General features: G+C 42.4%; 1 protein-coding gene across 1 annotated transcript; it reads right to left on the reverse strand.

Moving 5' to 3' along the window:
- Positions 1 to 644: 644 nt before the first annotated feature.
- Positions 645 to 31,223, reverse strand: LOC132401764 (tissue factor-like). Its single transcript, XM_059983941.1, has 6 exons — positions 30,987 to 31,223; positions 28,929 to 29,040; positions 8,192 to 8,382; positions 6,216 to 6,397; positions 3,619 to 3,772; positions 645 to 1,309 (listed from the first exon to the last, which is right to left on the reverse strand). Exons 1-6 carry the CDS (start codon positions 31,048 to 31,050, stop codon positions 1,173 to 1,175), a joined length of 840 nt encoding a protein of 279 aa, XP_059839924.1. The 5' UTR covers positions 31,051 to 31,223; the 3' UTR covers positions 645 to 1,172.
- Between the last annotated feature and the right edge of the window lie 40,866 nt (positions 31,224 to 72,089).

Here is a 72,089-nt window from a genome sequence, read left to right on the forward strand (position 1 = left end):
TCTGGAGCTGGAGTTCCTAAGGCAGCCGTATGTTGAGTTCCACACTGAGTAGCAACCCCTGCGATGTGGCTGATGCTAAACTGTGTTGGTCTCTGCCCTTCCTTTCGGTTCATCAGATGTGGGCAAGGGAAAGCTTGCTACACGGGCAATAGCTCGCTCTTCATACCATACTGCCCAGGCTTGCATATCTAGACAGCTAGGACTCAACATCCATGGTCGATGCTGACAGACGGAGGCTCATCTCATAATTATTTGTGTTCTTTTTTATGTTTGCACAGTTGGCCCTTTCTACAAAGTCTGTGTTTGTGTGTAGTTCTTCACCTATTGTGTTTTTTTTTTGTTCTACCACAAATGCCTGCAAGATAATGAATCTCAGGTAACATACATGCAATCGGCATTTCAATAATAAATTTAGACCATCAAACAGAGGAGCAGAGTTAGGCCATACGGCCCATTGAATCTGTTCTGTCATTCTACCACAACCCTGTTCTCCTGCCTTCTCTCCATAACCTTTAAACTTCAAAAGAAAAATGACAAAGTTGTATGCACAGAAGCTCTGTGATATTAAGATAGTGATACTGCAGTTCCCAAATTCAAAGCATTTGTACACTCCAAACATACTTGAAATAAAAGAGCTGCAACCATTTCAAAGCTGCCATCACCATCATTTATTAAGTACTCAGTTTATTTTTACTAAAAAAATTAAGAATACTCATACAAAATATATATTTCCCTTTGAAAGATATGCAAGATAAATAAACCCCAATATACACAAGATTCCTTAAGGTGCCCATCAGTAGAAAGAAAAATATTTGCAATTTAGTTATTAAATACATTTACAACATCTATAATTTCACAGCATCATAGTATCACCCAGAAACCAAAAGAGAAATATAAATGAAAGTGCCTCATCAATCATTGACAGTCTGCGAAGTAGTGCTTTAGAAAATGAGAGGAACCATTCTGCAGGTGTTTAGTACCTGGGTAAGTCCTATTGTTTCACAGAAACGAATCTATGGATCCTCCATTCACCTGTGAATGTTCAGTCGTAACCGTAAGGTACAATTGCAGAAGAATCATTTTGCTTCTGACCCTCAGTTTAAGAGAAGCTTCACCCACCAGCTCATGGAACAGAGCTGTTAAGGACACACACACACTCTTCCACGCTGTGCCTAGGCTTTCAAGGGATCGGTTTCAGGTACATTTGTAACAGTCTTGCGTCGGCACAAGTACACCGTTATCACAATAATTATGCTGAGAAGCAGCAGTGCTCCGAGTCCGATCAAGGCAAGCATACCAAAGCCATACTCTAGATGGGAACAGAACAGGAAAGAAGGATGAAATAATTGTGAGAAAAAGAAATACGCAGAACTCTGGCATTCAAACAGCAACAAAATATGGGAGATAGACACAATTAATCCTTTCATAAATGAGCAGAGATTGTCATCTCAGATTCCAGTGACAGGATATTGCCTGGAATACTAACTTTAATGAATCATCTGTATGTTCAGAACTCTAGCTATCTGTGGCAAAATTAACCCAATGAAAAGCTGCTAATTATTTAAATAATGTGCACAGGAGTCACTTTCGTGCATACATCCATTGATCATTAGATCAATGGCTCTGCTTTGTTAGCATGTTCCTGTTGCTCTTACTACAAAAGCACTGACTATTTACTAGGCTTCTTCAGCATCACCCCTCAGCGTCCTAGATTAGCAAGGTCATAAGGTCAGAACAGACTTGATGGCCCAAATGGCCTAATTCTGCTCCTGTATTTTATAAGGCAACGGTGAGCAGTTTGGGCCCATTATTTAATAAAGGATGTGTTGGCATTGGACAGGGTCCAGAGGAGGTTGGGAAGAATAATCCCAGGAATGAAAGGGTTAACATATGAGGGGCATTTTATGGTTGTATTGTACTCACAGGTGTTTGAAAAATGAGGAGGGATCTCATTGAGACCTATTGAATATTGAAAGGCCTGGATAGAGTGAATGTGGAGAGGATGTTTCCTATAGTGGGGGCGTCTAGGACCAGAGAGCACTGCCTCATAATCAAGGGACTCACCTTTATAAAAGAGGTGAAGAGAACTTTCTTTAGCCAGAGGTTGGTGGATCTGTGGAATCCATTGTCACAGATGGTTGTGGAGGCCATGTCATTGGGTATAGCAGAGATTGATATGTTCTTGACTAATAATGGCATCAAAGGTCAGGGAAAGAAGTCAGGAGAGTGAGGTTGGTAGGAATAATAAATCACCCATGACAGAATGGCTGAATGACCAAATTCTATCCTTTGTCTTATGGTCCTAATGAGAATGCTCCTATTTACATGTTAACCTTCAAGTCACGCTACATCTTCCTGAGGAGAAATATTACTGTTTGCTCAGTATCACTGGGTTTCAATCATGGAACTCTTTACCACTGTAAGTGCCTCAAGTACTGGTGCAATTCAAAGAGATGGCACTGCACTGGCCACTCAAGGATAAATTTACAGATTCACTGAAGAGTTGGTCTTATGAGTGGTGCCAATGTTCCAAATAAGGTGTAATATAAGATTGGCTCTTTAAGAGCAACATATTTTCTGGAGAAGTAATACATGGTTTGGTTGGTATCTAAATGTGTTGTGAAATGATCCTTCTTGAAGGGCCACCAATCACCTCTTTCCAAATCATTCGATCATTTGGTAACTGAGAAAATTACTGGGCACTGAAACTGGCCTTATTTAAACTAAATAATCTGTTGTGCAGAAGATTATATTTGTTTAAGCATGTTATTTTTCTAAATTATGCACAGCACTGATTCTTGCGGGTGAGTGACAACTCACATTCTCAGTTTTATTTATATTTGCATAGTTTGTCTTCTTTTGCATATTGGTTGTTGTGAGTCCTTGTCTGTTTATGTATTGTTTTTGATTAAAATTCCATTGTATTCTTTTTTCCTTTAAATGCCTGCAGGAAAATGAATCTCAAGGTAGTATATGGTAATATATACATATTTTATTATACATTTAGTTTGAACTTTGAAAATCTTAAAACACTCGAGAGAAGTTCTGGTTTTGCTGACCTGGACTCTTTAAAGTCCATAGGGCTGTTCAGGGGTGTCTCTGTTCATGGAGACCTGCACTGTGCAGAATACAACCATCATGCCTGCACTGGATCTTTGAGAGACCTCCTCAGTAAATCAGTGCCACAGGGTGGTGTGGCAGTTAACATAATGCTATTACAGTGCCAGCAACCCAGGTTCAGCTCCCTGGCTGTCTGGAAGGAGCTGGTCCCTTCTCTCTGTGACTGCGTGGGCTCCAGTTTTCTCCCACATTCCTGGTGCAAAGGGTAGTAGGTTAATTGGTCTCATACACCACCCTCTGCCTATAATTCTGCCTCATCTCTGTTCTAAAGGGACATCCTTGTATTCCTCCACTAGGCTCCTCCACTATAGGGAACATCCTCTCCATGTCCACTCTATCTAGGCCTTTCAATATTCAATAGATTTCAATAAGATCTCCCCTCATTTTTCTGAACTCCAATGAGTACAGGCTCAGAGTCATTTAATACTTCTGGAAACTTCCACTGTAAGTGCTATATCATATTTAGTTTAGGATGCAAAATCTCAAAGAAGGAAATACCTGTAGTGAAGCTTTTGTTGGCGTGTATGCATTTGTCAAGACTTTTTTGGCCTTCCTTGTATGGTAATCTGATATGAGGCTGAATGGAGAAGCAGTAACTGTAAGCTGGCTCAATTTCCATCACTATCACTTGACCTTTTACAGTTTCCTTTTTCTGTTAAGAGAAAAAATGTAACATTAATGTGAACAGAAAGTTGCCTTCCTTTTCCCCATATGTTTCTGATGGTAGTCATGGTATTTCTGCCCCCTCATTGTCTTGGCTACAATTCACCTTTTGCTTTCACTTTCATGTGGTCCTCTCTGATTTCTCCCTCTCCGTTATCTCCGTTAGGGACCAACATCCAAGCAATTTCATGGTATTCAATCTTCTCTACACCTCTTTTCTTGTAAGGACTCTTTGCCATTTTCACAGCTTCTTCAGCACAGTTGTACTTGTTCTGATGATAACACGATCTACTTCAGAATGTGTATGGGACCAGCCTGCCATCCTACTCCATAATTTGCCACTTCCTACATTCCTTTGTTCACATTTTTTTGTCTATGTTCTCACTCTCTAACTCTTTCTATTGACTAGATAACCTTGGATGTAGCTTATCTCCATGGTCACCTTGGTTTTACCTTATCAGAGTCATCCCTCCTCTCCCAACATCCCAGCAACAATGAAGCTTCTGAACCTTCCAACCCAGTCCTGAGGAAAGGTCTTTGACCTGAAATGGTAGTCCTGTTTCTCTATCCTGGTTGCAATTTGACATGTGGAGTGTTTCCAGCATTTTCTATTGTTTCAGATTTCCAACATTTGCAGCTGTTTTGATGTTCATTTTCCATAGTGATGCTTTCAAGATGTTTTCCTTCTTCATTAGGTAGGGTTTGCACTACACCTTAGTACACTGGGCTTTAAACCGTTCTACTTTAATTCTATTCTACTTCCCAAATTTCTATTATTGTCCCATCTCCATCCACCCAGAATAAGAATAGAATTCCACTTCTCTTCACCTTCCACCCCACTACATTGAGATACCACCTCCAAACATAACTTTGCCTCCTCCTCCCCCTCAACATTCTGAATGAATAGCTCCCTCCACAAATCCACATTCACTCTTGCATCCCCACCAAAACTCACTTTCCAAGCAACCATTCCCAATCTGTTCTGTATCGAGTACTGAAAAAAAATGACAAGGACGCTGCTGGGACTAGAGGAAGTGAGTTTCAGGGAAAAACTGAATAGCCTTGGACTTTATTCCCTGGAGTGTTGGAAATTTTATAGAGGTTCACAAAATTCCGAAGGGTACAGATAGAGTAAATGCAAGCAGAGTTTCCCCTCCTCAGTTTGGGTGAAACTAGGTCATGGCTGAAAGTAAAAAGTGAAATATTTAAGGGGAACCTGGGAGAAAACCTCTTCACTCAGAGGGTGGTGCAAGGATAGAAGGGCTGCCAGAGGAAGTGGTAGGTGCGTATTAAATTAAAACATTTAAGAGAAAATTGAATAAGCAAATGGGTAGAAGGGTTATGGAGGGCTATGATCCAGGAGCGGGTCAATGGGATGGACAGAATAACAGTTTGGCATGGACTAAGTGAGCTGAAAGGCCTGTTTCTGTACTGTAGTGCTATATAGCCTTTTGCATTGTTCCAATGAATGGCAGGAACCATTCTGCACGTGTTTAGCACCTGTGTAAGTCCTATTGTTTCACAGAAACAAATCTATCGATCCTCCATTCACCTGAGAATGTTCAGCCGTAACCGTAAGGTACAAATGCAGAAGGATCATTTTGCTTCCAACCCTCAGTTCAGGAAAAGCCTCACTTGCCAGCTCATGGAACAGAGCTGTCAAAAAGACACACTCTTCTCATCTTGCACCTTGGCAAGTGGCAGACTTGGTGGACCTCGCATTAACTGAACAAATTCCAATAACCAGCCTTTCCAATTCTCTGTTTACCCTTCTGTTCCAACGCTCCATTTTACTTCAGATTCCTAGCAACTGCTCTGTCTTCTCTTTCAGCATTGCTATTCCTTCTACCTTTGATGTTTTTATTTTATTTAGAGATACAGTATGATAATAGGCCCTTCAGGGCCAATGAGATTGCGCTGCCCAATTACGCCCATGTGGCCAATTAACCTATTAGCTCATATGTCTTTGGGATGTGGGCGGAAACCAGAGCACCCGGAAGAAACCCACATGGTCACAGGGAGAATGTACAAGCCTATTACAGACAGTGGCGAGAATTGAACCCAGTTCACCGACGCTGTAGAGGCGTTACGCTAACCACTACACTACCTTCTTTATTTACATATCCCACAGGCAGATTCCAGTTCTTCTAACCTTCAACACCTGTTCATAGCTGACATTAGTCTGGGCCATCCATTTTCCCTCGTTTTCCATCCTATCGTAGATATTCTCTTTGTTCTTTCCATCTCTGCAACAAAGCAGGTTCATTTTCCACTTTTGCTGGTCCTGACCTGATTTGATTATCATATTATTCTCTCTGCCTGTCTTGCTAAGAATGTCTAGCGGATGTGTTTTCTCAGCTACTTATATTGTTTTGTTCTCAGTGTAGCCCTGGAAGATTTTATTTTAAAATTAAAAGAAACTTAACACACACCTTGCCACTTGTACCGTCCTTCCAATAAACCATTCTGTATTCAAGTTCAGATCCATAGATATCCCGGAGTGTTTTTCGAGTGTTATTTGGAAATTTGATGTAGGTTATTGGATCTGTTATTGTCAGCTGAATTTTAGTTTCATTCTTTTTGGTGATGTTGAACGTGGCTTGTCCAATCTGAGCTAGAATAAAAATAAAGACCATAAGACATAGGAACAGAATTTGGTCATCCAGCCCATGGCCAATTTATTATCCCACAACCCCATTCCCCTATTTTCTCCCCATAACTGATGCTCTTACCGTCAATCTCCACGTTAAATATACTCAGTGACCTGCTATCCACAGCTGCCTGTGGCAATGGATTCCATAGATTCACCACCCTCTGGCTAAAGAAATTCCTCCTCACCTCCGTCGTAAAGGGACATCCTTCTATTCTGAAGCTCTGCCATCTGACCATAAGATATAGGAGCAGAATTAGGCCATTAGGCCCATTGAGTCTGTCCTGCCATTTCATCATGGCTGATTAATTTACCCCCTCAGCCCCAATCTCCTGCCTTCTCTCTGTAACTCTTCATGCCCTGACTAAAAATTAATATATCAACCCCTGCTTTAAATATACCCAATGACTTAGGTTCCACAGATGCCTGTGGCAATGAATTCCACAGATTCACCACCCCCTGGCAAAAGAAATTCTGCCTCAGCTCCATTTTAAATGGGTGTCCCTCTATTCTGAGACAGTGCCCTCTGGTCTAAGAAATCCCTACCATAGGAAACAACCTCTCTACAGCCAACTTATTAAATAGCTTTCTAATAGAATATTCTTGGTTTTATTTCATGACATTAAATATTATATCATATTTGGACAATATTATACATTTAATGTAACAGATACAATACAGATATCAGGACCATTTTCTAATTTACTCTATTTTCCTTTTCTTTCTTAAAATGTCTGAAACCCGGGCCATCTGTCACCTGTGACTCAGTTGTATGTACTTACACCTCCAATTTATGGCTTCAAAGCCGTGCGCTAAAAACCTGAATGACAAATTCCAGAGTTCATAATTCATGCAATTCTATTATTGTTATTTATTGAGATATTGTGCAGAAGAGCCTTTCTAGCCCTCTGAGAACCAGCAACCTCCGATTTAACCATAGGCTAATCACCGGGCCACTTACAATGACCAATTAATCTACCAACTGGTACGTCTTTGGAGTGTGGGGGGAAACCGGAGCACCTGGAGGAAGCCCACACATTTCATGGGAAGCATAGAGAGATGTCTCACACACAACATTGAAGTTTGACCCTGCGCTCTGATGCTCTGAGCTGTAATAGCATCGCATCAACTGCTATGCTACCCTGTCGTTATTGGATTGGATGCAATTCCTCACTTCTGTTCTGTATTGTGTAAAGTTGAAAGCTGTTAATATTTTTATCACTGCCTTCTGTGGGATCTTATGTAATAGAATGATTGGGCATTCAGCCCTCAAGCCTGTTCTGGCATCTGTTTCAGCCTTAGCTTCAAAGTGGACAATTTTGCTTCAAATTGGTCACCTACTGTAGTCTGCTCAAATGTATTTCCTCATAATACAGCTTTCACAGTGAATACAAGTGATGACAGCTATTGCCGAAAGCATCTGAGAACCGAAATAAGACAATAAGGCATAGAAGCAGAATTAGTCCATTTGGCCCATTGTCAGTACTCCCATTCCACCATTATCCCTCTGAACCCCATTTCCCTGCCTTCTCCCCATAACCTCTGATAACACTACTGACCAAGAACCTATCAACCTCTGCTTTAAATACTGTCTAACCAATGACTCGGACTCCACTGCCATCTGCAGAGGTGAATTCCACAGTCACCTGGCTAAAGGAATTCCCCCTCATACTGTTTTCACAGTGAATGTAGGTGATGGTAGTTATTGTTGAAAGCATTCAAGAATGGATATGTTTCAAGAATGTTAGCAAGACTTACTATCCTTCAAAAGCTGGATTTTGGGAGATCTGGCAAAAGGAGGTTCTTCTATTCCCCCTGTGTTGTCGGTATTGTAGGATTGCACCTCTGCAGAATAGCTGGCATTTACGTCCTGCATCAGGCTGGTTAGATCACAGCTCGTGGCTGTAACCATGGTACATTCAGGCTTTTTCTTCCAGTCAGAATTCGTGCTGGGAAAAAGGATTAATTCAATATTAAAGTGAAGGTAAGCATTGGTTCCCACCTCAATCAAAATTTAATATCAGTTTATTGTTCAAAGTACGCATCTCCCTCATTTAAGAAAAGATCAACAGAGCGTACAGTCTACAGAAACCAGTCTCTGGAATCTGAGGATTTCTGCTATTGGATACCGAAGATGAATCTATAGTCTTAGAAAAGTACAGCACAGAAACTGGCGCTTCGTCCCATCTAAACTGTGCCGAGCCATTTAAATTGCCTTCTTCCTTTGACCTGCACCTGGACCATAGCCCTCCATACCGCTAAATTCATGTACCTATCCAAATCTCTACTGAGCATTGAAATCAAGCTCACGTACAGCACTATGCACTGGCAGCTTGTTCCATACTCTCATGAGTGAAGAAGTTTCACCTCATGTTCCCCTTAAACTCTTGATATTTCACCCTTAACCTATGACCTCTAGTTGTAGTCCCACCTTTCAGCCTTATTTACATCTTTCCAAAACTGCACACAAAACTCCAAATTAGGTCTCGCCAATGTTTTATACAACTTCAACATAACATCTTGTACTCAATACACTGATTTATGAAGGGCTTTCTTTACGACCCTATCAAACCGTCACACCACTTTCAATAAATTATTTACCTGCCTTCCCTTTGTTCTACCGCACACCTTGGTGCCCTACCGTTCACTGTGCAAGACCTGCTCTGCTTGGTCCTACATCTTGTGTTAACCTCCATCTTTCAGCCCAGTTCTAATCTTCCTACCTAATCCTCTTCCACACACCCGACATTTCTTCTGTCACTCTCTCCCGAGTACAAGCTGCAGAAGGTGTACTTGTATACTTCTTGCTCTCACACCCATCTCTCAACGGCGAAACTCATGGCCAGAGAAATACAGTGCAGAATTAGGGCCTTCCGACCACATATTCCTGTTGACTATCAAACACCCATTTATAATGATCTTATGTTACTCCCAGTTTTTATTGTCATCACGCTCTCATCAAACTCCCAAGTTGAAGTTTATTGCCATTTCAGCCACGTATATGTATACAGCCAAACGAAACAATGTACCTCCAGACCAGGTGCACGACGCAGAATGAATAGCTCACACACAATACAAAGCAACATTACCACAAATAAATTAACAAATAATAAGGTGCATTTACACACAAGTTATAAAGCAAATAGTGTAATGCTACTGCCACTTCGTACGTGGCAGGTCTTGGGTGGTGGCAGAATGCTCAGTGGTCTTACAGCCTGGGGGAAGAAACCGTTCCCCATCCCAACTGTCCTTCTTCTAATCCAATGGTGCCTCCAGTCTGATGGTGGGGGGAGGGTCATAGAGATTGTTGGACAGATGCAAAGCTCTCACCCACATACACGGGACGATTTATCGAAGTGAATGGGACTACCTACTCAGACGTTGTCGGGACGTGGGAGGAAGCTGGAGCGAGCAGAGACAGCACGTGCAGTAACTGATGGGGGAAATGTCAAACTCCATATGGACACGAATCCCAAGGTCAGGCTGGACCTGGGTCTCTGGCGCTGTGAGGCAGCTCTGCTAACTGTGCTGCTCCGGAGCGGGCGGGTTAATACCAAAGCTCAAAGTAAGATTTATTATCAGATTCATACATGTCACCATATACAACCCTGTGAATTTTTTTCCTGTGGGCTTACTCAGCAAATCTATAGAATCGTAACTGTAAACAGGATTGATGAACAACAAACATAAGAATATAGGAATAGGAGCAAGAGTAGGCCATCCGGCCCATCGAGCCTACCCTGTCATTCAATAAGATCAAGGCTGATCTGGCCATGGACTCATCTCCACCTACCTGCCTCTTCCCCATAACCCTTAATTCCTCTACTGTGAAAAACTCTATCTAGCCTTGTCTTAAATATATTTACTGAGGTAGCCTCCACTGCTTCATTGGGCAGAGAATTCCACTGATTCTCCACTCGTTGGGAAAAGCAGTTCCTCCTCATCATCCTAAATCTACTCCCCTAAAACTTGAGGCTACGACTCCTAGTTCTTGTCTCACCTACCAGTGGAATCAACTTTCCTGCCTCTATCCTTCAAAATTCTTCATCAAAACTGAAAACGAGAGATAACTTAGGTACGGAGAAGACTAGGATGGATGATGGCTGGAATAGAGGGATTTTTTTCCTGCAAGTGTGAAATGATGAGGCAACTACATTCAGTGGCCACTTTATTAGGTACACCTGTACACCTGCTTGTTAATACAAGTATCAATTCAGCCAAACATGTGGCAGCAACTCAGTGCATAAAAGCATGCAGACATGGTCAAGAGGTTCAGCTGTTGTTCAGACCAAACATCAGACTGGGGAAGAAGTATTGTGGCGACCCATTTCCTGGCACATCCGAACCGGCTCACAATTAGATAGCCTACGGGGGTTTGCGAGCACAGAGCTTTGGAGCCTCTGCGCCATGGGGGGCAGGTTGAGGGAGGCTTAAAGTGAGGCTGAAGATTTCGAATAAAGTTTTTCCTTCGACTGCAGTTACCGACTCCGTGTCGTAATTTTAGCGCTGCATGTAGCACACCGCTACAGTATGAACTTAGTGATTTTGACCGTGGAATGGTTGTTGGTGGTTTGAGTATCTGAGAAATGGCCGATCTACTGGGATATTCATGTACAACCATCGCCCTAGAGTTTACAGGGAATGGTGCAAAAAATATATATCAAAGGCATCCAGTGAGTGGGAATTATATATGTGTGAAAATGCCTTGTTGATGAGAGAGGTCAGAGGAGAATGGCCAGACTGGTTCAAGGCGACAGTAACTCAAATAACCATGTTTCAACAGTGATGTGCAGTAGAGCAGCTACATATCAAACCTTGAAGTGGATGGGCTACAGCAGCAGAAGACAATGAACATACACTCCGTGGCCACTTTATTAAGCACGGGAGGTACCTAATAAAGTGGCAACAGAGTGTAGATCAGCTTAGCGAGATTTGTCAGTGTAATGTGATGCTAATGTTGTATAGTTCGTGTGATGTCATATAGCCTGTGTAATTTGTACAGTCTGCATAGAGAATCTGTGCAACGTATACTCTGCGTAGTTCTGCAGATTCTGGCTTACTGAGACCCGCGCAGCAGTTAGATTGTACAGAGAAAAGTGAAAAGTGGGTGGCAGGCAAAAAGCATGTGTTATCCAAAGTAAAAGCATTCATTGCAGAGACTGCGGTTTGCATCACGCCCAGTTTTGGGCCTCATTGGAAAGATCAGGAAGTAACAGACAGTGGTCAGTGGGAGAGCGTGTCAGACTATGTAGCACATCACAGGGACAATTTTAGCCACCCTTCACTTGCCACGAGAGTGGCAGTACACAAACATTCCCCTTATTCCACCACCACCCTGTCCTGTCTTCTCTGCTACTCTGACTAACAACTAGCAAAAAGCACAGAATAACAGCTCTTTTCCTCTTTTGCAAGCAACACAAGTTAGTTCTTGAAGGGTCCCAAGCCCGAAGTCTTATTTCTCTTTCTGACCCACAGAGTCAGCTCTTCAGTTTTCAGATTTCCGGTAGCTGCAGGTTTTTCTTCATTTACTCTTTCATAATGTTGCAGTAGAGCTATAAATAATATTTAGGTCAAACATAACCTATGAGGAGCATTCAGTGGTTCTGGGCTGGTTTTCATTGGAGTTTAGAAGGATTGGGGAGGGGGAACTCTCATTGACACCTATGAAATATTGAAAGGCCTAGATAGAGTGGACATGAAAAGGATGTTTCCAATAGTAGGGGAGTCCAGGACCAGAGGGCACAGCCTCAGAATAGAAGGACATCCCTCTAGAAACAAGATGAGGACTCCAGAGCTTGGTGAATCTGTAGAATTTATTGCCTCAGATGGCTGTGGAGGCCAAGTCGTTGGTTGCATTTAAAGTGGATGTTGCTAAGTTCTTGATTAGTAAGGGTGTCAAAGGTTATTGGGATAAGGCAGGAAAATGACATTGAGAGGTAAATTAAATCAGTCATGACTGAATGGTGAAAACATTCCCCATTCCCTCTCTCACCTCATCTCCTTACCTACCCATCACTTCTCTCTGGAGCTCCTTCCCCTTTCCTTCCACAGTCTTCTGTCCTCACCCATCAGGTTCCGCCTTCTCCAGCCCTTTCTCTCTTTCACTAATAAACTTCCCAGCTCTTTCCTTTGCCCCTCCCCCTCTCCCAGCTTCACCTATCACCCACACTTTGTAGTTATTCCTCCCCTCCTCCTACCTTCTTGCCCTGACTTCTCCTATTACTTCCCAGTCCTGATGAAGGGTCTCAGCCCAAAACGTTAACTGTTTACTCGTTTCCATAGATGCTCTCTGGCCTGCTGAGTTCCTTTAGCATTTTGTGTGTGTTGCTGAGAATGGTGAAGCAGACTTGACAGGATGAATGGCCTACGTCTTATGATCATACGAATCTTCTCTTATTGATTTTGATCTAGCATTGTATCCCTCTACTCTCCCCCCCACCCCCAGCTTAAGCTTATCTGGCCTCCCCTTAAATAATTCTGTGCTTTACTCTCTATCATACTTCCAGATTCACATCGCTGTTTCACTAGTTCACTTTTGGTGTGCATCATTTTTTTTGGATTTGCTTTATTATTGCCATATTTACCAAGAAATGCTTGGTTTGTCTTGCATATTGTTCATATAGATTAGATCATTACAGTGTGCATTGAGGTAGAACGACGTAAAACTCTAACGATGCAGAATAAAGAGTGAAAGTTCCAGAGGAAGTGCAGCGCAGGTAATTGATAGAATGTAAGATCACAACGAGGCAAACAGTGAGGTCCAGAGTCCACTTTATTGTACAAGTGTTCCATTTCAGGCTCTTGTATCTTCTTAACCATATAACAATTATAGCACAGAAACAGGCCATCTCGGCCCTTCTAGTCTGTGCCGAACACTTACTCTCATCTAGTCCCACCTAGCCCATAACCCTCCATTCCTTTCCTGTCCATATACCTATCCAATTTTTTTTTAAATGACAAAATTGAACCTGCCTCTCCCACTTCTACAGGAAGCTAATTCCACACTGCTACCACTCTCTGAGTAAAGAAGTTCCCCCTAAACTTTTGCCCCCTAACTCTCAACTCATGTCCTCTTGTTTAAATCTCCCCTACTCTCAATGGAAAAAGCCTATCTATGTCAACCCTATCTATCCCCCTCAAAAGTTTAAATACCTCTATCAAGTCCCCCCTCAACCTTCTACACTCCAAAGAATAAAGACCTAACTTGTTCAACCTTTCTCTGTAACTTAGGTGCTGAAACCCAGGTTAACATTCTAGTAAATCTCCTCTGTACTCTCTCTATTTTGTTGACATCTTTCCTATAATTCGGTGACCAGAACTGTACACAATATTCCAAGTTTGGCCTCACCAATGCCTTGTACAATTTTAACATTACATCCCAACTCCTATACTCAATGCTCTGATTTATAAAGGCCAGCATACCAAAAGCTTTCTTCACCACCCTATCCACATGAGATTCCACCTTCAGGGAACTATGCACCATTATTCCTAGATCACTCTGTTCTACTGCATTCCTCAATGCCCTACCATTTACCATGTATGTCCTATTTTGATTAGTCCTACCAAAATGTAGCACCTCACACTTATCAGCATTAAACTCCATCTGCCATCTTTCAGCCCACTCTTCTAACTGGCCTAAATCTCTCTGCAAGCTTTGAAAACCTACTTCATTATCCATAAAGCCACCTATCTTAGTGCCATCTTACCGATAGGAGGGGGAGAAGAGAGTATGTCTGGGGTGGCTGGGGTCTCTAGTTAAGCTGGCTGATTCACTAAGGTAGAGAAAGATCCATTTTGCACTTCCCTAAAAGAGGAAATACTGTAGGCAAAGAAAGACCTAGTTCTTACTGACAGCTAATTCTTCATTTTTGTGGTATCATTCAGGTAATTTTATTCTGCAAGTTTGGAGGTAACAAGAGGATCTCTGATCTCTGTTAAGATGGTGGGAAGATTGGGAGAGCGCGGCTGTCTGAGAAATGGAGGAGATGCAAACTCTTGCTGCTTCTGTATCATAATGAAAATCAACTATGACTTCTGGTGTGTGATTATTAAAAATTTTTTGAAAAATCATTGCGTAAAGTTAACAGGAGGAACACTATCACACTGTCTTGTGAATAGAGGCGTCATAGTAAATTTCATAATATATACGATCAATAAGCGAGGTTTCCTGCACTTTTCCATGGATGCTGCCTGACCTGCTGAGTTCCTCCAACATTTTGTGTGGGTTGTCTTGGAGAGCTGGCTAGATTTTCTAATGCTCTGGAAGAGGGCAAGTTTCAAGTGAAGTAACTTCTAATGGCCTAATTCTGCTCCTATGTCTTATGGTCTTAAGGTGCTTCTTAGATGTGTTTCTTCAGCTGATTGCAATGACAGGCAATTACTTATTGACTGCAAGGCCGTGAGAAGGAAATACACATCAATATTATCTCTCCTAATCTCTTTAAAAGCAATTAATGAAAAATGACATTTATTATCGAAAGTTTTCTCATCCCTAGGGGCTCTGTCGGTGAAGTTTGACAGTTCTGAAGTGAAGCTCATGCCTTCAGAAGTTCAAGGAGTTGCTTTGAGAAACTTCCTTTTAAGAGAGTAGAGGGAAGTCAAAAGTGAATAGGATTTGCACAGGCAGAGCAGATGTGGAGATGTTTCTGAAAAGGGAAACTGGTCAATCATTGGAGTAGTCAAGCCAGGAAGTAACTAAGTCATGGACGATGTTTTTGTAGGTACACTTACAATGAGAAACGCATTTAATTCCTGGTACACATTTGGAGTAATGTGAACCGTTTTGGACACCTCCCCTCCACCCCAGTCTAAGCAAGATGTGCTGGCAAAGACAAGAGTCCACAGGGGGTTTACAACAATGATCCTGGGAATGTAAGGTTCAGCATACAAGGAGTGTTTGATGGTTCTGGGCTAATACCCACTGGACTTTAGAAGAATGGGGCGGGGAGGGGGTTGAAATCTCATTGAAACCTACCAAATATTGAAAAGCTTATATAGAGTGGAAACAGAGAGGATGTTTCTAATAGCGGGAGAGTCTAGGGCCAGAGGGCACAGACTCAGAATAAAGAGACATCCATTTACAGAGATGGGGAGAAATTTATTTGGCTAGATTTGTGAATCTGTGGAATTCTGTAGAAGCCAAGTCATTGGGTTTATTTAAAGTGGAGTTTGAAAGGTTCCCGATTAGTGAGGGCATTAAAGGTTATGGGGAGAAGGCAGGAGAAGTGGGTTGAGATGGACAACAAATCAGTTGTGGTCGAACAGTGGAGCACACTTGATGAGCTGAATGCCCTATGTGTTATAGTTTTATTGTAATCAATAATGATGAACTGATCTCCACTAAACAGTTACCAATATTTCCATCCCATCATGCCATAAGGAAACAGAGAACTTTTTATGAAGTTACTTTTAAAATTAGCTGTGAGTTGAAGATTCCACAAAAGAGTTGATTCAATCACAGACGTAACTAACCCAAGGACAGAACTTACTTATCTGCTTTCTCCACAGAGTTACTGTGGTATGCCGTTACACAAATTTCTACAGATAACTGGTCACTAAAATAGGAATTTCTCAAGGTCCTGCTAAGCTCAGAAATCTTCCAACTCAAAAATCTTCTGTAAAAAATGGGAGCAGTTTTAATTAAATTAACCAACGCATGGACACACAGTTGGTGAACTCTCTACTAGGAACCTTCTCTACCTAATGAAGCGTCCTACGTGCTGAAGCCCATCCACTTCAGGTATTGATGTGTTGAGCATTCAGAGATGCTCTTCCGCACACCACTGTTGGAACGCTTGATTACTTGAGTTACTGTCACTCTCCTGTCAGCTTGAACCTGTCTGGCCATTCTCCTTTGACCTCTCATTAACAAGGCACTTTCACCCATAAAACTGCTGCTCTCTGGGGGTTTTTTTTGTGCTTTTCGTAGCCCCAGACACTATTGTGTATGAAAATCCAAAGAGCTCAGCAGTTTCGGAGATAATCAAACCACCCTGTCTGGCACCAACAATCACTGCACAGTCAAAGCCACATTTCTTCCCCAGTCTGATGTTTGGTCTGAACAACTGAACATCTTGACCATACCTGCATGCTTTTATGCACTGAGATGCTGCCATGTGATTGGCTGATTAGATATTTGCATTAATGAGCAGGTGTACATTGTAAAAGGATCTAGTATTTTCCCAGCATATATATAACAAATAAACTCTTCTTGAGCTTCCAGCTGAGTACAGGTATCAATTTTAACTATCATTTTGATGACAAACTCTGCCATATTTATCAGGGATGATGCCTAGGTGGTGTCTAGTCCAGTGGTATATATACCTCCATTATCTGTCCCCCGATTGGTTAGTTCTCATCCAATCAGGTGTCCACTGTCCATCTTGTTTACAGTGGAATTCCTGTTCTTACTTAGAGCAAGACCTTCATCTTTGTTAAAAGGCTTTTTCTCTAGTTTTATTTTGATGGCTTCCTTCACCAAAGGCCATTGGCGCGGCACAGTAGACTTGTGCCGAAGTCAATCCTATGGCCATTTTAAATGCAGTGTTCTGCTACCGCCGATTTCTCTGGAAGTGTATCCGTTTGGGTCACTCAGAGAAATTGGTTTTAAAACCTTACGTTTCTCCACCACACATTCTAAATGCCATGTCCTTGCCCGTTGGCTTCACCTGTGCCTGTCACTGTATGCATTGGACAACCTGCACTGTCGTTTGTTTTGGTTCCAGTCGGAAAACGTTTGGCCTGCCCCACAGGTCTGTCCGGTGAGTGGTGGTCTACCTTGGCTCACCAGCTGGGACACTGTCCTTGCTGGGATGGCCAGAGATCGTTGCCATGATCTTAGTGCTTTTTGATGTGCGGTCTCTGCCGAGTTCATTATTCGGAGATATCACACTCGTGCTCTTTATTGAAAAGGACTACTGCGTCAATCTAACATCAGCAGTTAATTTCAATCAACAATTGCTTGAAAACTATCTGAACTCTTTTTTCAGGATCTCATGAATGTTGCTGATTGTCCACAGTAACACTGTGCTGCCCATGGAAACATCTGCTCTGTATTGAGCTATTCAGACCTTTTCATTCCTGAAGGTTTGTTTCTATTAGCCCCTATTCAACTGATCTAGTTTCTGTTCCGGTTCGTTTAATAACAACAGGGGCTCTACTAAAAACACCTGTTTGTGAAGTAATCACTTATTGAAACTTGTTTCTTAATGGCCAGCTCACTGTGGGTGATTAAAGAAGTTTTTAAGAAGTCAGAGAATTGAGGACTGGCGCAAATGAGAAGTTGAATTGTGGAGTTCGTATTGAACGGCAGGAGAAGTCTGAGGGGCTGAGTGGTCTGCTCCTAGTTTCACAAGTTCTTATGAACTATCTCCCATACAATCTGCCTCATTGAGACCTTTCACCTTATTGTCTACCTGTGCTGCACTTCCTCTGGAGCTTTGACACTTCATTCTGCACGAGTTCAGTCTTATCGCCTTCTGCCTCAATGCACTGTGTAAAGGTTTGGTCTGTACGAACAGTGTGCAGGACAACTCACAATCTCAGTGCACGGTACTGTGCAAGAGCCTTAGGCACATATACGTACATAGCAAGGACTTTTGCACAACACTGTAGTAATTATATGTATCGCACCATACAGCTGCTACAAAAAAATTATGACATATGTAAGTGATGGTAAACCTGATTCTGATATGGGTCTCTATTGTAGACTGACAGTGGGAACGGGGCAGGGAGAAGGGAATCATGGTTGGCAAAATGGGAAGGGAGAGGGGAGGCAGTGGGAAGTACCAGAGAGACATTCTGTAATGAGCAAGGAACCAATTGTTTGGAATCAGATGACTTAGCCTGGTGCCTCAGGGCTAGGTTTCTGCCACCTCATGTCTGGCCCTGTCTCTGTTACCTGTACCACACCCTTCCCGTGATGCTCCGCCTTTGCTCCCATCAGGTTAACACACTTGCTCCCCACCTCACATCGACTGATACAGTACAGTACAAAAGTCCGAGACAGCCCAGCTATATACACACATGTGCCTAAGACTTTTGCACAGTACTGCATTTGCCAATTATTCACCAGTTCCAATCCCAAATGCAAGGAGAGATACTGCTCCAAGTATTTTCTTCTAGTTGCCAGACAGTTGAGAAAAATCACAATGGACAAGCCATACCATCCAGCTTGACATTATACTCCAATAATCTACTCTTTATTTCCAGCACAATCACAGGAACACTCTCAGGTAGAGAAAGGATATAAATGTGGGCTCAGGACCTCCTCAATAAAGTGGGACTCCCGGGAATCCTTTTCACATTTACCCATCAGCTCCAGAAAACACTTTATGATGGAAAAGGGCCGGTCTCGTACATCTACATAAACGCTACAAGGATTAAGGATCAACTTTATTCACTATATACCTTTGCATGCATTACGGATTTGCTGTGATGTGTTGGTCAGGGTGCAGCAAGCAGCAGAATAAAGAATTATATGAAGAGTAAAGTTAGAGGTTACAGCATGAATATTATGGATATGGAATAAAATATACTTAAATAAACAAGTACCAGCATGCATTTGCAATGTAAACAGCATTATAAAAAGTGATTTAAAGTGTTTACAGTAACTGGGTTACAAGCTGCAAAAAGCATCACTCTACAAAATTATTATTCTGCTCAAAGCCATTAGTGTCACGATTCCAGCACTAAACAATTTATTGACTCAACAGTTTTACTTGATGCAATAAAGCATATGACAAAGTTCGTGTAAAGCAATTAAACTCCAGTCTGAGTCATTTCATAGACATTAACCTCTGCAAAATAAATTCAATGGTTGCATAAATTATCAAACGCAACAAAAGCACATTCAGACTTTCAAAAGTGCTACTCTTGTGAAGACTGTTAACATTTTAGTATCAAATTTCCTGCTGCAAGGATTGAAAACACACTTGGAAGGGAGTTTTCCTAAATGGGAAAATTCCTAAATAAACTGCAATCTGTTGAAAATGCTTTGAAACCACTCCTCATTTAATCTCTGCCCCTTTGCTCACTGGTATTGCCACATTACACTCTGGGCTTTGGCTCTTGGTCCCAGCGTTTTAGTTGGAAAGCTGATCATGAAGGAAGACGGGGAAACAGAGTTTGGGGGATGGTGGGGGCCATTGGGTGGAGCTGCAGCTTAGACAGCGAGGAAGGATTACTTGGGGGGAAAAGAAGAGGTTTAATGAGAGGGGGAGGAAATTTAAAATGTGAGCGAGAAGCTTAAAGAAGGGATGAAGAGAAAAAGATTCATTTTATTTGTTACATGCACTTCAAAACAGCAAAATGTGTCATTTTGCAATACCAGACAATAGCGTCTGAATATGTGCTGGGAGCAGCCCACAAATGTCACCACACTTCCAGTGCCAACGTCGCATGCCCACAACGTACTCTCCCTAACCTGTATGTCTTTTGGAACATAGGAGGAAACTGGAGCACCTGGAGGAAATATCCACAATCACGGGGAGAACATACAAGCTCCTTTCAAACGCAAAGGGAATTGAACCCTGATCGCTGATTGCTGGTGCTGTTTGGCATTATGATAAGCACTTTGCTGACATGGCACCCATCTTACCCAAGGCAAGCGTTTTTTTCCAAACACAGAGCAGTTGGTGTCTATAATGTACTACCAGGGAGGTAAAAGAAGCCAACATGACAGCAAAGTTTAAGAAGCACTTAGACAGACAAATGAATAGGCAGGGAAGGGGGAGAGAGACGTCATGGGATTATGGGATTAGTCTGGACAGTCATCAGAGAAAGTGCCAATTCAGACATTGGTCGAAAGGTGCTGGTCTAAATATACGTTCTCGTTGACTTTGGCTGTTACTGTTCTTCTCTTTGCTGCCTTCAGGAAGGTGACACAGGAGCCTCAGGACTCACACCACCAGGTTCAGGAACAGTTACTACCCCTCAACCACCAGGCTCTTGAACCACAGGGGATAACTTCACTTGCCCCACTTGTGAACTGTTCCCACAATCCGTGGACTCACTTTCGAGGATTCTTCATCTCATGCTGGATATTTATTTCTTATTTATCTAATGTTACTATTTCTCTTTTGTATTTGCACAGTTTGTCTTTTGGGGGTGGCGTCTGATCAAACAGACAGGTGGGTGTAGCATTAGTGTTCAAAGAGGAAGACTCCACCCACCGATGAAAGTGTAATAGTAATCTTACAAGTGTTGTTGTGTAAACTCAGCACCCACTTCATCATTGTCTGATCCAGCTACTAATTTCAATGTATTGTTTGCACAAGACTATTTGTCCATTTGTAATTATTCCTTGAGGTTCAGGTGACCTTGGTTTTGACGTGTAGTGACTGCAGACTGAGTAGTTTCCCATTTATTTTGTAGATAAATTCCACTCCTGCAGGAGGTTTGGTGTTACATTACACCAAGAAAGGCTGAGAAAAGTTTTGGGACACTGACGCATTGTTTGAAGCCAGTCTTCCTTGAGCTAGGTTCTGTAGACCTGTGGCATGGGGTCACGCTGCCACGAAGCAAAGGTAAGATGGAGCAGAGTTTCTGTGTGTGGCCAAATTTGAAAAAGGCACCCCCACAGTCCCTCCTACTGGTGAGATCAATGGCTTTAATGAGTTTGGAAAAGGCCACGTTTAGTGGCTGGGGTTGCTTCCTGAATTTTCTTTGAGTTGCCGCACAGTTGAGAACAGTTAGAATGTACAAACCACATCAGACTACCAAAATGAACACTTCAAAGTTCAATGTTCAAAGCACGTATATGTCACCATATACTACCCTGAGATTGATTTTTTTGCGGGCATTCACAGCAGGACAAAGAGATACAAGAGAATCAGTGAAAAACTGCTCACAAAGAGTGATGACATCATCATAGAGCCTTGGCATTAAGCAGCATGGAGATGCCAACCAAGATGTCCGACTACCTAAGCTAGTTCCGTTTACATGGGAAGTCATTATCATCCAGATAGAGGAAACAGTTAAAGGATGTGCTCAAAATTTCCTTGAAGAAATGAATCTTCTCCACCAACTACTGGGAACCCTTGCTCTATAACTACTCAAAGTGGGGTACAGGTGTTTGGGATGGTATTGACAGCTTTGCCAGCATACAGAAACCCTGTGTAAATAGCAGAAAAGCACACCAACTCACAGAACACCCATCCATCTGTCCTATCAGGCACCTCTGCTCCAACCACAGCAGCATCCATTTTTACAATGGCCTCATCTGCTACTTCAGAAACCACTAACTAAGAAGTGCAGTAATTTATGCTTAATCCAAAGGCATTTCCAAAGTGAGTGCATTCTTGATCTCCTTAAATATTGAAGCCAGATAATACTTAACTAGCTTGCATCTTAAAGCTTCTTTTGAATTCATTTTTGGGTTTATTACCATGTTTCTTATATAATGGATACACTCTACAAGTAATATTATCTGTATGCATCTGCACTATTGAACAATTTCATTATTTTTATAGACTTCAATCAGCATTTTTCTATAGGGAATACAACTCCAGCTGTTCACATGATGCAATACCTCCCACCATTACACAAAACTTCTTCTCCACCCCTCCATATCCTTTCTGTAATTTTGAGCCAATAAACTGTACACTGCTCTGTGCAAAAAGCAAGAATTACTTACTTTTCGATTTAATTATTTAAAAAAGTGAAATTTGGTGCATAGCAGTTAGGAGAGCGCGTTACAGTGCCAGCGGCCACCAGTCAAGGTTCGATTCCTATCAGGGTTTATACGCTCTCCCAGGACCACGTGGGTTTCCTCCGAGTGCTCCAGTTTCCTCCCACATTCCAAAATACTTGCAGTTAGGGTTAATGGGTCGTGGGCATGCCACTGACACCAGAAGCATGGCAACACTGGTGGGCTGCCCCCAGCACAATCCTCAGACTGTGTGGTGGTTGACGCAAATAATTTTCACAGTATGTTTTCATGTACAAATAAAAAATAAAGCTAATCTTTAAACCATTCAACACTTCAATTTTTCTTACACTCTCTGCAGCCTGCTGAGAACTGCTTAGACAATCCCTTATTTGACTCTAGTGATTGTACTACGACTACAGAACAGGAGGAGGCTATTTAGCTATCTAGCCTATGCCTGCTCATAGAGCAATGAGATTCCCTGCTAATTTTCCCTTTATCCTAGGACTCTCCAACCTTTATTATGCCAAGGAGCAATACCATTAAGCAAGAGGTCCAAGGACCCCAGGATGGGAACCCCTGCTCTTACCTATTCTCTCCACAGTTGTATCAATTCTATCACCACCTACACTAGGTGCAATCTACAGTGGGCAAATAATTAACCAGTCTGCACATCCGTGAGATGTGAGAAGAGACCAGAGCAGCCAAGAGAAATGCATGTGGTCACAGGGAGAACATACAAACTCCACACAGACAGCATTGAACCTGACACCAGTAATAAAATTATTACCCCGTACCTAAATGAAAATCCAAGAAAATTACATCGGTCACATTATAACCATATATAACCATATAACAATCACAGCACGGAAACAGGCCATCTTGGCCCTCCTAGTCCGTGCTGAACTCTTAATCTCACCTAGTTCCACCTACCCGCACTCAGCCCATAACCCTCCACTCCTTTCCTGTCCGTATACCTATCCAATTTTACCTTAAATGACACAACTGAACTGGCCTCTACTACTTCTACAGGAAGCTCATTCCACACAGCTATCACTCTCTGAGTAAAGAAATACCCCCTCGTGTTTCCCTTAAACTTCTGCCCCCTAACTCTCAAATCATGTCCTCTAGTTTGAATCTCCCTACTCTCAATGGAAACAGCCTGTTCACGTCAACTCTATCTATCCCTCTCAAAATTTTAAATACCTCGATCAAATCCCCCCTCAACCTTCTACGCTCCAATATTTGTTCATTTTGTGCCATGTTGTATTAGGTGGACAATCATAGAATTTCCATGACTATGTTTGTTCCTGGCAAATTTCTCTGCAGAAGTGTCTTGCCATTGCCTTCTTCTGGGCCGTGCCTTTACAAAGGCAGGTGACTCCTACTCTTCAGAGATTGCCTGTCTGGCGGCAGTGGTCACATAAGCAGAACACGTGATATGCACTGGCTGCTCATACGACCACCCACCACCTGCTCCCATGGTTTCACCTGACCCTGATTGGGGTCTAAGCAGGTACTACACCTTGCCCAAGAGTGGCCTGCAAGGTAGTGGAGGAATGGAGAGGCTTAGGCCTCCTTTGTCTCCACCCTGACCATATTATGTTTGTTTATTCCTCCTGTTTCTTCTGTAACGAATGCAATAAAATTGTGCAGGCTCAACATTCCCTAATTTAGTTTTTGTTTCTGGATACCGACCTGTTACTTCTTTAGATAGAGATTTCATTACATTTCCTACCAATGATGTTGAATGTAAGTAATTTGTAGCTCCCTGGACTTGTTTTATTTCCTCATTTAAATGTAGCAGACAGAGCGACTATTGTTTGTCCCCTGGTCACATTCCCCTTTCTAATGGGTAACAGTCGCCATACTGTCTCAACCACAACACTATCGCCAACACGTCCGCTCAGTACGGATTAACTTTGGGCTGAGGCACAGATAAAATTGCAACTGCTCCAGTTAATCACAGTTTGAGGGTTACATTCAATCACGTTTGCCAAGAAACATTTCAATAACTGAAGCACAACTTGGAGGCAAGCTGGTCGCATTCTGGGCTAGTTATTGAGCAGGATGGAAAAAGGGATCTTATGTTATCTTTTGTAGGAAAAGGTAATTTTTTTGAGTGAGTTTTAGGAGGAGGTACAGATTTGAGCTACCAATGGATACATTTAGAATTGATATGGTGACACAGTAGCATAGCAGTTATCACAACAATTTACAGAGTGAGATGTAAGATCAGGGTTCAATTCCCACCCCTGTCTGTAAGGAATTAGTACAATCTCCACTTGACCACTTGGGTTTCCCCTGGATGCTCTGGTTTCCTCCCACATACAGTTAGGGGTGCTATGTTGGTCCTGGAAGCGTAGCAACGTTTGCAGGCTGCCCAGCACAATCCTCACTGGTTTGATTTGACCCAAATGGAGCACTTCACTGCACGTTTCAATCTACACATGACAAATACAGCTAACCTCACTAGTCTCTAAAATCATTTCCCTTACAAAAGATATTTGATTCCCAAGTTTTAGCTCAAGTGGCAGAGGCAGAGAGACCAGGAAGGAAAAATTACATGCGTGCATAAGGCAAGGCAAATACTGGATGACTGAACATTGGGTGCTAAGGGGAATTCAGGCATCGGTTTAGACAAGTTACAGATCTTTGAAGACTGAGATTGCATGTTGAATCCTGGATCTCTCCTGGTTTCTTCTATGTGCACACTAGAGATGCGGGTATTAGTCTGCACCTACCATGACTGAAATGTCTGGGCTTGCTGTCTGTGCCACACAGTTATAAAGGAAGCATTTAATATGCTTCCAGGATAATCAGGATAATCAGTAGAGTTAATACACAAAGCCACAGAGCTCAGTATTCACATTATTTCATGTGCTGTAAGTTAACCCACACATGACTGTTTGGCTATGAGCAGAAGGAGAACCAGATAACTTTGCCAGCAATTTAATGACCCCAAGAAAGCTACTAATTTGACCTAAAATTTCTGGTCATTTGTAAAATGTACTGGGAACATTAGCTGAAACTCCAGAGCCCTGGCTGTACAGGTGTCAGTTCAATTCATGTTACTTAACGACCTCTGAAGTTGCTAACTGATAAACTTCCAATGTGTGGCGAGTACAGAGCCAAAGGAAGGGCTAAAGGGAAGGTGACATTCTAGATGTTTTTGGTTGGTGTGTTGTAGGATTCCTTTAAATTTTATGTACTGTTTTTTCTCTCAACTTCCCCATTGCTATTCAGTGATAACTACACTATAATATTGGGTAATTTGGTCACTTAGTCATATTCAGCAAAGTCAGTACTCAAACATCCGCTTTCCTTGTTGATTTACAAAGGGCTTTTGCAAGGAATTTGCTGTCAGCAAATCTCTTGTGATTAAAAAAAGAACAGCAGCACACATTGGGATCTGAGTGTTCAGGACAAGCAATCTAGCATCTCCAACCAGTGGGAAGAGTTTGCAATGAGCAGCTTCAAGCCCGAACTTGACTGTCAGACCATGGAATTCAATACCAGGTCAGGGACAGAATGTAAGTAAGGTAACACATACAGAGTGCTGGAGGAACTCAACAGGTCACGAGGGGAATGAACAGTCGACAATTTGGGCCAAGACCCTTCACAATTCCTCTCTGTATATGCTGCCTGACATGCTGTGTGTGTGTGTGTGTGTGTGTGTGTGTGCGTGTGCGTGTGCGTGTGAGAGAGTGTGAGTGTGTGTGTGTGTGTGTGTGTGTGTGTGTGTGTGTGTGTGTGTGTGCATGTGAGAGAGTGTGAGTGTGTGTGTGTGTGTGTGTGTGTGTGTGTGTGTGTGTGTGCGTGTGCGTGTGCGTGTGAGAGAGTGTGAGTGTGTGTGTGTGTGTGTGTGTGTGTGTGTGTGTGCATGTGAGAGAGTGTGAGTGTGTGTGTGTGTGTGTGTGTGTGTGTGTGTGTGAGTGTGTGTGTGTGTGTGTGTGTGTGTGTGTGTATGTGTGTGTGTGTGTGTGTGTGTGTGTGTGTGTGTGTGTGTGTGTGTGAGTGTGTGAGTGTGTGTGTGTGTGAGTGTGTGTGTGTGCGTGTGCGCGTGCGCCCTTAACTCCTGGTGGAGTCGTTGGGGTGCTGTCACAACAAGCTTTTTATTATGCTCATCATATGGCATGTCCTGGGCACCTGAAACCTGGCAGAGCCCATCCCTCTCCAGGGTTTTTTTTTACGAGGTCGAGTTGTTAGCTCGACACTCAACCCAGGCACAGATGGAGAGCATGCAAGGGAGCCGGCCAGATTTGAACTTGGGACCACTCACCCCGAAGTCCAGCGCTGATGCCACTACGCCTAGATATTCAGCACCAGCACCTCTTGTGCTTAAGCAGATAAGGTGACAGGATGTAACGAGAGGCAAGAGGGACAAAAGGGAAATGTCTCAGATCTTCAATGATAATTATAGCCCAGAAGAAAGATCTTCTTGATGTCACAATTTAGTTTAAGCATCAAGTAGATCATTTGGTAGTTACTAAAACACCTCTCCATTAAAAAATCATTTATATTAAAACAAACTGGGCTACAGTTTTTTGATTTGAAAACTGCAAATCTATTGCATCAGTGTTGCAACTTTGTGGAATCGAAACAGTTAATGTTGAGATTCTCAACACGACTTCAGTATTACACAACCTCTAGAAGAAAAGGACAATTCATACACTGAATTCCTGAGTTCACTGCTTAATTGCATGTGTGAAGTTGATGCAAATAACTCAACAATTATCTTTCAAGCAGGTTTATTACAAAATTTTGAACTGCAAGGTGTGCCTTCTAATTTTCCCAATGTCAACCCAAGCCAGCTTTCTGTCATAGCACCCTGTTTGCCTTCTACCTTGAATGCACTTGGTTACAAGAGACAGTGATTACTTGTGTCATAAACAACACAAGTCTTGTGACACACTTAATTGATTGCCAATCGATGCTGAGTATCCATTGAAAAGGTAAAGCCCAGTCAAACTGGGTAAGCCTGACCCTTTATGTCAACCTGTCAATCTTCAGGCTATGCCACTCAGGGACTTGTGCTAATATCATTTTGTGAATGTATGTGCTGGATCATAATTATATGTGCTTGTGTGACTATATGGATGTATAGAGTGTGTTTTGCACTTTGGTCCCAGAGGAACGGTATTTCATTTTGCTGTGCACATGTATGGTCGAATGACAATAAACTTGAACTTGAAACTGTGGAAGTGTAGTTATTTGGTAACGGAATTCATACTGAATTTTCAAGGTAACCCCTCAGGACTTGCACTACCTTTAAGTTTAGTTACCAATTGTAGAAGGATTCTTGGTGATCTCATTATTTGCTCTTCCCCCCAGCTCAAACCACCATTTTGGCCAGATTTTTAAGGACAAGGGCGCCTGAAGAAAATTAGTTAAAATTCATTTTAACGGATCCTATGATATTTTAAAGTTTCTCTGGAGAATTTACCTGAAACTCATTCTAGAAGTATGCTTCTTTCAAACCTTTCTGTGCTTAAGTATTTCAAAGCATCAGAGGCCAAGATGAGCCCTGGTAGATACTTGAGAGGTATAGATCAGCTAGCAGTTGGATTCCTTTTCAGAGAGTAGAAAGGTTGAATACTTGAGGGCACTAACTCAGTGGCCACTCTATTAGGTATACCTGCTCGTTAATGCAAATCTCTAATCAGCCAATCATACAACAGAAAATGCAGAAAAGGTCAAGAAGTTCAGCTGCTGTTCAGACCAAACATCAGAATGGGGAGGAAATGTGATCTTAGTGACTTTGACCATGGAATGACTGTTGGTGCCAGACGGGGTGGTTTGAGTATTTCAGAAACTACAGATCTCCTGGGATTTTCATGCACAAAAGTTTCTTGAATTTACAGAAAATGGTGCAATAAAACAAAACCATTCAGTTAGCATGGTTCTGTGGGCAAAGACACTTGCCAATGAGAGAGTTCAGAGGAGAATGGCCAGAAAGATTGGAACTGACAGGAAAATGACAGTAGCTCAAACAAATCATGATTACAACAGTGGTGTGCAGAGGAGACCCTGAACGCGCTACACACCGAACCTTGAAATGAACAGGCTACAGCAGCACAATATCACTCAATGACCACTTTATCAGGTACACAAGATACCTAACAACATGGCCACTGAGTGCAGATTTAATGTGAGCAGGGAAGTTTAAAAGCCATGTGCAGGATATATTTATTTTTACACAGAGATGGGGTGGTGGTAGAGGCAGAAACAATAGTAGCAGTTAGATGGGCTTGTAAATACGCAGTAGGGAATTGGATGCACACAGAAAAGATTAGTTTAGTTTGATATCGTGTTAACGACAGACGTTGTTCCATTTCCAAGTTTTATAAATCTCACAAGGATTATACTGGATACTGTTTACACTGCATGAATATTTATTCATTTTATTTGATTTAGACATACAGCACCACAACAGATCTGCACTGTCCAATTACACCCACATGGCCAATTAACCTACTAACCCATACATCTTTGAAATGTAGGAGGAAACCGGAGCACCCGGAGGAAACCAATGTGCTCACGGGGAGAAAGTAGAAAGTCCTTACAGGCAGTGGTGGGAATTGAACCTGGGTCACTGGCACTGTAATAATGTTACACTAACTGTTATGCTATCATGCAATACAAGAGCACGGAGGAAGGCACCACAACTCTGACTTTCCTTTAATCCTTTTGGAACAGCTCATTTGTCACAACGTTGGCTTGCAATAGGCTTTCAAACAGAACGTGATAGTTTGCAAAGCACTCAACTCATTTTACTGGCTTCCAACTACTCAGAGAAAGGGGCTTTCTCTACGGGTTCTGTACATTTTACAGGGATGATTTACGTACCTGGACAATCTCACTGTGTACATTGCATTTTCCGAAGTCTTTTCCCATTCTAGTATTGTGAAAAAATTGAATGATTTCCACTTTACGTTAGTAACAGGTTTCAATGAAGTGCCTGAAGGTTTAAAAAAGAATAGCGTTAATTTTTCATTCATCCAAGTACTGGTCAGTTTTCTCTTCCTCATAAGAGCAAGAGCTTAACATTGAATTTGTGTGAGATCTAGTAAGTCTGATGTTTAACACAAAAAAACGAATGATAAAATCACATTGCTGTTGGGCGTCATCGAGTTTTCGTTGACTATGGATTTGTTCATGGGGTTTTTGTGGCAAGATACTGCTGTTGTCCACGTTGGAACCCAGCTGGATTTGAGCTCAGTACCATCCAGCCCAGTCATAAAATCATAACGTGTCTTTAAAGATTTCTTGATACACAGCGAGCATCTATATATCACCTGGGTGCGACTTCACTATTTTGTCATCAAAAAGCATCCTGTGGATACCGTAGTCTGCAACTAAATAGAGAATGATGGAAATACACGGTAGGCCAGGCAGCATCTGTGGAGAAGCATTTTCAGCAGGCAGATGACCTTTAGAAGAATGAAAGGAGATCTTATAAAATTATGAAAGGGATAGCTAAGGGGAAGCTGTTTCTTCTGGTAGGTGAGACTAGAACTAGGGGACGTAGCCTCAAGATTCAGGGGAGTAGAATTGGGACTGAGATGAGGAGGAAATGCTTTTCCCAACGAGTGGAGAATCAATGGAATTCTCTGCCCAATGAAGCAGTGGAGGCTACCTCAGTAAATATATTTAAGACAAGGTTGGATAGATTTTTGCATAGTAGGGGAATTAAGGGTTATGGGGAAAAGGCAGGTAGGTGGAGATGAGATCAGTCATGATCTTATTGAATGGTAGAGCAGGCTTGATGGGCCAGATGGCCTCTTCCTGCTCCTATTTCTTATGTTCTTATCTTATTTTGCCAACAAGATGTCACGGGCTTGTCACAGTCACTCTGCTTCCCCTCTCTCCATGTTGCTGCTCCAGCTGCTGTGTGTTTCCAGTAGTTTTTGCTTTAATTCCTAATTGGTAATGTGGAGAGTGCATTGAACTAGCTCAGTGCTAGTACCAATCATCTGACATCGAAACACACTTACCTGTTTGGCCAGAACTACAGAGTACCCCGCACTGCCTTCCCTTCTTCTCACATCATTAACCCATGAACCTCTCCTTGGCTCTTCCACAGTTTTAATCTGCTCCTCAGGTGCGCTCCTTTCTAACTTGCTGCAAGTTTTGACCGCGAGGCGAGTTAGCAATCTCAGCTTCGCCATTTTCACCAGCCTACGCACCCAATCCTGAGCTCGCTACCTGATGAAGTCTTCCTCCCTGCTTTTGCTACCCCTAAAGTCAACTATAAATTATTAAGTCACAGATAAAAAAAAAACCAGAAAATGCTGGAAAAAGACTCTTTCGCCATCTCTAAACATCAATCTCGGAATTCCCTCCCCAATTGCTGTGGGATCAGTTCGACAGGGCGCTTCTTTTCGAGGAAGATTGCAGACCAATTGTATATGGATGAGATTATGTAACCCGTAGATAGACCGTTATGACCAACCTATCGTAGCAACCAGAATTTATAAGTTACGACGGTTTTTAAATATCTAAACTGCATGTGGACATTGGCTGGATTAGATCTGAACGTGACCTGCGCTTGCACGGAGCGGCTGGGGTCTGACTCCGGAGCTCTCCACGACCGGATCCGCTCTGGCTCGTAAACGAACTGGACGGACTGATTACATTAGAATGGGGGGGGGGGGGGTTTGATTACAGGCTGTTCGGCAGCCAACCAAAAAAAAAATCACCCAGCAAAACTGCCAGCCAATTGTATATGAATCTCTGCGACTCAACCCATTTTTCCAGTTCTTGTTTGGTTTAAATTCACCTTCCTTGACAACCCCAACACGATTAAATTACATCCGCCGTTCTGTTTGTATGTTCATTCATGACTAAAGCATTCAATCAACTCTGTTCCGATCGGAGCATCGATCGTCAGATTGGCCAGATTACCTGAAACGTGCCCAAAGTGAAGACAAAGAATGATAAATCCCAGTGTAACAACACCACAGCCCATAGTGAGAGGAATGAGAGGATCGGCGCTATTAAAACTCCGGGCGACAGGCAGCAGCGATTCTCTCCCGGTGTCAGGTAAGTTTGTGCCCGTACGGTGTGGCTCAATCGAGATAAAATGGAATCACCGAATGAACCAGTCCTCGCAAGTTTGTTGTTCAAGTTCCTCGCTGCTTCTCCTAAATCTACTCCCGATTGCAATTAAAGACTTTGCTTGGGGGCTGCCCTCTTTCCCGGAATAGCCAATGAAAGGAGAGATCTGCTGGTTCTACCAGTCGTTGCCCCTCCCAGCCACAGTTTGCAGTGTGCTGGAAATAAGGATATCCCCTCCACCAATAAGTAGGCTCCGTATCCTCATACTGAGCACCGCCCTTTACACCTGGGTAATGCAGGTAATTCCACAAGACGTGTCCACTGTGACTCACTTCCTTGTGGTTTCGTGTGATAAAAGAAGTGGATTTCGAGAACGAACTTTTCAGAAAGTTTCTTTGGAAAACTTCTTAATGAACCGATAATACCGAAACACACATAGCGCGGAAGGAAGTGTCGCCTGCGTTGTCTCTTTAACCACTTTTGATTGCCCACAATCTTTCACAATTTCGCGCGTTAAAAGTGACGGAATGTGTGGCAAACTATTTTAAAGTCCGAGGTTCCGGTTCTAATTCACCTTTGTGCAATAAATTCTTGCATTTCACTTTGTTCTTGTATACTAAGGAAAAGATTAGATTAATCACCCAATAATTCTCTGTCCTTATCAAAATCTATCAGTTTCTGGAATAGACTTAATTCGTTTGATTTCTTTCGCTCTTCTTGGTAACAACTAGGAGTCGTAAGCAGGATCTTCGCCCAACTCGTCCCTGCGACCGGGTTATCTGAGCGGGTCGAATTTGCTTGTGTTTGGCTCATTTCCTGCCAAACGTTTTCTACCTATGTATCTGACCAACTGTCTTTTCAATGTCATAATCGTACCTGCCTCTGGCAGCCTCTTCTATATGTGCACGATGGAGTCGTCTGTCAGGTCCATTTTCAATCTTTCTTTTTTAAAAATCTCTGCCCTGTTGTGGACTCCCTCCCCCCTGGCTGTTCACCATATCCGTTCCGTGTTTTACAGCTTTCTCCCAGACCCCTCCTAATCCTTCCCATAAGAACCCCCCGCCCCCAGTGCTTGCACCCTACAACCGTCTGTGAAATAGCGCGCCCCAAAATGGACCCAATATTGCAACTATGCTCCAATCGGACTTTGGTGAAGATTGATTGCATTCCCTATCCGCGCTTACGTGATGTCAAATACCTCATTTAGTCTATTAGAGCTATCTATGCCTCTCACTTTTAAATATTTATTTATTGCAATCCCTTATTCGTTTTGCCACGATCGAAAGGCTGTGCCCTCGGTGTGAAAATGTGGAAACGAAAACAATCAAAGCAGCGGTTAATGTCTTCATCTTTTAGTAACCTGAAGAATGTAGACAGGCCTAGGAGAGGCAACAAAACACAGGAGCTTGCAAGCAGAGGCTGCCCTGATAAGGGGTCTCGGCCCGAAAAAATCGACAGTTTATTCTCCCCATAGACGCTGCCTGACCTGCTGAGTTCAGTATGTTGTGTGTGTGTTGGACAAGCTGGGTCTAAAGTGTCGGAAGCTGACGGGAGACCTGACGGAAATATATAAAATGATGAGGGTAGACAGCCAGTATCTCCCCCTCCCCCGAGTAGAAACGTTTAGTATAGTATTAGAGAACTGTATTTTAGGTGAGAGGCGGGACGTTTAAAGAAGTGCCAGGCAAGTTTAGCTTTACGCAGAGTGTCCGGTGCCTGGAACGGACTGCTGAGGTAGTGTGCCGTTTATGATACGTTTAGACAGAATCACGGGTATGCAGGGAATGGAAGGTTCTGGAGCACGACCAGGCAGAAAGGATACAGTGTGTTTGGCGCGGACATCGCGAACCGAAGAGCTTGAATCGGGCGCGGTTCTGTAGTGAGCTGAGGAGGCTGAAGGTGCCCAGGTTTCAGTTCCCAGCACAGCCGCGGCCGCAGGGAAAGTTAGCAGAAACCAAATCAACAGTAGAGTAAGAAAAACTTGTAACGAAGCTCAGAGCTTTGCTGTCACTAAGATGCGTTGAACTTCTGTAATTTCTGTCCTAGACGGCCCTGCCTCGCTAATACAAGGGATTGTTCCGGTTATGGAATGGGAGATCAAAGTTCAAATAATACGCAGAGGTATGTGTAGGGATGGATTCTATTAACACAGAGAAAGAACACACTTGTCTCACTCACAGTGACCCTGGCCGATGTGGGATATTACAGAGATAACGGGCAGTGTATCAGAAAATCGGAGCCAGGTTTAATATCACCGGAGTATGTCGTGAGATTTGTTGACGTTGTGGCACCAGTAAAACACAATACACAATAACAGAGAACACTATGAATTACAGCAAGTATGTATATTAACTAGTTAACTTAAGTAGGTAGTGCAAAAATAAAAATAAAAAAAAGGTAGTGAGGTAGTGTTCATGGGTTCAATGTCCATTCAGAAATCGGATGGCAGAGGGGGAAAAGCTGTTCCCGAATCGTTGAGTGAGTGCCTTCAGGCTTCTGTACCTCCTCCCTGATGGCAGCAGTGAGATCGGGGTGATGGGGTCCCTAATGATGGACGCCGCCTCTTTGAGGCACCGCTCCTGGATACTGCAGAGGCTGGTGCCCAGGATGGAGCTTACAGTTTACAACTCTCTGCAGCTTAATCCGATCCTGTGCAGTGGCCCCCCGATACCAGACGGCGATGCAGTCAGTTCGAGAGCTTTCCACCGTACATCTGCAGAAATTCGCGAGTGTGTTTGCTGATACTCACTTTCTAATGCTTGGTTGGCTTTGAAGGAGGTGGACTTGTAGTTACGGGTTTCACTCGCACAGAGGCGACTGTCGAGGTAAACTTTGATCATTATGTAGCAATATTAATGTTGCAAAGCAGCGCAGGAACAAAAGGATCTCAAAGAATGACAGGATTGGCACGACCTGAGGACTAGAAAGTAGGAGAAAGCTGAGCTCCGACGTGTCCAACAACAACTTGGCAAAGCATTGACAGATGAGTCCTGTAGTATGTTTTTCAACGGGTTGAAACCAAAGTAATGAATAAGTAGGATCTTTTCCACGTTTATTCCAGTTAACGTGTCCCGAGTTTAAATATAAACAGTTGGAATAATCGCAACTGCCTACGTGGAAAATATAGGTGTGTTTACACATATTCACTCGCATTGTTTAGCAAATCTGCAAAAGCGTCTTTCCAATCAAATTTTTACGGAGTCTACGAAACCAGTGCCACAAAAATTAATCCTCTGGTGAGTAAAACAGAAACAATTCCTATTCTGTCATATCGCAACTATGACACTTGGTTAAGAATGTGGTAATGTGGTCCCGTCTGGAGATGTGATCATATACAATGCTGGAAGCCTGGCCAAGTTTGCCGAGCGCGCCGGGATTTCCACCAGTAACCACTGTACCGCAGAGTTTTACATAAACAGGGAAATATTTGCAATTATGACTTACGTTGTGCAATAAATTCTGTTGTTTTCCCCCAAACTCTGATCAGAGGTTGACGAGGATGAAGGAGACCGGAGGAATAAAGATTCCATTACACGAGGAAATCTGCAGAAGCTGGAAATTCGAACAACACACACAAAATGCGGGTGGAACACAACAGGCCAGGCAGCATCTATAGGGAGAAGCGCTGTCGACGTTTCATGGAAACATAGAAACATAGAAAATAGGTGCAGGAGTAGGCCATTCGGCCCTTCGAGCCTGCACTGCCATTCAGTATGATCATGGCTGATCATCCAACTCAGAACCCTGTACCTGCTTTCTCTCCATACCCCCGATCCCTTTAGCCACACGGGCCATACCTAACCTCCTCTTAAATATAGCCAATGAACCGGCCTCAACTGTTTCCTGTGGCAGAGAATTCCACAGATTCACCACTCTCTGTGTGAAGAAGTTTTTCCTCATCTTGGTCCTAAAAGGCTTCCCCTTTATCCTTAAACTGCGACCCCTCGTTCTGGACTTCCCCAACATCAGAAACAATCTTCCTGCATCTAGCCTGTCCAATCCCTTTAGAATTTTATACGTTTCAATAAGATCCCCACTCAATCTTCTAAATTCCAATGAGTATAAGCCTAGTCGATCCAGTCTTTCTTCATATGAAAGTCCTGCCATCTCAGGAATCAATCTGATGAACCTCCTCTGTACTCCCTCTATGGCAAGAATGTCTTTCCTCAAATTAGGGAACCAAAACTGCACACAATATTCTAGGTGCTGTCTCACCAAGGCCTTGTACAACTGCAGTAGAACCTCCCTGCTCCTGTACTCAAATCCTTTTGCTATGAATGCCAACATACCATTTGCCTTTTTCACTGCCTGCTGTACCTGAATGCCCACCTTCAATGACTGGTGTACAATGACACCCAGGTCTCATTGCACCTCCCGTTTTCCTAATTGGCCACCGTTCAAATAATCTGCTTTCCTGTTCTTGCAACCAAAGTGGATAACCTCACATTTATCCACATTAAATTGCATCTGCCATGAATTTGCCCACTCACCTAACCTATCCAAGTCTCCCTGCATCTTCTTAGCATCCTTCTCACAGCTAACATCACCGCCGAGCTTCTTGTCATCCACAAACTTGGAGATGCTGCATTTAATTCCCTCGTCTAAATCATTAATATATATTGTAAACAACTGGGGTCCCAGCACTGAGCCTTGCGGTACCCTGCTAGCCACTGACTGCCATTCTGAAAAGGTCCCGTTTACTCCCACTCTTTGCTTCCTGTCTGTCAACCAATTCTCTATCCACATCAATAGCATACCCCCAATACCGTGTGCTTTAAGTTTGCTCACTAATCCTGTGTGGGACCTTGTCAAAAGCCTTTTGAAAATCTAAATATACCACATCCACTGGCTCTCCCCTATCCACTCTACTAGTTCGTCCTGATGGGTCTCGGCCCGAAACGTCGACAGGGTTTCTCCCTATTGATGTTGCCTGGTCTGCTGTGTTCCACCAGCATTTTGTGTGTGTTGTTCAAGATTCCATAACAGTTGGGCACAATGATTACTGATTCTTTAACTATCAAAAGTTACCAAGCCCCTTCTCAGCAGTGTTATCAAATATACCCCGTGGCCACTTTATTGGGTACCTCCTGTACATAATAAGGTAGCTACTGCGTGTAGAAATTGTCTACAAGGCATAGAGAGCAATGTCAGGGCAATACCTAGAAAAGTTTTGTCAAGAGATTTGCATCTTGAAGGACACAAGAGGGTGAGGATGGAATAGATTGGAGAAGCAATTTCAAAGCTTTAGTTGCCCAAGGCTAAACTGACCTTGGTAGCCTGAGGCCATTTGTGGATGCTGGAACAGAATGGATGGAAGGAAACCAAGTCCTTCAGAGGTTGTAGAGTTCTGGGAGGGACAGCGATGGGGAGAGACAATTGATTTGAAAGTAGAAGTTTTTAAAATCAAGGCAGTGTCAGAGGAGGTAAGCAAATGCAGTTGAGATGTATCACTGAGTTCTGAATACACTCAGGGGCCACTTTATTAATTACACCTGTACAGCTGCTCGTTAATGCAAATATCTAATCAGCCAATCACGTGGCAGCAACACAAAGCACAAAAGCATGTAGACATGGTTATAAGTTCAGTTGTTGTTCAGAACAAACAGGATGGGGAAACATGTGATCTAAGTGTCTTCGATAGTGAAGTGATTGTCGGTGCCAGATGGGGTGGTTTGAGACTGCTGATTCCCTGGGCATTTTCACACACAATAGTCTCTGGAGTTTACAAAGAACGGTGCGGTAAACAAAAATAACAGTAAGTGCCAGTCCTGCGGGCAAAAATAACAGTAAGTGCCAGTCCCGCGGGCAGAAATGCCTTGTTAATGAGTGAAATCAAAGGAGAATGGCCAGACTGGTTCAAGCTGATAGGAAGGCAACAGTAACTCAAATAACCACACTATCAGCAGTTGTGTGCAGAACAGCATCTCTGAAAGCATAACACACTGAACCTTGAAGTGAATGGGCTACAGCAGTAGGCGACATTGAACATATACTCTGGCCACTTTACTAGTTATAGCTGGCATCTATTAAAATGGCCAATGAGTGTGAGGTGTGTGTAGGCCTCCATTAGTCTCGATAGACCATGGATTTGTGCGTTTGTAAGTTTCCAGGGTGCAAGCCTGGGCAGGGTTATATGGGAGACCGGCAGTTGCCCAAGCTGCAAGTCTCCCCTCTCCACGCCACGGATGTTGTCCAAGGGAAGGGCACCAGAACCCATGCAGCTTGGCACCAGTGTCATCGCAGAGCAATCTGTGGTTAAGCGCTTTGCTCAAGGACACACACACAGCCTCAGCCAGGGCTCGAATTAGTGACCTTCAGATCACTAAACGAACGCCTTAACCACTTGGCCACACGCCACTGAGTGTAGGTACCATTTGGATGATAGAATGACAAGGATTGACCAGAAGAGTAATTGAAAATAAAGTTAAATTGTTATTCAACTATACACATGATTACAGCCAAACAAAACAGCATTCCTCTGGGGACAAGGTGCAAAGTAGAGTGCCAACAGACACACAGCACATAGCAAGTATAGTACAAAAACAAAAAAAAACATATAATACTGATAAAAATAATAATATAGCCCCAGTCTCTGGGTGTCAAGGCCTGTACATTGATGGTGCATGGATGTTGGCCTAGAGCCATGTTTCTGCAAGAACAATCCTGTAGCATTTCCTCATCTCGTGCAAGTCCACCCACAGGAAAACACAATCCAGCTTGACGTCCTTCAATTGAGCACTAGAGGGCAGCACTGATGGAGGAGTGAGTCCCCCAACCCAGCATGGAATCTAGCGGCACACAGCCAGCTCCAGCGTCTCCTTCCTGGGAGTTTGCAGCAGGTGACCCTCAGGCATGAGGGCCTGGCCCACTCAACAACCGAGGCCAGGCAGCTCCCCCACCGCTGATTTTTCCAATGGACCAGTGAATTGGACCTACTGTATTCTACATCGCCAATGTCCATCAGAGTCTTGTGATCACAAGATAAATGCCCAAAACAAGCATTTCCACCATTTGTTGGACCACATACCACCACTACCCACTGCCTCCCATGCCTTCTTCCCTGGGTAGTTGAAGCAGGCTGCAACACAATGTACAACAAATTCAGGTTCACTTCTGTCGAGCAACTCACTAATGGGATAAACCTGCAGTACTTGGTGTTCTCAATATCTAGCAGTGTATTGCGATGGTAAAAAATAAGGTGTAAAGGAAGAACAATTACATTTTTGTTTGGACCCAGAGAGGCATCTGCAACTGGACATGTCACCATCTTACCAGATGTGAGTAGTGGCATGTGTGAGGGGTTCAGTAGGAAGTGTGCAGAGTTGGGGCAAAGACAGGTGATATTTTGCAAGTAGATCACCTACCCAGATTATGGGATGGATTTAGCTCAGGTCAAGTAGGTCATCAAAGACTGAGCAATCAGTTGGATGTCAGTCAGTGGTCAGGGAGACAAATTGGTAGTGAAAGGTGTTTATGACTGGGAAAGAGAAGGATTTAAATTTTTGCTAATTTAATATTGGATAGCAGATAAATTCCATGACGTATCAGAGGCAATTCAGCACAGAAAAGGCCCTTAAGACCACCCTGTCATCAATTTCCCATTTACACCAACTCTGTTTACCAGCACTTTGTCAGTAGCCTTTCATGCCTTAGTGACTCCATGCTCATCTAAATACTCCCTAAACATTGTGAGAGCCTCTGCCTCCATCTTCTGGGTGGGGAGAAGTAATCTTCTTAAATTGTCTCTAAACCTCTTACACTTTACCTTAAACCCTCTGGTTATGAATACCTCTGCTATCAGAATCAGAATCAGGTTTATTATCACTGACATGTGACGTGAAATTTGTTAACTTAGCAGCAGCAGTACAATGCAATACATAATCTAGCAGAGAAAAAAATAAATAAAATTTAAAAAATAATAAAAAATAAACAAGTAAATCAATTACAGTATACATATATTGAATAGATATATTCAATCTTGTCACCACCTGAGATTCTACCAACAATGGTTGCTATGACGGGATGCTTTCTATCATTTCCCTATCTAACCTCCTCATTAACTTTGTTCACCTTTGTTGGCTTTCCCCTCAGCATAAACATAAAACCTGTCATTGCTTACCAGACACTGCAAAAGGCTGAGGATAAAGATAAACCCAAGGATGCACAGAGCCAGTTGACCCACTCCTGTCCTTCTTTCTAGTGCATATTCATAGCCATAGAAAAGTACAGAACAGAACCAGGGCCTTCAGCCCATCTAGCCCATGCTGAACCATTTAAACTGCCTACTCCTACTTGTGCTGGCAGCTCGTTCCATGCTCTCATAACCCTCAGATGAAGACGTTCCCTTCATGTTCCCCTTAAACTTTTCACCTTTCACCCTTAACCCATGACTTCTGGTTGTAGTCCTACCTAACCGCAGTGGAAGAAGCCTGCTTGCGTTTACCCAATCTACACCCCTCTTAATTTTGTATACCTCTATCAAATCTCCTCTTCATCTTCTATGTTCCAAAGAATAAAGTCTTAACCTATTCAATCTTTCTTTATAACTCAGTTCCTCCAGGCACAGCAACATCCTTGTAAATTTTTTCAACTTTATTTACGTCTTTCCTGTAGGCAGGTGACCAAAACTGCATGCAATGCTCCAAATTAGGTCTCACTAAAGTCTTGTACAACTTCAACCTAACATCCCAACTCCTGTGCCAAATACTTCATGGCCCTATCTACCCATGGTGCCACTTTTACTGAATTTTGGATCTAGATTGCACATAGGTCCTAGGTGTAAGTCTGGAACTCTGCAGGGCTGATTGACAATAGATGCAGTGTTGAAGTCATATTTGAGAAAGCAGAACAGGAATTCTGCAGAAAGACCTGTACAGGCACAAAAGTGGTGGTGATTTTGGTGTTTACAAGAGTGAATTTGTGGCCAGAGTCTATTATTGGAATTGTTTTATTGATATTGGTTTATTATTGTCATATATGCCAAGATATAGTGAAAATCTTGTCTTGCATATTGTTCATGCAGATCAACTCATTACAACATATATTGAGATATAAAAAGTTAAAAAAACAACATTGCAGATTAAAGTTTAAAAGCCTTAAAGGAAGTGCAGTGCAGGTAACAATAAAGTGCAATATAATAATGGGGTAGATTATGAGGTCTAAAATCCACCTTATCATACAAGAAGTCCATTCAAGTTTCTGATAACAGCAGGATACAAGCTGTCCTTAAGGCTGGTGATACATGCTTTCAGGCTTCTGTAACTGCTGTCCTATGGGAGAGGGGAGAAGAGGTAATGTCTGGAGTGAGTGGGTTCTGAGGCAGCAAAGGGTATAGACAGCTGGTTTCTGTGATGTGCTGAGCTGTGTTCACAACTTTCTGCAGTTTCTTGCTGTCACAAACACAACGGTTGCAGATAGGATGCATTCTTTAGTGCATCGATAAAAGTTGGTAAAGGACATGCCAGATTTATTTAGCCTCCCAAGGAAGCAGAGACATTGGTGAGCTTTCTAGGCCATGGCACCACGTGGATGGTCCAGGACAGGCTATTAATAATATTGGCTCCAATGAACATGAAACTCTCAACCATCTCAACTTTAACACCACTGATGTAGACAGTAGCATGTGCCCCACCTTCCTCCCTGTCATAGCCAGCTTTTTTCTTTTGTTGACATTGAAGGAAAGGTTGTTGTCATTGCACCATGTCATGAAGCTCTCTGTCTCCTTCCTATACTCATATCCATCATTATCTGAGATACAGCCCACTATGATAGTATCAGCTGCAATCTTGCAGCTGTTTCCCAATATGAGGTCCACAGACCCCTCAGTTAATGGTAGGGGTCCATGGCATAAATAAGCTTGTGAACCCCTGCTATAGGTGGAATTAGAGCAGAATTTGGCCATGCAGTCATGAGTGTACAGGGAGTAGAGTAGGGACACTAAATAACAAAATCATCCCAATACCAGGAAGATATCCTTAGGCTCAGTAAGAGATGGACACTGAACAAAACTTTGACCACCCAACAGAATATTGGAAACCTATCAGCTAAGTTTGACAGTGTAATACATCTTAGCTCTAAAAGCATTGCTGTGTACAGTGAACTATAATTGGTATTTAAACCTAGTTCTTAATGGAGAAGATCTAGGAACTATGCAGGAACAAGAAGAATTAGGTGAATATTTATCATTGAAAATGAATGGAACAATGAAAATCAAAATAAGAAAATGCTGATAAGTAGTTATTTATTTTTTCTCTGAATTGAATATGAAGTGAAAACTGAGGAATTAATACCTTTAGATGCACATCATGTTACTGATCTGCACAGCAGAATTATCCTCAACAAAAAAGGATGAAGAAAATACAGAGTGTTTTGCAGTATTGGAATAAATACTGTAAATTCAGAATAGTAGTTCAAATTAAGCTGTGAAAAGGTTTCATGACCATTGATTCAAGAGGATCAAAGGTAAGATTGAAGTTAATATCAGAAGATTCATTATGTGGTGATCAGTGCAGCTCGCTGGAGATAAAAGCTAATTTCATAACTCACTCCACACCTTCAGCGGATCCTAGGTATTTTGTTGATTCAGGAGGCAGCAAAGATGAACACAAATTTCCTCCTCCATATCTATCATGTGAGAATCAGCTTTATTGTCACTGATACAAGTTGTTTTGTGTCAGGCATAACAATTTACTATATGTTATGATAAAAACAAATAACTAGCACTAAAGAGGGATAGCAATGAAGTGTTCATGAGCTCATGGACGGTCCCCAAATCAGATTGTGGAGGAGAAGAAGCTGTTGCTAAAAAGTTGAGCGTGGGTCTTCAGGCTCCTGTATCTCCTCCTAGATGGTAGTGATGAGAAGATGGCATGTCCCCGATGATGAAGGATGATGGATGCTGCCTTCTTGAAGCACCACCTTTGGAAGATGTCTTCAATGGTGGGGAAGCTTGTGCCTGTGATGGAGTTGGCGGAACCTACAACCCCTGAAGCCGCTGTGATCTCGTGCATTGGCTCTTCTATACCAGGCAGTAATGCAACCAGTCAAAATGGTACATCTTCTTGAGTCTTTGATGACATACCACATCTCTTCAAACTCCTAATGAAGTATAGCCACTGCTGGGCTTCGTTTGATTGCATCAGTATGGTGGGGCCAGGAGAGATCTTCAGAGACATTGGTGCCCTGTGACTTGTAGTTTCATTACTAAGCCCAAATTTCATATTTGAGTTTTTTCCTGCTTTTCTTTCCTACTTTACAGTTGGGACCAGAATTCAGAAGTCCGTCCACTGACTGAAACACTTTGTAATTATTCCTAAAATGGGAAGCAGAAGGTGCTGAATGAAAATGAATCTTTCTCTTTTAAAGTGACTGACAAATATACATATTAATCCCATGGAAATAGTGACACATTTAGGTAGTTTCCTATAACTGTCTGAGTAATCCGACACAGATGTTATTTTTCCAGCCATTTCAACTAATAAGAGACTCAACCCACTTCTCTCCACCACATAGGCTCACATTATGCAATCAGGTTTGAAATTAATTCATTACACGTAACAATTCCAAATTTGTATCTTCTCTCATAAAAGAGGGAACTACTTAGAAATGTTGTGGGGGTGTTCACCGGTGTGCCTTTTTATGGAGAAAACATGGGAATTCTGAGTGGTCCAGTTGAAAGTGAAGGAAGGAACGGGTCAACTGCCTGGTTGGAATGCAGCTGCCGGAATCTGATCTCATCTCAGATCTAACAGACACGGCTCAACGTTGTGATATGAACTGAAAACGCTGGACCTACTCAACAGATCAGACAGCAAATTCAGAGAGAGAGAGAGAGAGAGAGAGAGAGAGAGAGAGAGAGAGAGAGAGAGAGAGAGAGAGAGAGAGAGAGCGAGAGAGAGAGAGAGCAGTTATTCTGATCAAGAGCCAAGGGTCTTCAACTCAAAATGTTAACTGTTCTCCTTACACAGTTGCTGCCTGATTTTCTGAGTGTAACATTTTCTGATTTTATTTCCGATTCCTGTAACCTGTACTTTTAAAAAATTCTTATGTACTGTTGATGTAGGAACTTCCGGGTTCCAACCATAATTCAGTTAATTAAACTGTTGAAGATGGTAATCTACACTTAGGTACAGCAGTGCTGTAGCCCAATCATGACAACATGTTGTGCGTTCACTGATGCTCTCCTGTTGTAATGTGTTGTCACCTGAATTACTGTCAAATCCCTTTCAGCTTGACCCAATCTAGGCATTCCCTTTTAACCTTTCTCATCAACAAGGCAATTTTGCCCACAGAACTGCCACTCACTGATGACACTGAAGGACTAGGGCATGGTTGGGGATCATTTTGGCAAGAAAATACAGAGAATCTTCCAGAAGTTCACGGTGTGGCGTGACGAATGCTCGGCAAGGTCACTCTCTGCCGGGCACGGACATTCAGACTCAGACAAGAACGGGGACAGATCACAGCTCTGGAACTTCTTCACCTTGGTGTGGACACTATACCCTATCGATACCCCTCAGGATTTTTATTTCTAAAATCCTTGTCCTGTGTTAAATGGGTTAAGATCAGTTTAAGAGGTAAATTTTTCACACAGAGAGTGGTGGGTGTGTGGAATGCACTGCCAGTGACAGTGGTAGAGGTGGATACAACAGGGTCTTTTAAGAGACTCTTAGATAGGTACAAGGAACTTAGAAAAATAGAGGGTTGTGCGGCAGGGAAATTCTAGGCAGTTGGTTGAGTAGGTTACATGGTCGGCACACCATTGTGGGTTGAAGGGCCTGTCGATTTCTATGATCCGTGTTCTAACTGTTGTGAATTCTAGCTCTCCTGTGGTTTTCATCATACTTATATTCTTCATCCAACTTCTCACTCTTCTAACATGTGGTACCACCATGTAATCGGTTTGATTTATTATTGTCACCTGTACTGAGATACATGGAGAGCTTTTGTTTGTGCGCCATCAAGGTAGATCATTCCATGTGATAGGTGGGCGGCCAGGCAGTGCTGAGGAAGCAGGGACCGTACAGAAGGACCCGTGCAGAATGGGGAATAGGCAAAGAAGAGGCAGAGGAAATGCAGTGCAGGGAAATGTATGGTCATGCACTTTGGTACAAGGAATAAAGGCATAGACTACTTTGTAAAATAGAAAAGAATTCAGAAAACACAGAGGTTGGAGGTGTTGTGGATAGTGTGGAGGGCTGTCAGAGGTTACAGCGGGACATTGATAGGATGCTAAACTGGGCTGAGAAGTGGCAGATGGAGTTCAACCCAGATAAGTGTGAAGTGGTTCATTTTGGTGGGTCAAATATGATGGCAGAATATGGTATTAATGGTAAGACTCTTGGCAGTGTGGAGGATCAGAGGGATCTTGGATCTGAGTCCATAGGACACTCAAAGCTGCGACGCAGGTTGACTCTGTGGTCAAGAAGACATACGGTGTATTGCCCTTCATCAATCGTAGGACTGAGTTTAGGAGCCGAAAAGTAATGTTGCAGCTCTACAGGACCCTGGTCAGACTCCACTTGGAGTACTGTGCTCAGTTCTGGTCACCTCACTAAAGGAAGGATATGGAAACCATAGAAAGGGAGCAGAGGAGATTTTCAAGGGTATTGCCTGGATTGGGGAGCATGCCTTATGAGAATAGGTTGAATGAACTCTGTCTTTTCTCCTTGGAGTGATGGAGGATGAGAGGTGACTGGATAGAGGTGTATAAGATGATGAGAGGCATTGATTTTGTAGATAGTCAAAGGCTTTTCCCCAGGGCTGAAGTAGCTAGCACGAGAGGGTGCAGTTTTGAGGTGCTTGGAAGTAGGTACAGAGGAGATGTCAGGGGTAAGTTTTTTATGTAGGGAGTGGTGAGTGCATGAAATGGGCTACTGGCTACAGTGGTGGAGGCAGATACATTAGAGTCTTTTAAGAGACTCCTGGATAAGTACATGGAGCTTAGAAAAATAGAGAACTATGGGTAACCCTAGTTAATTTCTAAGGTAAGGACATGTTCAGTACAGCTTTGTGGACCAAAGGGCCTGTATGATGCTGTAGGTTTTCTATGTTTCTAAAACAGAGGTGCAAAGGCAGTTGGGGCTCATACCGGACTCCCTGATGGTTAACTTGAAGGTTGAGTCAGTAGTAAGGAAGGCAAGTAATGGTAGCATTCACTTTGGGAAACTAGAATATAAAAGTAAGGATGTAAAGTTGAGGCTTTATAAGGCATTGGAGTATTGTGAGCAGATTTGGGTTACTTATCTAAGAAAGGATGTGTTAGCATTGGAGGAGTTCAGAGGATTTGTACGAGTATGATTTTTACGAGTAGGAGGAGCATTTGATGGTTCTGGGTCTGTACGCACTGGAGTTTAGAAGAATGAGAGGGATCTGATTGCAATCTAAGAAATATTGAAAGGCCTAGATAGAGTGTACATGAAGAGCACGTTTCCATTAGTGGGAGAGTCTAGGAGTCCATTAGTGGCATAGCCTGAGAGGATAAAATTGTCCTCTAAAGAAAGAGGGGAATTTCTTTAGCCAGAGCATGGTGAATCAGTGGAAATCATTGCCAGATATGGCTGTGGAGGCCAAGTTATTGGGAACATTTAAAACAAAGGTTGATAGGCTCTTGATTAGAAAGCTTGTCAAAAGTTATGGGGAGAAAAGAGAAGAAATGTGTAGAGAGAGAAAATAAATTAGCCACAATTGAAAGGCAGAGCAGATATGATGGGCGGAATATGTTAATTCTGCTCATATGTCTCTGGTCTTATAGTACACAACAAACTACATGCAGAATATAGTGCTGCAGTGACTGAAGAACTGAAGACAATGAGGTGGAATGAGAAATCAAGAATTAATCTTCAGCATGCAAAAGGTTGGTTCTTTTGCATTCTCAGATTCAGTTTATTGTCATTTAGAAACCACAAATGCAATGCAGTTAAAAAATGAGACAACATTCCTCCAGAATGATATCACAAAAGCATATGACAAAACAGACTACACCAGAAAATCCACATAACGTTTGGCAATCCCCAGTCCAGAGTCCGGAGAGGCTGCTGCGTATTAATATCGCGCTATTGTCTTAGTGCTGAGGAGGAAATTCTTTAGCTAGAAAGTGGAGAATCTGTGGAATTTGTTGCCACAGGTGGCCGTGGTGGTCAATTCATTGGGTATATAAGGCAGAAGCTGATAGATTCTTGAATAGTCAGGGTACATGGAGAAGGCAGGAGGTCGGGGCTGAGAGGGAAAATGATGAAATGGCGGAGCAGACTCAATGAGACAAATGGCCTAATTCTGCTCCTATATCTTATGGGCTTGTGGTTCAAGAGTCTTATAACAGTGGGATAGAAGCTGTCGTTAAGCATTTTCCAACATATTCACCTGCTCACTAATGAAGATGCACCCAGCATGCCTGTCCTTTCTCTTGTAAATGTCCACCGCTTTGCCTCCTTTGTGACGCTGGTCAAAATCAGAGTCAAAGTCAAACTCGAGTTTACATCATATGTGGAGATCCATGTATAGACAAGTGCAATGAAAAGCTTACTTGTAGCAGCATCACACTCACATGGCATCATATAACCAGCATTCACATGAAAAACAAATTACGCATAAATTAATTTTTACAAGAAAGAATGCAATTAGGAAAAAAGTGTCCATTTTAGTGCAGAGTGAGCAAAGTGGTCGTAGTTTTGTTGAACTGCAGTGACGATGGATTTTCCAGTTGGTTGAAGAGTAGTATCTGCTCTTGAACCTGGTAGTGTGGGACATCCGGCTTCTGTACCTCCTGCTTGGTGGTAGCTATGAAGAGATGGCATGACATAGATAGTGGAGATCTATGATGATTGATGTAGCCTTCTTGAAGCACCATCCCCTGTAGATACTACCAATGGTGGAGAGAAGGTACCCATGACGTATTAGGCAAAGTACACTACTCTCGTCAGCTTTTACATTCCTCTGCAATGCAGCCAGTAACAATATTTTCAACAGAACAACTGTAGACATTTGTTAGAGTGTTCGGTGACAAGTTGAACCTCCTTAATTTGCTAAGAATGTAAAGAAACTGTCAAACATTCCCTGTGCTGGGCTCAGGACAGGTCATCTGATATGTTAACGCCCTGGAATTAAATGCTGCTGAATCTCTCCACTGCCAATTCTCCAGTGTAGACTGGCATATGTTCACCCTCCTTCCTTTTCTTGAAGTCAGCAATCGGCTCTTCAGTTTTATTGACGCTGAGCCAGAGGTTGTTCATAAAATATCATGTTAATGCTGGAATATGTCAACAATCCATCTTTCGCCATTTGCAGAGACACATGAAACAGAGACCACACTATGTAAATTGATACTTCTGGTGTGTGTAATTTTACAAATGTTATTTTAAATGATCAGCCACCACAAGGAGTATGTGCTTGACTTCCAACACACGAGCACAAGGCTGAATAATTTCTCTTCCGTTCTCCTCTGGCTTTTCAGATACTGTCTGTATTCATACTGTGTTAGACTGAGCAAAAGTCACTGCGCCCCTAGACACTAAGTCAGCATCATATTATGTGTAGCTGTCTTTACTCAGTCATTCAGTTCTTTAGTCAGTCGTTCCTTAAGGATTCCAGGGTGTATCCTGTCAGATTCAGGTGCACTGGAACATATACAGCAATTATTTTCTTTCTTGAGCATTACTGAGTTGTCTGTTAGTCATCGATCCTCAAATCAGATGATCTGGTACCGTACTTTGCCCTAGTTTTCATTTCTAACAATGCGTATGAAGAAGCTTTTCCATTTGCCAGTTTGTGGCTCTCCATAATGTAACAATTACAAGGCATCTATCCCTGTTGGAGCATCTCCACTCCATCCGCCAGAAGCTGAATTTCTCAGTAGCCAACCATTCTAATTTCTATCGACATGTTGGTCCATTTTTTTCCCACAATGAGACCACTCTCAGGGTGGAGGAACAACAACCCATATTCTGTCTAGGTAGCCTCCAACCTAATGGCATAAACATCTATTTCTCCTTCCATTAATTGCTTTTGTTCCTCCCCCCGCCTCTTCTATTCTACACTCTGGCCTCTTACCTCTTCTCCTCACCTGCCAATCACTGGTGCTCCTCCTTCTTCCCTTTCTCCCATGGTCAGCTCTCCTCTCCTATCAGATCCTTTTTCTCCAGCCCTTTACCTTTTCTACCATCCCCCCCTCCCCCCTACACCTATCAGCTTCTAGCTTGTATTCCTCCTCCCCCACCTTCTTATGCTGGCTTTTTCCCCCTTCCTTTCCAGTCCTGAAGAAGGGTCTTGGCCTGAACTTTGACAGTTTATTCCTTTCCATAGATGCTGCCTGTCCTGCTGAGTTCCTCCAGTATATTGTTTTGTGTTACTGTATTTAGAACGTTTTACCTGCTTCTCAAACAGCTAACACATTCACTTGGCTCGATTTTGTACCTAGTAAAGTGATTTTGCTTGCTCATTTGTTCCACATTCTTTGTTGAGGCCTTGCAGAATTAATACTATTTTAATAATGGCCAGCTTTTTACATGATTAGTGACCTGCTTACTTGACTGGAATGTCTAGCATTGTCCAAGTTGATTCACTTCCCAAACTCTTAATGAAATATTTCTTAGCAATTTCATTTAATTCTACCATTTTTTTTTCAGTTCTTCTCCCTGTTCAATCTGCCTGAAATTATTTTCACAGCTGTATCTGCATTGATGTACTTGTCCTTAAACCTTATTACAGTATCAGGGTCATTCTCATGCTTGTTCTCCCAGACTCCTAATCGCCCCCAAGTGAGAGTTGCAAAGTATTTTAGTACCACTGATTGCAGATGGTCTGAATCATTTCCTATAGTTGGAAGAAGCAACCAGATATTACCAACATATATTGCTTCTCCAGTTCAGCTCTACTTATCTGCGATTGTTCTCGATTATTAAACTGTAATTCTTCTTGCCTCCCCTTTACTCGCTGAACTGTTGGCTGCCTTCGTGAGAACTTATAGTGGCAGTTAAATCCTTTCCTGAGTCAATTACTGTCAATTTTTGCTCAAGCAGCTTTGTGCTACCTCCAGCTGTGCTTTCAGATCCATCTTCTTCTCAACTATACCCTCACCATTTAGATCATGAGACATAGGAACAGAATTAGGCCATTTGGCTGATCAAGTCTGCTCCCCCCCATTCAATCATGGCTGATTTATTATCCCTTTCTCCTGCTACTCTCCAAAACTTTTGACACCCTTTCTAATCAAGAACTTATCAACCTCCGCTTTAAATATACCCAATGGTTTGGCCTCCACAGCCATCTGTGGCAATGGATCCTACAGATTCAGTAACCTCTCGCTAAAGAAATTTCTACTCATCTCTGCTCTAAGGGGAGATCCTTCCATTCTGAGGCTGTGTCCTCCATTCCTAGACTCCCTTCTATTGGGAACATCCTCTCTATCTAGGCCTTTCAATAATAGATAGGCTTCAATGAGATTCCTTCTCCTTCTTTAAACTCCAGCCATCAAACACTCTTCACAGATTAATCCTTTCATTCCTGAGATTATTCTTGTGAACCTCCTCTCATCCGTCTCAAATTCCAGCTTATCCTTTCTTGGATAAAAGACCCGATACTGTTCACATTTAGAAGCCTCTGTCTCACCTTCATTTTGTTCTTTGGATAATTGATTTGTTTCTGTAACACAAACCATGAAAAAAGTCTTTCCTTATTTATTATTCTCAGTCACAAGAGGCTGAATGATGTTTAACTTCGTTTTATTAGCTTCGTGTTTTTGTCTGCCACCTGCAACAGGATACAAAGATCTAGTCAACTCCCAGTCACACCCTGCTGCATGTGCTTCGCCTTATGCCATTGACAAGGCTTGCTCTGTACAAAACTGGCTTTGGTCCCAAAGTGAGAATGGACAACATTAATATGAAGGGTTTAGGGTGATAAACACAGCATGTATTTTACCTGGAATCTTTTCTACATCCTAGTTTCTACAAAAGCATTTGCTGAAAATCAAAAATTAAACTCTGGATTGCACAGCTGGTCAGAGAGAACCTGTGTGGAAAGAAATGGAATTAACATACCAGATCAACATACCAGACCTTTCACCTTTCACTTTCCATTTCCATAGATACAACCAAGGTACATTTCAGTGCTTTCTGTTTTTATTTCTGACTTCCATAACCCAGAATCAATTTATTGATTTTAGATCAATTAATTATTTTGCTATCTTGCTTGGCAGCACAGTAGCGTAGTGGTTAGCACAACACTTTACATTACAGGTGAGCTGGGTTCAATTCCTGCTATTGTCTGTAAGGAGCTTGTACGTTCTCCCCTTGACCATGTGGGTTTCCTCCAGGTGCTCTGGTTTCCTCCCACAGTCCAAAGATGTAGGTTATTTGGTCATTGTAAATTGTTCTGTGATTAGGCTAGGGTTAAATTCGGAGTTTGCTGGGCAGCAGAGTGAGAAGAATCGGAAGGGCCTATTTCACACTATAATTCAATCAATCAATAAATTCATCTATTTATCATACTTTTCTTTTTTGTCCTTGTTTAACTAAAGATTGTATAATATTTTTAAGAATAAAATGCTTCCCATATCGTGAATTTGTTATCATTCTTTCTGAACTGTGTTATTTTCATCCATTGTCATTGAAGTTTTTTTTTGCCCTTAATTCTTTTGAATGGTTTACCGGTTGGCATCATTACCCTTTTCCTGCTGATCCTGAAACCAAAAGAAATCAAAATGGCTGTGTGAAAGAGCCTCGCATGTAGTTTATTTCACTAGGACATGAATGTTTAACCTGTTTATACATTATTCAGCCATTCTCCAATTGATAACTTGCTAATCCGCTTATGAGATAACGTATCTGTTTAAGGAGCAGTCTGGAATGTCACCCATGAATTAAGCTCCTGAATGCTGATATGCTCACAGAGAAATATTTGTAATTATGCAATAGTTCTGAGGACAGTCCAAAGCACTTTTCAGAGAGCAATGTGCATTCGACATGCAGTTGCTGTCATATTTTTGGAAATGTAAACAACCAAATCCCACAATCTGTTTAAATAATATTTTTTTAGGGATAAGTACTGGCCAGGACAACTCCCACCAGGTTCAACTGCATCTCTCTCATTGTTTCTGGCATGAAATGGAGTCACTTACACGTGCACCAAGGCTATAAAGCAGCTTCATTCTGGCTACAAGTCTGTTTTCATTTGAGCAAACAAGTTTTATTTTCCAGGATGAAAACCTGCCAAGATCAAACCAGTCCAGTGGGAGTCCGTTATATAACCCATGTGCAGAAACAGAGGTCCACCCATCAATCTGAAGGAAAATGGCAGTGTACAGAATCAGAATCAGACTTTTTATTACTGACATGAAATTTGTTGTTCTGTGGCAACAATCAGTGCAAGGACATAAAATTATGAATGATAAAAAATGAGTAAATAGAGATTGAGTTCATGAATCATGGACTATTAAACAATATATCTTTCAGTAGGTCACATTTTTAATTTCTCTGTCTCTGTCTGTCTGTCTCTCTCTCTCTCTCTCTCTCTCTCTCTCTCTCTAGTTTTTCTCACCCTTTATGGGTGGTGAGTGTGTATATTTTTCCCTCAATCTCGTCCTTTGCCAGAGGCCTGGGATCTTGAGGGTTTGGCGCAGTATCCTTCCTGTTCCTAGTAGTGCACTCTGCTGGACTGAGATCTCAGATGTTGTTCCCGGGATTTGATGGGGCCTCTCTCCCAGTCCAGGTGTCACAATTCCAAGTGCTCCTATCACCGCTGGGATTACTCTGGTTTTAACCTTCCACATCCTTTCTATCTGCTCTTACAAGCCCCGGTATTTCTCCAGCTTCTCATATTCTTTCTTCCTGATGTTACTGTCATTCGGAATTGCCTCATCTATGACTATTGCTTTTTTCTGTTCCTTGTCCAGTATTACTACGTTTGGTTGGTTGGCCAGTAGCTGCTCACCAATCTGTATTTGGAAGTCCCACAGGATTTTAGTTCCGTCATTCTGCATTACCTTCTTGTGTGTTTCCCATTTGGACTTGGGAATGTCCAACCCATAACCAGCACAGATGTTCCTGTACACAATTCCTGCAACTTGGTTGTGCCGTTCAGTGTATGCTGTCCCTGCCTACATTTTGCTTCCTGCTACTATGGTTTCAGGAGATTCTTTGCACAGTCTGCATCTTGGGTCTTGTCTGGTGCGATAGACTCCTGCTTCAATTGCTCTTACGCTCAACACCTGCTCTTCTGCAGCCATGAGCAACATCTTTGTGCTTTCCCTCCATCCTGGCATTTTCAGCCATTGGCAGGACTTCCTTATGCCAGCCACTTCTGATATCCGGTGATGGTACATCCTGTGCAGCAACTTGTCCTGCCATGGCCTCTAGTCCTCTGGCTTTGCTTCACCCACTTCCACTTCCATTTCCATGTCCCTTGCCTGCTGTCTGAGGTATTCTCCTAGCAGATCATCTTCAGAGGCCATCCTCCTGACATACTCATGGATGATTTGCACTTCCTCCAGTATTGTGGCCTTGACACTTCCAGATCCCTGTAATCTTTTATTCTGGTGGGTGTACAGTTGCTTGATGTTGGACTTTGTGTGGGATCTTCCATGTATTGTTAGTAGTTTCCCAGTCTTGATGTCAACGACTTCCAGGTTGTTCCTTGGCCAGCACACTATTGCAGTTTGGTATCTGTTGGCTGGTAGGGTGAATGCTCTGATCTTGTACTTCCTGTTTAGCTGGCTTTTTCAGGACCCGTCTCACTCTTTGGAGGTACTTGGATGTTGCAGCCTTCCTTGTGTCCTCATCGTGCCTTCAATGCGCCTGCTGGCTTATTTGAGCTGCCAGCCATGCATGTAATGCTGTTAGTTTCTTCAGCCAATAGGTGTAGGTTGTGTCAGGCCCCGAAAATATACAGTTCTTCATATGTTCTACCATTGCTGGACTTTACTGCTGTGATGGTGACTGGTTCTTTCTTTATATGTAGAACTTGCACAGTTTGTCTCCTTTAGCACATTGGTTGCTTGCCAGTCTTTATAAATGTATCGTTCTCACAATTTCCATTGTATTTCTTTATTTTCCTGTAAATGCCTGCAAGAAAATGGAGCTCAAGGTAGTGCATGGTGACATGTAGGTGCCTTGATAATAAACTTACTTTGACTTGTTTTTTTATGTTTTCAAGCAAGCTGATTATTTTTTGCTCTTCCCTTGGGTTATATTATAAAGCCTATTTAGAGTCCTAGACAAGGGCAATGTCCAGCTTGGGACCATGGCATTCACGAGAGCATAAACATAGAAGCAGAATAAGACAATTTGGCCCATCAGGTCTGTTTCGCCTTCAATCATGGCTGATTTATTTTCCCTCTCAGCACCAAGCTCCTGCCTTCTCCCAGTAATCTTTGACCCTTACTTATCAACAACGTATCAACCTCTGCTTTAAATATACTCATTGATTCAGGTTACATCTGCTCAAATTTGACCCCCAAACAGTCATTGGCCTAATATGTTTGCACCAGTCATCAAGGCAAAAGCTGAACCCAATGCACCTAGACTAAGAGAATACGATAGGTTCTCCCATGAAAATGCCAACTTGCTCTAAAGGCATACGCATGAGAAAATCTGCAGATGCTGGAAATCCAAAGCAACACACACAAAATGCTCGAGGAGCTCATAAGCATGGTCAGGCGGCATCTGTGGAAAAGAATAAACAATCAATGCTTTGGGCCAAGACCCTTCATCAGGACTGGAGAGGAAGGGGGAGAAGTCAGAATAAGAAGTTGGGGAAGGGGAGGAAGAAGTACAGGGTGACAGGTGAGAAGTGAAACTGGGAGAAGGCTGAAGAGCTGGGAAGTTGATTGGTGAAAGACATAAAGGCCTAGAGAAGAGGGGATCTGATAGGAGAGGACAGAAGTCCATGGAAGAAAGGGAAAGGGGAGGAGGTGCTGATGGGATATATTCAACTAGTAAATATGTTGAAAGAAGTAATTGGGAAAAATGTTTAGGTTGGCACAGTGGTGTGTTTGGTAGAGCCGCTAACTTACAGTTTCAGTGATGGCATTAATCCTGAACTTAATGCAGTCAGTGTGGCGTTTGTACCATCTGTTCTCCCTGTGACTATATGGTCTTCCTCTAGGGTTCCTGTTTCCTCCTACATCCCGACATGCAGGGTAATCAGTCCCCCTCACCATAAATTGTCCCTAGTGTGTAATTGAGTTGGTAGCAATGTGGAGAATAAAATGAGATTAGGATAGGAAAACTAACTAAGTGCTTGAAGATTGGAGTGGTCTCTATGCGTGAAAGCTCTGTTTCTCTGCTCCATCCCTTTATGAGCTCACTTCCCATTTCAGGGAACTTTTGAGTTACAGGCGCATTCAAGTACATTTGAGTTCCTCATCGCTCCATGTGATTACGCCGTGTCCCACATAATGCACTGGCGGATTCATCCTCCTCCTCCGACATTTTAGTTCATACCTACCCCCCTAGGACCAGCAAAAGAAATCTGGTTGACAAAACTTAAAACTTCACAGTGTAAAGCTATGCAGTAATTTAGTAGGTCTTAAACCTTTGGCATTTCCTGCAGAGTTTGGAACTCAGCTCATTCTTTCGGAGCTGTGTGGTGTTCTTAAAGCTGAAGTCTGTGCCAAGCAGCAAGGGGAGACGTGAGTGTATTCCTCCCTCCCTAAGCTGAGTATACGGTTTGACTGAAATACCTGGTGAGCCTCAGACATCCCAAATTACAATGGTGATGACTGAGACCACAGTAATTCAACAGAAGTTAAATAACACTAGCAACACACATGAAATGCTGGAGGAACTCAGTCGGTCAGGCAGCGGCTAGGAAAATGGTACAGTTGACGGTTCAGGCCAAAACCCTTCGGCAAGACTGGCGATATAATACTTACTATACCTCAGTAAGCAGAGTTACTACATCTTATATACTTACTCAAGTACTTGTAAGTTAAATCCATGACTTTAGAAATAAAAGCTAAAGATGGCCTTAAAGTAGTGAAATTAAATCAGAAAACATAATGTTGAGCATCTCTGTAAGGAATGAAGATACTCTAATTTTTCTGCAATTTTGTTGTAAGGATTCTGATTAATAAGGAGCTTGCATTGAGAAACTTTATAACAGGTCTTCGCTCAGTGACGTATTCCTCTCAGTTCCCTACATGTACCACATGGCTCACTGTTGACACTCGGTTTTCAGACACAAGTTGCAGGGTTTGTCCCTGTTTTTGAAACTTGCTCACATTACCTTGCTTGACAATTCAGTGCATTACTGAGCTCACATGGGACCATCCCAAGAAAAGTACCAGAACCCTGGCCAGTATCTAGGACTAATAAGCAGCTATCTGCACGTGATCGCATTTCCATTGCAGAACCTTTCAAGTCAGGAGTTGTGGCAAATTATCTGCTACAATTCCTACCTTACCATTCCTACCAGTGTGAAGACCTCACGTCAGGAGTGTAAATCATCAATTGATCTGGTGTTTCAGGTTTGCTGAGGATGTGGAAGGCACATTATAATGTTCTTTCTTCCATGTTACTCTTTACTCTTCTGTGGATGATGCTGAAGAACTTTTTATGTTGCTGTTCTTTTCACATTGACTCTCGGAATCAGCATCAGAATTATTATCACTGACATGTCATAGTCATAGAGAACTGGAACACTACAGCTTATAAACAGGCCCTTTGGCCCATCTGGACTGTGCCAAATGATCAATCTTCCTAGTCCTATAAACCTGCACTGGGATCCTAGCCCTTCATACCCCAGGGGGATGAAGAAGCCAGCTGGGAGGTGATAGGTGAAAGAGAAGAAGGCTGAAGAAGAAGGAATCTGATATAAGAGAGTGGATCATGGAAGACAGGGAAAGAGAAGGGGCACCAAAATGAGAAGATGGTCAGATGAGAAGAGGAGAGAGGGGAACCAGAATACAGAATGGAAAAAGAGAGAAGGCGGTGGGATTGGATAGATTACTGGAAGTTAAAGAAATTGATCTTCATGCCAACAGTTCGGAGGTTATCCAGATGAAATTTGTGTTGCTTATTATTGTAAATTGTATATAATTTATGTGTAGTTTATTTTATCCTATGTTTATCATATTTGTAATATACTGTACTGCAAAGCTAACTTTTCATGGTTATGACAGTAAAATTTAACTGGAAAATTGATCATCCATGGTAAAGAAGATCCCTCTGGTTGAAATGAGTAACCTTTACAAAAAAATAAAATCGAAGCAATAGTGATAATCGTGGACACTGAAAAGGCATTTGATTCGGTTATTTGGAATTTTCTTTACAGAGTTTTACATAGATTTGGTTTCCAAGACACAATTATTAAAACTATACAGACACTATATGACAACCCTACTGCTAGGATTAAAATCAATGGATATTTATCAAATAGTCTTACCCTAGAAAGGGGCACAAGACAGGGTTGTGCATGGTCACCACTACTCTTCGTATTATATCTGGAACCATTAGCTCAATACATCAGACAAAATGAAGACATTAGGGGAATTACTATTAAAGGGACAGAGTATAAATTGGCTTGTTACGTGGATGACATTTTGATCTATCTAGGGCAACCAACATAATCTTTACCTAAATTGATGCAATCCTTTGAACAATATGGTCATTTATCAGGGTACAAGATCAACATAGATAAAACCCAATTACTTTCATATAACTATAGCCCACCAAGAGAAGTTGAAAGTAGATATCCCTGGGCATGGCAAACAGAGTCTTTCAAATATTTGGGCATCATTATGCCAAAAGATTTGGCAAAATTATCAGAATGTAATTATCAGCTTTTATATAAAAAATTAAGGAAGATATGGCAAGGTGGAATCTGATTCCTTTTTTCAGTCTCAGTTTAAGGATCGAGTCTATTAAACTGTTATACCTCTCACTGTTACTCTGAGGGATAGACAGGAAAGAAAAGGAGATGGGGTAGCATTGCTGGTTAGAGAGGAGATTAACGCAATAGAAAGGAAGGACATTAGCCTGGAGGATGTGGAATCGATATGGGTAGAGCTGCATAACACTAAGGGGCAGAAAACACTGGTGGGAGTTGTGGACAGGCCACCTAACAGTAGTAGTGAGGTTGGGGATGGCATTAAACAGGAAATCAGAAATGAGTGCAATAAAGGAACAGTAGTTATAATGGGTGACTTCAATCTACATATAGATTGGGTGAACCAAATTGGTAAGGGTGCTGAGGAAGAGGATTTCTTGGAATGTATGTGGAATGGTTTTCTGAACCAACATGTCGAGGAACCAACTAGAGAGCAGGCCATTCTAGATTGGGTATTGAGCAATGAGGAAGGGTTAGTTAGCAATCTTGTCATGTGAGGCCCCTTGGGTAAGAGTGACCATAATATGGTGGAATTCTTCATTAAGATGGAGAGTGACATAGTTAATTCAGAAACAAAGGTTCTGAACAAAGAAGGGTAACTTTGAAGGTATGAGACGTGGATTAGCTAAGATAGACTGGTAAATGATACTTAAAGGGTTGACGGTGGATATGCAATGGCAAGCATTTAAAGATCGCATCGATGAACTACAACAATTGTTCATCCCAGTTTGGCAAAAGAATAAACCAGGGAAGGTAGTGCACCCATGGCTGACACGGGAAATTAGGGATAGTATCAAGTCCAAAGAAGAAACATATAAATTAGCAAAACAAAGTGGCACACCTGAGGACTGGGAGAAATTCAGAGAACAGCAGAGGAGGACAAAGGGCTTAATTAGGAAAGGGAAACAAGATTATGAGAGAAAGCTGGCAGGGAACATAAAAACTGACTGTAAAAGCTTTTATAGATATGTGAAAAGAAAAAGATTGGTCAAAACAAATGTAGGTCCCTTACAGTCAGAAACAGGTGAATTGATCATAGGGAACAGAGACATGGCAGACCAATTGAATAACTACTTTGGTTCTGTCTTCACTAAGGAGGACATAAATAATCTTTTGGAAATATTAAGGGACCGAGGGTCTAGTGAGATGGAGGAACTGAGGGAAATACATGTTAGTAGGGAAGTGGTGTTAGTAAATTGAAGGGATTAAAGGTAGATAAATCTCCAGGGCTAGATAGTTTGCATCCCAGAGTGCTTACGAAAGTAGCCCAAGAAATAGTGAATGCATTAGTGATAATTTTTCAAAACTCCTTAGGTTCTGGATTAGTTCCTGAGGATTGGAGGGTGGCTAATGTAACCCCACTTTTTAAAAAAAGAGGGAGAGAAAAACCAGGGAATTATAGACTGGTTAGTCTGACATCGGTGGTGGGGACAATGCTAAAGTCGGTTATCAAAGATGTGATAACAGCACATTTGGAAAGAGGTGAAATCATCGGACAAAGTCAGCATGGATTTGTGAAAGGAAAATCATGTCTGACGAATCTTATAGAATTTTTTGAAGATGTAACTAGTAGAGTCGATAGGGGAGAGCCAATGGATGTGGTATATTTAGATTTTCAAAAGGCTTTTGACAAGGTCCCACACAGGAGATTAGTGTGCAAACTTAAAGCACATGGTATTGGGGGTATGGTATTCATGTGGATAGAGAATTGATTGGCAGACAGGAAGCAAAGAGTGGGAGTAAACGGGACCTTTTCAGAATGGCAGTCAGTGACTAGTGGAGTCCCGCAAGGCTCAGTGCTGGGACCCCAGTTGTTTACAATATATATTAATGATTTAGACGAGGGAATTAAATGCAGCATCTCCATGTTTGCAGATGACACGAAGCTGGGCGGCAGTGTTAGCTGTGAGGAGGATGCTAAGAGGATGCAGGGTGACTTGGATAGCTTAGGTGAGTGGGCAAATTCATGGCAGATGCAATTTAATGTGGATAAATGTGAGGTTATCCACTTTGGTTGCAAAAACAGGAAAACAGATTATTATCTAAATGGTGTCCGATTAGGAAAACGGGAGGTGCAATGAAACCTGGGTGTCATTGTACACCAGTCATTGAAGTGGGCATGCAGGTACAGCAGGTGGTGAAAAAGGCAAATGGTATGTTTGGCATTCGTAGCAAAAGGATTTGAGTACTGGAGCAGGGAGGTTCTACTGCAGTTGTACAAGGCCTTGGTGAAACCGCACTTAGAGTATTGTGTGCAGTTTTGGTCCCCTAATCTGAGGAAAGACATTCTTGCCATAGAGGGAGTACAGAGAAGGTTCACCAGATTGATTCCTGGGAAGGCAGGACTTTCATATGAAGAAAGACTGGATCGACTAGGCTTATACTCACTGGAATTTTGAAGATTGAGTGGGGATCTTATTGAAAAGTATAAAATTCTAAAGGGATTGGACAGGCTAGATGCAGGAAGATTGTTTCTGATGTTGGGGAAGTCCGGAATGAGGGGTCACAGTTTAAGGATAAAGGGGAAGCCTTTTAGGACCAAGGTGAGGAAAAACTTCTTCACACAGAGAGTGGTGAATCTGTGGAATTCTCTGCCACAGGAAACAGTTGAGGCCGGTTCATTGGCTATATTTAAGAGGAAGTTAGATATGGCCCTTGAGGCTAAAGGGATCGGGGGTATGGAGAGAAAGCAGGTACAGGGTTCTGAGTTGGATGATCAGCCATGATCATACTGAATGGTGGTGCAGGCTTGAAGGGCTGAATGGCCTACTCCTGAACCTATTTTCTATGTTTCTATGACCGTTATATCTCTTTCAGACCCTATCAATAGGGATTAATCAAAATCAATTCAATGAATGGAACAAGAAGTTTTCAAGCGTTATTTGGCAGGGTAAAAGGCCTAGAGTTTGTCTCAAAACTTTTCAATTAGCAAAGGAAAAGGGAGGATGGGGCCTACCTTCTCTTAGAGATTATTATTTTGCAGCACAGTTGAGAGCTGTGATATGTTGGTGCAACCCATCATATGACGCTCAATGGAAAAACATTGAGGAGTGGGTATTTCCCATCCCCATACAAGCAATTTTGGCTGATAACAACCTGCAAAGGTACATAAATACTATTGATAACCCATGGGTGAAATTGACTCTTAAAATATAGAAAACTACTATAAAAGAATATAATCTAGAGGGATATATTGCAATTCTTAAAAGGTGTGCATATGACTCAGATTTTACACCAAATAAACTGGATGCTAGATTTAAGGACTGGACATCTAAAGGAGTAACAGTTCTTTGCAACATAATGAAAGAAGGAACACTGTTCAGTTTTGAAATGCTTAAAGAGAAACACTTAATAGAAAAACAAGATTTTTATCGGTATTTACTGATGCGACAATATGTTAATAGGACGCTTAAAAATGAAACCAAGGCAAGTATATGCTTGATGGAGCTAGTTAGAAAAGCATATAATTCAGATAATGATAGTAGAGTCATTTCAAGCATGTATAAGGGGTTGTCAAATCTTAAAACACATTCAACTTCATACATTAAAACAAAATGGGAGAAGGAAGAAGGGATAATTATATCTGAGGAAGAATGGACAACAATATGGAGGTATCAATGGAAGTGTAGCAGTTCACAGAAATGGAGTGAGTTCGGATGGAAAAACTTGATAAGATATTTTATTACACCCTCTCAGAAATCCCATTATGATAGTAACCTCCCTGTTTGCTGGAGAAATTGTGGATATCAAAATGCAAATCATTATCATATTTTTTGGGACTGCCCTGTTATCAAAGACTATTGGAGGGGGATACACAATGCCCTACAAGACATCTTTAAATGTGAAATATCCTTGGAGAGTAAGACCATATATTTTGGGTATATACCTCAAGAATGGTTGAAAAGCGATAAATATTTAATGAATATACTGTTGGTGGCTGGTAAAAAGACTCTTACTAGGAAATGGTTATCACAGGAGAGCCCAACTTTAAATAGATGGATGGAAATTACAATGGATATTTACAAAATGGAGAAGATAACAGCATCTGTTAATCAGAAGCTGGAATAATTTGATTCATACTGGGAAAATGGTTTAACTACATAATGCCTCATAGGCCTGATTTTATTCTCACAAATCAATGAATCAGTTGTAAAAAAAGATCACTCCCTACTTGTACATAGTTTTTTCCTTTTGCTTGTTTTTTCTTTCCCCTCTTTTCTATAAATGTATACCTCAGATAAATAATTTGTGGAGATTTGTGATATATATGATTATATGATATATATGTACAATGTCTGAAATATATCTTATGGAAATGTTTGTTTGATGATGAACTTCAATAAAAAAATAAATTACAAAAAAAAAGAAATGAGTAACCTTGACCATCGCTCAACATAAACTGTAATAAGTCATCTCTCAAAAACTCCCTGGAAGTTTAACTACCTAGTTTTTGTAAGGGTATGAAAATACTGAAAACTTAACTAAGGTTCTTAATGACATAGGACAATTACATGAATTTTTCCAAAATACTACACAAATGCACAATTTTATTCTGAGCAAAAAAAATTCTATGTGCCATCTAACAGTTGACCTACCATCAATGCAAAAAGATAACCTTTGTAATTCTCAACTAAGCAAAGAAATTATGAGGCAACATGAGTGAATCTGCAGATGCTGGAAATAAATAAAAACACAAAATGCTGGCAGAACTCAGCAGGGCAGACAGCATTTTGTGTTTTCAAAGAAATTATGAGTCCATTTCTCTGCAAGAGTTGACACAGAGCTCCTCACCCATCATTCAATTCAGCCTGGAAATGAATGACACATTATGTGATTGGGATGTTGCAACATCCCCTTACACTGGAAATATTACTTAATTCATCATTATGTATTGATGTAAGGTGAAATGTTTTAATTATAAAGATTTTCTGTGTTTGATTCTATTCTCCATATGGTTTAAACTAATATGGCAGGGGGTTGGTGTGGTGAATTACATATATCTGTCTGGACACGCCCCTCTGCTGACTGCTCCTGTGGCTCCTCCCCCAGACCCCTGTATAAAGGCGATTGGTGGCACTGCTCCTTCCTCAGTCTCCAGGATGTTGTGTGGTGGTCCCTTGCAGCTAATAAAAGCCTATCATTCGCCTCCCGTCTCCTAGAGTTATTGATGGTGCATCAGTTGGGAACCAGTATGCCAAAGCTGATGATGTAAGGAAGAACGGCAAATGATTGGGTCCAAATGCAGACAGAGCAAAGAGGCAAATTGGACCAGAGAGGCAAAATTGAAAAGGGTGAAGAATGCAGGACTGAAGGTGCTGTGTTTAAATGTGCAGAGCTTTCGGAATAAGGTAGATATACTTGTGGCACTCTTAGAGATGGGCTGGTATGATGTAGTGGGCAGCACTGAGTCGTGGCTGATAGAAGGCCATAGTTACTGTGGTGCAGGCCAAGTCCGTGGTGGAATTTAAGGTGGAATTTGATAATTTCCTGATTGGTCAGGGCATCAAAAGGTTTGGTGAGAAGGCAGGTTTAAGGGGTTGAGTGGGATCCGAGATCAGCCATGATGGAATGGTGGAGCAGGTGAAGGTCTGAATGGCCTAATTCTGCTCCTATGTCTTATGGTCTTATGGTCTTGATTCCTTTCTGGGGATCAATTATGTGGTCTAACTGCAAAGAAAAATCTAAAGACTGGAAGTCCATAATAAAATTAAAAGGTGCTGGAAATTTGGCACAGGACAGACGAAATCCTTTACTCTGATGTAGTATTGAGTTGTCTCCTATCCAAGCAGAAGTTACTTGGCCCGTCAAATCTTTTCCAAGGAGGTTCAAAGGAGGTTGACAAAAATGATTGAATGACATCATTTGAAAAGCATTTGATGGCTCTGGGCCTGTACTCAGTAGGATTCAGAAGAATGAGGGTGACCTTATTGAAGCTTATTGAAAGGTGAAAGGCCTTGAAAGAGTGGGCATGGAGAGGATGTTTCCTATGGTTGCAGAGTCTAAGACCAGAGGATGAAGCCTCTGCGTAGAGGGACATCTATTTAAAACAGAGATGAGGAGGAATTTCTCTAGCCAGAGACTGGTGAATCTGTGGCATACTTTGCAGGTATAGGAGGCCAAGTCTTCATGTACATTTAAGGCAGAAGTTGATAGATTCTTGATTGGTCGAGGCATGAAGGGATGCGGGAAGAAGGCAGGAGATTGGGGCTGAGAGGAAAATGGATCAGCCATGACAAAATGGCGGAGCAGACTTCTGCTCCTGTATCCTATAGCCTTATGATCTTACATACCTTTCTTCTCATAGTTTTAAAAAACATATCCAGCCCTTGGTCTGATTAGCTCAGATGGTGGTCCTACACTTGGATACCGGTGGGCTCTCTGGGTAGGAGCTTTCATAATAACCGTTCATTCAATGAGCTTGATCTTTTACTCCGAGTCCACTGTCTCCGTAGTTTGAATTTTCATTTTATTTGATAAGTAGAAGTATCTTTCTATGTCAGCTATAATGGTGTATCCTGGAAGGGGTATGGAGTTATGAGTGAATGGAGAGCAGGAGTGGTTCGATTCCTGCCAATGCCTGTAAGGAGTTTGTACGTTTTCCCATGACTGTGTGGGTTTCCTCCCACAGCCCAAAGCCGTACCGCGGTTGGTAGGTAAATCAGTCATTGCAACTTGTACTGTGATGAGGCTAGGATTAAGTCGGGGGTTGTTGAGTGCCATGGCTGGAAGGATTGGAAGGACCTATTCTGCGCTTCACTTCAATAATGAAATAAAATAAAAATAAATAATTTCATCTGAAATATGTAAAGAAATGTATAAGATCATGAGGGGAGTGTATAAGGGGACATAGTGTGAATGAACTCAGGACTGGGTAATCAATCACCAGAGGCCATACATTTAAGCCAAGGGGAGTAAGATTTAATTGCAACTTGGTGAGTAACGTTTTTACACAAAGATTGATATCTATGTGGAATGAACTGCTAGAGGAGATAGCTGAAGCAGGTACTTTAGCAGCTTTTAAAAGATAGCAGGACGGGTACATGGATTGGAAAAGTTTGGAAGCTTATGGGCCAAATTGCTGGCAATGGGACTTGTTTGAATGTGGAATCTTGGTCAGCATGGGCCAATTGGGGCTAAAGGTCCTCTTTCTGAGTTGTCTAGCTCCATGTTGGCCTGCATCACCACATCATGTAGTTCATATAAAAGAAATGTCGTTGAGTTGCAAAAACATTGAAACAACCAACAACGTCATTCACAGTTTGAGAAGCTATGGCATTTGCAGACGCTTCTCTGAGAAGAATTTGATGCAGAATGCTGGCTATCAGCTTGAGAATTGTGGACGTCAAAACCTGTTTCCAGTTCCTGTGTGACTTTTCAAGCTTTGGTTTCCTCACACATTTTAACGACGTGTGGGCCGGTGGTTAATTGGCCACTCTCAGTTGAATCCAGGGGGTAGATGAGTGGTAGAACAAGAGAGGATTCATAGGAAGCTGGAGAGTTTGAATGAGATTGGTGTGGGATTAGTGTGATTGGTGTTTGGTGGTTGCACAAACTTGATGGACAAAAGGACCTGTTTCTGTGCTGTAACTTGCCATGTTTATAAACATGGAGATGCTCAAGAATGACTCATGTCCAAAGTTCAAAGCTCAAAGTACATTTATTGTCCAAGTATGTATACTTCGTACAATGCTGAGATTAGTCAAACACCCAATGCGCAGAGAGAGAAAAAAAACACAAATCATGCAAACAATAAAGGCAAGCAACAGCAACATCATTCAGAAAGAGAGCGAGTCCGTAGACGTGAACCCGGAGCCGCAGCCTTCGAGGCTAGTCCCTTACCAGCAGACCTATCAGGGCAGCCACTGGCAGAGTTTGTCAAGAAGTGACTCCATGTGTCTACTGCAGAACTAAAAGACACCAAGAAAATGGCACAGTGCCACACAAATTTTCATATCAGGCAATGTGAGAGCTCATGAACAACACAAATGTTCATTCGTCACTCACCAACTTAGCGATCACCCGCTGAGTGAGTCACTCGCTCACTCTCTCACTGACTGCTTGACCAGCTGGGAAAATCACACATCCACAGACACACTCGTTCATTCATTCATTCATTCATTCATTCACCAATTTACACACCCCTCCTCACTTACACACCCCCACTCACCCACTCACCCAGTCACCCACTTACACACCCCCACTCACCCAGTTACCTACTTACACACCCCTCCCCACTTACACACCCCCACTCACCCACTCATTCACTCACCCATTCACCCAGTTACCCACTCACCCACCCACACACACCCACTCACCCACCCACACACTCACCCACTCATCCATTACACACACTTAAACATTCGCAAAGTTACAGACTCACACACACACAATCACTTACTGACACACCTGCACACCCATTCACACACTTCCATATTGCTTATTCATACAGTTACATATTACGCTTACACACTCATTCTCACACCTACACACTGATATAGTAGCTTACTGACTCTCCTCTTCCCTCAAGTTTCCGTTGTTGGATAGTGATAATTTCAATTCATGCTAACACTTCTGGGAATCGGAGGACCAACCTCGCAAGGACAACCTAGGGACAATTCTCTTGTTCTTGAATGAAAGGTACGCCAAGGCATAAAACATGTCTCCGTTTCTAAAGAAAGGCAAGTTACTGTTCAAATGATGTACATTGAGAAAGGTTACAGTCCAAAATGATCTAGTGGTCCGTATATCACTTGTTAAAAGCAAATATGCAGATGTGCAGAGAAGGTTCACCATATGATTTGCAGGTGTGGTGGGTCTGTAGCAGTTCCCTTGACTGACAGTCTATCAACCATCCTAACAAATTCCTTGCCTCCACCACGGCCTTATCATGCTGCAGAGCGCGGTCTCTCCAGAATGCTCCGTACTTCCTTACCAAGGCTGCCTGAAATAACCAGCCGAATTCTCAACATCCACACCAGGAAGGTTAAGGAGCACAGCAGATGTTTGCAAACACCTTCCTTTGCAACTTCTCTCCCAACTGTACACTGTCCTGCTCTGGAAATTACTCAGTTCCAATGCCAAAACAACGACGGCTCCTCGGTAGAGATCGTTAAGAGCACCAAATTTCTTGGTGTTCACCTGGCGGAGAATCTCACCTGGTCCCTCAACACCAGCTCCATAGCGAAGAAAGCACAGCAGCATCTCTACTTTCTGCGAAGGCTGAGGAAAGTCAATCTCCCACCCCCCATCCTCATCACATTCTACAGGGAGCATCCTGAGCAGCTGCATCACTGCCTGGTTTGGAAATTGCACCATCTCAGATCGCAAGACCCTGCAGCGGATAGTGAGGTCAGCTGAGAAGGTTATCGGGGTCTCTCTTCCTGCCATCACAGACATTTACACTACATGCTGCATCCGCAAAGGAAACAGCATTATGAAGGACTCTACACACCCCTCATACAAACTCTTCTCCCTTCTGCCATCTGGGAAGAAGCACCAAAGCATTCGGGCTCTCATGACCAGACTATGTAACAGTTTCTTCCCCCAAGCTATCAGACTCCTCAATACCCAGAGCCTGGACTGACACCTTACTGCCCTATTGCCCTGTTTATTATTTATTGTCATGCCTTCACTGTTTTGTGCACTTTATACAGTCCTGGGCTAGTCTGTAGTCTAGTGTTTTTTTTTTCTCTGTGTTGTTTTTCACATAGTTCAGTCTAGTTTTTGTACTGTGTCATGTAACACCATGATCCTGGAGACATTGTCTCATTTTTACAATGTACTGTACCAGCAGTTAGGTCAAAATGACAATAAAAGTGACTTGACTTGAAAAACCGAGCTGTTCAGTTGACTTGTGTTGTGCATTACTTAGTCAGTGGTTACATATTTTTCAAAATCAGAATCAGGTTTCTTATTACTAACATATGTCGTGAAATTTGCTGTTTCACGGCCATGGTGCATTACAATGTTTAAAATATTACTATTGGTTACAACAAGAAATATGAAAAATAAATAAATAAACGGTGTGAAAGGAGACCAAAACAGTCAGGCAGTGTTCAGGGACTGCTGAGAAACCTGTAAGTGGCGGGGAAGAAGTTGTTTATTTTTAATATTTTGTTTAGAAATACGGCACAACAGGCCCTTTGGCCAATGAGCCTGTGACACCCAATTACACGTATGGGGGCAATTCAACTACCGACCTGTGTGACTTTGGGATGGAGGAGGACTCCAAAGCACCCAGAGGAAACCCGTGCAGTCACGAGGAGAACATATGAACTTCTAACGGTCAGCAGTGGGAATTGAATCGGATCAATGGTCCTAAAACAATGAAAGCCTTCATCCTCACCTTCATTAGCACTATGTCTAAATCCTGGACCACACCTTCCCCCACCCCTCCAACCCCACCCTCCACAACAGCACCTTCACCTCATGGATTGAACAGTGTCCCTCTCTGCCCGCTCAACAACAATTTGGCTTGGACAATGAACGCCAACTTTTCCTAAAGCCCATGTTCCTAAAATATGAAAGGAAAAGTTAAATTGCTGCTTTGATTTGCAAATCTTGAATTGCATTAACTGGAGCATGGATGATATTCAATAATAAAACCCTGATGTTACCATCTGCATTCTTAAAATATGAATAAGCCTGTGTGATTCATGTTTCTGTGTAGAAATAAGCAAATACAGAAAACTACAATAAGTATTTCAAACTTTATTTCCTAAGAGCTCAGTCAGTGGATCTGATTGTGAAACCTGTTTAATTGTAATTACTAACCTAAACTCCATGTGGACTATTTCTCACTTTTCTCAAATTGGTTTGTAACTTTTCTTCAAGGTACATCCAATGGATTTCAGTCAAAACAGACAGACAGACAGACCTTATTGATCCCGAGGGTTTCGTTAAAGTTGACCCAACCAAGAATAGTGTAGAAATATAGCAATATAAAAACCATAAATAATTAAATAATAATAAGTAAGTTATGCCAAGTGGAAATTAGTCCAGGACCAGCCTATTGGCTCAGGGTGTCTGACACTCCAAGGGAGGAGTTGTAAAGTTTGATGGCCACAGGCAAGAATGACTTCTCTTTGGCTGAATGTACTCCTGTGCCTAACCAGTACATTATGGAGTGGATAGGAGACATTGTCCAGATGGCACGCAACTTGGACAGCATCCTCTTTTCAGACACCACCGTCAGAGAGTCCCACCCCCACATCATCACTGGCCTTACAAATGAGTCTGTTGATTCTGTTGGTGTCTGCTACCCTCAGCCTGCTGCCCCAGCACACAACAGCAAACATGATAGCACTGGCCACCACAGACTCGTAGAACATCCTCAGCATCGTCCAGCAGATGTTAAAGGACCTCAGTCTCCTCAGGAAGTAGAGATGGCTCTGACCCTTCTTGTAGACAGCCTCAGTGTTCTTTGACCAGTCCAGTTTATTGTCAATTCGTATCCCCAGGTATTTGTAATCCTCCACCATGTCCACACTGACCCCTTGAATGGAAACAGGGGTCACCGGTGCCTTAGCCCTCCTCAGGTCCACCACCAGCTCCTTAGTCTTTTTCACATTAAGCTGTAGATGATTCTGCTCACACCATGTGACAAAGTTTCCCACTGTAGCCCTGTACTCAGCCTCATCTCCCTTGCTGATGCATCCAACTATGGCAGAGTCATCAGAAAACTTCTGAAGATGGCAAGACTCTGCGCAGAAGTTGAAGTCCGAGGTGTAGATGGTGAAGAGAAAGGGAGACAGGACAGTCCCCTGTGGAGCCCCAGTGCTGCTGACCACTCTGTCTGACACACAGTGTTGCAAGCGCACGTACTGTGGTCTGCCAGTCAGGTAATCAATAATCCATGACACCAGGGAAGCATCCACCTGCATCACTGTCAGCTTCCCACCCAGCAGAGCAGGGCGGATGGTATTGAATGCACTGGAGAAGTCAAAAAACATGACCCTCACAGTGCTCACCGGCTTGTCCAGGTGGGCGTAGACACAGTTCAGCAGGTAGACGATGGCATCCTCAACTCCTAGTCGGGGCTGATTGGTGAACTGGAGGTGGTCTAAGTGTGGCCTAACCATAGGCCGGAGCTGCTCCAGACCAAGTCTCTCCAGGGTCTTCAGGATGGGGAGGTCAATGTCACCGGTCTGTAGTCATTGGAGCCACTGGGGCATGGCATCTTCGGTACAGGGATGAGGCAGGACGTCTCTTGGTAACCTTTTATTTGACCTTACTTGGAGGACATAACGCTTGTAAGTAGGCAGGCACACCCATGTACTAAGGGGTACTTTTCTTCTCAATGTTTAAAAAAACATACCCAGCCCTTGGTCTGGTTAGCTCAGATGGTGGTCCTACATTTGATTATTGGTGGGCTCTCTGGGTAGGAGCTTTCATAATGGCACCAGTTCATTCAATAAGTTTCATCTTTTACTCTGAGTCCAGTGTCTCCGTACTTTGAATTTTCACCCTATTTGATAAGTAGAAGTATCTTTCTGTGCCAGCTGTAATGGCGTATCCTGGAAGGTCTATGGAATTATGAAGGAGTGGTTAGTGCCAAAAGCCAGGGTTCAATTCCTGCCACTTTCCTGCTGAAATTGGGAGTAGAGGGAATGATATGCTTGGTGGTGGAATCGCGTTGGAGTTGGCAGAAGTTACAGCAAATTATGTTCTGGATGCAAAGGCTGATGTGGTGACCTCCTCTACTTTCATGGTGAGTGATGCACCATCAATAACTCTCTGAGACGTGAGGCGAGATATCGGCTTTTATTGACTGGAAGAAGGAACAAGCAGTAGTTGACCACCATACTACATCCTGGAGACTGAGGGCCAGGCTCAGGCCTCAATCGCCTTTATACAGGGGTCTGTGGGAGGAGCCACAGGAGCAGTCAGCAGGGGGCGTGTCCAGACAGGTAAATGTAGTTCACCACAGTGAGGCCACATTCAGGTTGGAGGAGCAATGTCTTATACTCCATCTCGGTAGCCTTCAACCTCTGTGGAAAACCATGTATTCCTGTCTGGACACGCCCGTCTGCTGACTGCTCCTGTGGCTCTGCCCACAGACCCCTGTATAAAGGCAATTGGGGCACTGCTCCTCCCACAGTCTTCAACATGGTCTTGCCCGTTTTCGCTGTCAATAAAAGCCTACCATTTTGTACTCTACTTCCAGTCTCCTAGAGTTATTGATAGCGCATCAACCTGATGGCATAAACAACACTGATTTCCCGAACATCTGGTAAACACCCCCCCCCCCCCCCGCACCTTTAACTATTCCCCATTCCTGGTTCCCTCTCTTACCTTATCTCCTTCTCTACCCATTGCCTCCCTCTGGTGTTCCTCCCCCTTTTCTTTCTTCCATGGCATTCTGTCCTCTCCAATCAGATCCCCCTTCTCCAGTCCTGTATCTCTTTCACCAATCAACTTCCCAGCTCTTTACTTCAGCAACCCCCCCCCCCCCACTTTTCACCTATCACCTTGTGTTTTATCCTACCCTCTCCCCCACTTTCTAACTCTTTTCTCCAGTCCTGATGAAGGGTCTTGGTCCAAAACATCGACTATTCTCTTTTGCCGCCTGACGGGCTGAGTTCCGCCAGCATTTTGTGTGTGTCGCTTTGATTCCACTCTAGCTTGTCTGTCCGTCCAAATTAATTGGCAATGTAGAAGGAAACTGCAGAACTCAGGAGAAATTGATGTGGTCAGAGGGAGAGTGTGCAAACCTCATTCAGATAGCACCCAAGATCCTGAAGACATAGGACAACTGCTTGACCTGCTGCACTATAGTGCAATACACAATGAGTTAGTGACTTTCAGTTAATTATACAAGTCAGAAATTGCTTGTGAAAGGCTCTGTGTATCTCAGTGCAATCAGAGGTGTCAAAATTTCACTGTCTAACAGCAATCACGACACTCCCCAAAGAGTTTACTGTCTTATCCCTAGCAAGAAATTTCAACAAACGAAAAATCCTATCAAGAATCGAGGATCTACTTTACCTACCACATACTTTTACAAGTATTAGGAATTTGGTGTGCATGTGTGTTGGTCAGTATGTAACATGCAACAACAAGAGAACATTCAACAATTATAATGAGCTTTATCCAAATGAAGTTAGAAGTTAAAGTGCAGATATGGAATAAAATGGGCATAAATACGTATAGGTGGCTCCTGTACCTGATCAAGTGGCCATTGAGTGTACGTTTGTGGACTTCTGCTGTGGTAGCCTATCCACTTCAAGGTCTGATGTGTTGTGTATTTAGAGATTCTTTTCTGCACACCACTGTTGTAATACATGGTCATTTGAGTTGCTGTCAGCTTTCCGTCAGTTTGAACCAGTCTGGCTCTTCTCCTCTGACCTATCTCATTAACCAAGCATTTTCACCCACAGAACTGCCACACATTGAATGATTTTTTTTGTGCGTTTTTCACACTATTCTCTGTAAACACTAGAGACTGTTGTGTTGCTGTGTGTGAAAATCCTAGGAGATCAACAAATGCTGAGATACTCAACCGACCCCATCTGGCACCAACAATCATTCCACAGTCAAAGGCACTTAGATCACCTTTCTTCCCCATTCTGATGTTTAGTCTGAACAACAACCGAACCTCTTGCTTTTATGCATCGAGTTGCTGCCACATGATTGGCTGATTAGATTTTTGTAGTAACGAGCTGGTGTACAGGTGTACCTAATAAAGTGGCCACTGAGTGTAAATACTAGCATGTATTTACAATGTAAACAACATTATAGGGGTGTTTTGTATAGAGTTTATAGTCTATCAAGATTTAAGATTGTTTAATATCGTGCTTCAGTTCTCAAGTCTAAAGGAGAATGAAATTGTTACTCCAGATCCGATGCAGCATATAAGAACACAATAAATATAGTTACATAAGATTAGCTTATATACATAGACTGTCCATTAAGTGGCATTAGGTAGAGGAGTATCTGATGTACTGCATTGTGACAATGAAGTGGTGATGGGTGTATTGGGCTGGGGTAATGGGTGGAGATGGCTTGGGAAAAGTAACTGTCTTGTTATCTTCTTTATAGTTATATTTATAGTTTATATCATTTTCAATAACTTTAACCAGGAGAACAAAGCTGATCTTTTTAGATGCATTTAAAAAAAAAATAACTTCT

This window comes from Hypanus sabinus, chromosome 11 (genome assembly GCF_030144855.1).
Source record: "Hypanus sabinus isolate sHypSab1 chromosome 11, sHypSab1.hap1, whole genome shotgun sequence".
NCBI lineage: Eukaryota > Metazoa > Chordata > Chondrichthyes > Myliobatiformes > Dasyatidae > Hypanus > Hypanus sabinus.

What these genes read in the sequence shown, in the direction of transcription:
- LOC132401764 (XM_059983941.1), bottom strand. Translation starts at nt 31,050, where the DNA reads ATGGGCTGTGGTGTTGTTACACTGGGATTTATCATTCTTTGTCTTCAC. An exon ending in AATCCAGCTTTTGAAGGATA is followed by an intron (nt 6,398 to 8,191) that starts GTAAGTCTTGCT and finishes TTTTTATTCTAG; the next exon opens with CTCAGATTGGACAAGCCACG. An exon ending in AGGACGGTACAAGTGGCAAG is followed by an intron (nt 3,773 to 6,215) that starts GTGTGTGTTAAG and finishes TTCTCTTAACAG; the next exon opens with AAAAAGGAAACTGTAAAAGG.